This window comes from Meriones unguiculatus, chromosome 2 (genome assembly GCF_030254825.1).
Source record: "Meriones unguiculatus strain TT.TT164.6M chromosome 2, Bangor_MerUng_6.1, whole genome shotgun sequence".
Lineage (NCBI taxonomy): Eukaryota > Metazoa > Chordata > Mammalia > Rodentia > Muridae > Meriones > Meriones unguiculatus.
The window spans coordinates 165101910-165173998 of NC_083350.1; the positions used below are offsets into that span (position 1 = coordinate 165101910).

The 72089-nt window shown below is 41.3% G+C and overlaps 1 protein-coding gene across 2 annotated transcripts; it reads right to left on the bottom strand.

Moving 5' to 3' along the window:
• Nucleotides 1-15931: 15931 nt before the first annotated feature.
• On the bottom strand, nucleotides 15932-49988 carry Clrn1 (clarin 1). 2 transcript variants are annotated; one of them, XM_060376934.1, is made up of 3 exons: nucleotides 49736-49988; nucleotides 28392-28571; nucleotides 15932-16197 (listed from the first exon to the last, which is right to left on the bottom strand). In XM_060376934.1, the coding sequence occupies exons 1-3, from the start codon at nucleotides 49986-49988 to the stop codon at nucleotides 15932-15934; spliced, it is 699 nt and encodes a 232-aa protein (XP_060232917.1). The 2 variants fall into 2 exon arrangements, with proteins under 2 accessions (XP_060232917.1, XP_060232918.1); XM_060376935.1 differs by lacking the exon at nucleotides 28392-28571.
• Nucleotides 49989-72089: the final 22101 nt, after the last annotated feature.

The window sequence follows — 72089 nt, forward strand, 5'->3', positions numbered from 1 at the left end:
TCACACCCATCAGAATGGCTAAGACCAAAAACTCAAGTGACAACACATGCTGGAGGCGATGTGGAGAAAGGGGGAACCCTACTTCATTTCTGGTGGGAATATAAACTTGTACAACCACTTTGAAAATCAATCTGGTGTTTTCTCAGACAATGCAGAATAGTGCTACCTCAAGATCCAGCTATACCATTCCTAGGCATATATCCAAAAGATGCTCAACTATACAACAAGGACATTTGCTCAACCATGTTAGTAGCTATGGACTTTTTATAAACTAAATCATACAAAACACTGTTTTGTTTTCTCTTTATGGACTATGTTTATGTTTTTTAATGTTCCAACTAATTGATAATTAATAATTACAAGTTTGTAGTCAGGCATTTTGTAGATGATCATGTCCTTTAACATATCCAAAAATATATTTATAGTTCTACAGATACAAACACAGTCTCACTGCCATCTTAACTACAGAGCTGATGATGGTCCCTGAACCCCCTTATAGGAGTTGGTAAAAATGATTTTTAAAGTCTGTGGGGCCAGAGAGAAGGTGGTTGAGTCTTCTCAACAGGCTCAGCTACAGCAAAAGCCTATGCTCCAGACCTTGGTTGCTGCCCTGAGGTTACCAGCATTCTTGCAGAGGAAACAGGAGGTCTGAAATGCCCCGTCCCACAGGGGTCCAGCCTAAGTTAACTCCACCAGAGACCTGTTACAAATGCAGCCAGGAAGAACACTGGTCCCACAGTTGCCTCAAAAAGCCATGCCCTCAGGGTTGTTTTGATTTGCATTTCCCTAATGGCTAATGAGGTTGAGCATTTCTTTAAGTGCTTCTCTGCCATTTGATATTCCTCTACAGAGAATTCTCTGTTTAGCTCTGTTCCCCATTTTTTAAGTGGATTACTTGGTTTGTTGCTTTTCAGCTTCTTTAGTTCTTTATATATACTGGATATGAGTCCTCTTCTGATGAGAACTGATAGACTAAGATCAGAAAGGAGAGGAGGACCTCCCCTATCAGTGGACTTGGGGAGGGGCATGCATGCAGAAAGGTGGGGGGAAGGGTGGGGCTTATGGGGGGATACAAAATGAATAAAGTGTAATTAATAAAAGTTAAATAAAAATTAAAAAAAAAAAGCCATGCCCTGACTGCCGGCAGACCAGGCTCTGGAAGTCAAATGCTCCCATAAAGGCCTGTCCTCTGTGCCAGCCATGGAGGCTCAACCAGCACAAGCTCCACAGACACTTCAAGCTTCTTGGCCTGGTGGAAGACGGCTCCTAGATTCATTGACTTCCATCACCTGCGCTGAGCCCACAGTAACACTGTAGGTCTGTTTTAACCTCACACTCAGGTTCCACGGTCACATTGCCAACCTCTGTTGTGAAGGCTTCAGATTTCTTCCTGTTGCTATGCTACTGTGGTGTGAAGAGTGTTCGGAGCTTTGACATTAATCATTAGAATTTATTAATCTAACGCTGATAAAAAAAACTTTCCACTATATTATCTACTATCATAGTTCAAAGCTCAAGATTTTAAATTTTCTTTGGTTTGTCCTTTAAGTACAGACTTAAAAGTTGTTTCTCATTGTCTTAAATTTATATACATCTAGTCTTCTGAATAGAGAGAGGAAGCCTTTTTGTGATAGTATATAATAATACTAAAAATCAAGATCAAGTGAGCTTTTGCTTCTTCTACTTCATGGAAGGCTTCTACCTTCCCTGAGATCACCTTAAAGAGTGTTTATGCTGTTAACAAAAAGGCACGTGTCTACTGCCTTTTTCTACAATGTGCATTTTACTAGAGTACAGACCATGGTGATGCTAACATGTTTAAAAATTATTTTCTTGGTAAACTTAAAGCAGTATAAGCTACTGGAAATACACCTGAATCCACCTCTCAGTTCAAATGGAATCCAGGAAAGTACTGCCAATCAACAGCCTCAGTTTCCCACCTATTGCCTATCTCAGAGGGAAGGATTCCTCCCCCTTTCCCAGGTTTTGGTACTCCCCTCCCCCAAATACCAAAACCACAGTTCCAAAAGTTTCAAATGTGCTCCCACTTGTGGGTTGAAATCACGCCATTGGGACCCTATTTCTGTTCCATTTCCTGGCTACCCAATTGCTACATTTCTGCGCCCAACACCAGCTGATTGATGAGCTCCCCTTCCTGGTCAGCACAAATACTTCCTTTTGTTCAAGAGACCACTGGCACTCCTCTGATTCACTGGGAAGCAGAGGCACCCCCAACCATGGTCATCACAACTATGTTTGGTCCTTCTCACTGACCTTCAGTTAAGACCTTCCCTTGGGTGAGATCCTCTCCAGCATGGTTTCATATGCTGCTTAAAATCCCGGTACTAGGTAAACTGTTTATCCTGGGCAACCGCACCCTTGTTCTCTGGCCGATGATGATGAGCTGTTGAACAGATTGTACCAATTTCCTTGAGCCAAACCTTGCCTTTGGGATGCCTTGATGGGTCACTGAGTCCACTCTCCCCATGGGAATAGTCCACTTGCTTGTTCCTTTAGGTTCGCCTCTGGGGTGCGTTCTGGAGAATTTCAGATTCCCATGCCTAGTTCCCTGTTTAAGGGCTTCCATGCTTACATGCCTCTGCAACTAAACTTGGCCTCAATATCCCTTAGATGAGCAATCCAAAACAAAACCCTTTTAATTATTTCCAGGGATTGGGTAAATATTTTGTGGGGGGAAGTTGGAATGCAGTATTTCAATTCCAGGGTCAGATGATGTTGATGATGATGATGATGATGATGATGATGATGATGATGATACTGCCTGAGGTCTGCAGAAATTACCTCAAACCTGGGGTTAGAGATTACATTCCTTTGCTTACATCTATTGGAGTATTTCTTTCTCTTTCTCTCTTTTTTCTTTCTTTTGTTTTCTCCTCCTTTTCATTTTCTCCCTCCCTCCTTGAGACAGGATATGGATGCTATGTATCATGCAGCCCAATATGATCTTTAACTTGGAGTCTTCTTGCCTTAGCCTCTCCAACTTGAAGACACAATCTTTCTTATAACAACCTTAACTAAGAGGGCTGGAGAGATGGCTCATTAGCACTGGCTGCTCCTCTAGAGGTACAGGCTTCAATTTTTAACACCCACGTGGCAGCTCACACCTGTCTCCAGTTCAAGGACTTTTGACACCCTCACACAGACATTCTTGGAGGCAAAATACTAATGAACATAAAAAATTATATATAAAAAGACTCTTATTAAGTAATTGTATTATTAAAAGAGGGTTGGAGGAGGAAGAGATGATGATGAAGATGATGGAGAAGGAGAAGAGCAGCTGCTGCAGCAGCTTGGAGTTACAAATCCATGCCCTTTCTACATGCTCAAGGTAAAAGGTAAATTGTGATTTCTTACATTACATGTCTGGCAGCAGAGTTAGCCATTAGAAAAGGCTCCATCAGGGAGCTGGAGAGTTGGCTCAGAGATTAAGAGCACTTGCTCTTACTATAGAGGACCAGAGTGTAATTATCAGTAGCTTATACCACCTGCAACTCCAGCTGCATTTGTGTACACAAATACATAGTCACAAAATGAAAAGAACATAGGAAAAACAAGAGGCCCTTCCAGCAATCATTGACACTGAGGAGAGGAGGGAGATGTGAGTTTATAGATGTATATATTTACCAGAGTAATTATTACATAATTAATTCTAATTATATGATGAAATGTATTTTGCCCTTATAAAGGAATTTTCTGTATTATGATCAAGGTGAGAAGATGGGCTTTCTGAAGGGTCCTCCTCTCACCTCTACTTTTTATATCATTGAGGCATCTCCACCTCCATCATAATCCTTTGCTTTTGTGTCCGTGTGCCTGTGTGTGAAAATATAACTTCCTATTCCATTCTGGCTACGGTGGCAGTTCCTGAAGTAGCATGAGGCAAGTGTCAGCACTGAACCACCAAAAGCAAGGTGACTGTAGTTATCATAATGGGCAGCACAGACAAAACAATGTCCATAATGTCTTGACCAGTAATGGTCAGGACAGGCAATGTGAATTTTGTGGTGGGATGACTTGTGTGGACATTTGGCACTAGTTAATCAATGATGGTGTTCTACTCACAAAGTAGATAAGATACCTACTAAGTTCTTATATGATCTGTATAAGCAGAAAAGTAATTTCATTCTCAAAAAAAGTACTTTCATTCTCAAAGTAATGAAAGAAAGGCTCTATTGGATTGTGGCAGCAAAGAATTTCAGACCATGAACCTATTTCTAGACCTGAGCCAGTTTGCAGACCCAGAACTGTAGGCTTAGACTTTTTCACAAACCTACTTTATTTAAGGTTCTTAAATGCTTCTACCTCCCTTTCACCCCACAACACTGGGTAGGAGAGAGAAGGTTAGTAGAGACAGGGTGGAGTTCTCTTTGCTACTTCCTGCTGGGTAGGGTTGTAGGATTCTTTTGGGAGCAATACCAATATTAGTCGTCCAGGTAACCAGCAAATCAGCAAAGAGAAAACATAAAGCAGAATGAACCAGCAGCAAACAGTCCTCCTCCAAGCAGTCATGCAGTCTTCCTTTGGGCTATAATATTTATACCCCTCAAACTCCTCAGACTTCAACTAATTCCAAATGGTAAAGACCATGCTCTGCAGGAGATACTTAACAAGTGTGGACAAACTAAAATCTCCAACTTGGAATTATAGCAAAAATATGTTTGCATATCATAAGCCAAGATGTCCACAACACAGAACCCCTTGAACGAAAGTGTGGCCATGTTCCCCTGAGGAAAGACTTGATAAAGTACCTGTTCACTTTTCTCCATTCTTTTTCTGATAGCCTTTTACAAGGGTATCTTATCTGTACACTGGTGGAAAGAAAACAATCAGACTTTCCAGAGTATATTTGCTACTAGTTCTGAACTAGTGATGATTGTGGGAGAGCCCAAGAAATACTGTGGCCCTCCAGTTAAAGTAGGGGCTTATAACAGAAGTCAAGGGGTTGATGGCGTTTTGCCGAAAATCTGACTTGCAGTAGGTCCAGTAGATTCTGGAACTCAACCTGTGATTTTCCCAGTTCCAGAATGTAGAAGTGGGATAGATACACTTACAATTTGGCAGAATTCTCACATTGGTTCCCTCACCTGTGGAGTGAGGAGTATGTAGGTTTTGAAAGGCTAAATGGAAGCCTTTAGAGTTGCCTCTACCAAAGAAAAAATAGTGAATCAAAAACATAACATCCTTGTAGAAATTAGTGTCACCACCAAGGACTTGAAAGATTCAGGGATGGTGGTTGCCAACACATTTCCCTTTAACTCGCCTATCTGACCAGTACAGAAGACAAATGGATCATAGAGAATGACAGTTGACTATCAAAATCTCAATCAGGAAGTGACTCCAAATGCAGCTGCCATGGTGTCCTTGCTTGAGCAGATTAACACATCTTCTGGTACATGGCATGCAGCTACTGAACTAGTCAATGCCTTTTTCTAAGTATCTGCCCATAAGGACTTCCGTAAGCAATTTGCTTTCAGTTGGCAAGGCAATTGAAAGGTTTTATAGTTTTATCTCAACTATATATTAACTCTCCAGCCTTGTGTCATAACTTAGAAGGGATCTTGACTGTCTGTCTCTTCCACAGACTAGCTCATTGTTCCACTGTATGGACAACATTACACTGACTGAACCAAGTGAGCAGGAAGTAGCAATAACTTTAGACTCATCGGTAACACATATTCACATCAGAGAATGAGAAATAAATCCAGTGAAAATTCAAGGACCTTCTACCTCAGTGAAATTATTCCTTCGGAGTCCAGTGGTGTGAGGCATGCAGAGATATTTCTTCTAGGGTGAAGGATAAGTTATTGTACCAGGAAAAGAGAAGCCTATTTGGATTCTGAAGACAACACATTCCTGGCTTGGGTGTGTTATTCTAGTCTATATTAAGTGATTCCAAAAGCTGCTCGTTTTGTGTAGGGCCTGAAACAAGAGAAGGTTCAGGCTGTTGTGCAGGCTGATCTACCACTTGGACCATATAATCCGACAGCCTTGATGGTTCTTGGCAGCCTTGAGGTGTCAGTGGCAGGAAGGGATATTGTTTGGAGCCTTTAGCAGGCCCCTATAGGTGAATCACAGAAGAGACCTGTAGGATTTGGGATCAATGTTCTACTATCATCTGCAGACAACTATTTTCCCCTTGGAAGCCAGATCTTGTTCTACTATTGGGCCTTAGTGGAAACTGAACATTTGACAATTAGCTACCAAGTTACCAAGTGACCTGAGCTTCCCATCATGAGATGGGTGTTATATGACCCATTAAATCATGGTCAATCTACAGGAGCAATCTACTTTCAAATGAAGTGCTATATACACAAACCGGTTGTGCAGGTTCTGAAGACACAAGCAAGTTACATGAAGAAGTTGCCCAAATGCCTATGCTCTCTTTTCCCATTATAATGTTCCTTGTCAAGCATGCACCTATAGTCTCCTGAAGTGTGTCCTGTGATCTTCTGACTAAGGAAGAGAAGACTAGAGCCTGGTTTACTGATGTTCTTCACATTATACAGGTACCCAGAAGTGGACAACTACAGTATTGCAGACACTGAGCCAAACTGTGAGAGACACTAGTGACAGGGAATTTTGACAGTGGGCAGAACTTTGGGCAGTGCACATGGTCATAAACTTTATTTAGAAGGAAAGTGGCCAGATGTGTGATTGTTCACTGATTCACGGGCTCATGTCAATGGACTGTCTGGATGGCTATTGACTTAGAAAGAGCGTGATTGCAAAATTGGTGAGAACACCTGATGTCTGAGTTAGGGTTTCTATTGCTCTCAAGAGACACCATGATCATAGCAACTCTTATAAAGGAAAACATTTTAATTGGGGATAGCATACAGTTCAGAGGTTTAGTCTGTTATTGTCATGGAGGAAAGCATGGAGGCACATAGGCAGACATGGTTCAAGAGAGGGAGCTGAGAATTCCACATCCAGATCTGAAGGCAGCAGGAAGAGAGAGAGAGCCACTGGGAATGACTTGAGCTTCTGAAACCCTATAGCCCACTTCCAGTAACATACTTCCTCCATCAATGCCACACCTACTCAAAGTCACATCTCCGAATAGTGATACTGCCCATAGGCCCATGGGAACCATTTTTATTCAAACCATCATATTCCACTCCCTGGCTCATAGGGTTGTAGCCATATCATAATACAAAATGCATTCAGTCTAACTTCAAATGTCCTCCTAGTGTATCACAGTATCGGCACCATTTGAAAGTCCAAAATTCAAAGTCTCTTCTGAGGCACATGTAATCTCTTACTGTAATTCCCTGTAAAAATAAATGAAAAAAGCAGATCACATAATTCCAACATACAATGGCAAAGAATACATATTACCATTTCAAAACAAAGGAAATGGCTCCTGTCATGTTACTTGTTTGCTCCTACGTCCAATGTCTATCACATTTGTCTTTCTAAGTGACGACTGATCATCTTACCCCAGGTCCTCTATCTTTCTTCCTGTTTATCTTCTTTAGGTGTATAGATTTAGTATGTTTCTGAGACTGACATTCAACCAAGGACCATGTATGGATATAACCTAGAACCTCCACTCAGATGTAGCCTGTGGTAGCTCAGTAACCAATTGGTTTCCCAAAGTGAGGGGAACAGGGACTATTTCTAACAGGAACTCAATGACTGGCTCTTTGGTCTCCCCACCCCTGAAGGGAGGAGCAGTCCTGTTAGGCCACAGAGGAGGGCTTTGCAGCCAGTCCTGAAGATACCTGATAAAACAGGATCAGATGATTGGGGAGGAGGTCCCCCCTATCAATGGACTTGGAAAGGGGCACGGTGGAGATGAGGGAGGGAGGGAGGGGCTGGGAGGGAATGAGGGATCGGGACACGGCTGGGATACAAAGTTAATAAAATGTAACTGATAAAAAAAATAAAAAAAAAAAACAAAAAAAAAATTTAGAAAGAAAAATAAAGGCCAGAAAAGGTTAAAAGAGAGAAGAATCCATATGTCTGTGGAGCCAGAAAAAAAAAAGATTTAGTATGTTTATCCTACTTACAGGTCTATATAAGTGAGTATATACCATGTGTGTCTTTCTGCTTCACTCAGAAAGATCTTCTTTCTGAGTGAAAGATCATACCTCACTCAGAATGATCTTTTCTAGGTCCCACCATTTGCCTGCAAATTTCATGATTTCTTTGTTTTTAATTGATGAGTAGTATTCCCTTGTGTAAAAGTACCATAATTTCTGTATCCATTCCTCAACTGAGGGACATCTGTGTTGTTTTCAGGTTCTGGCTATTACAAATAAAGCTGCTACAAACATGGTTGAGCAAATGTCCTTGTTGTGTACTTGAGCATCTTTTGGATATATGCCTAGGAGTGGTATAGCTGGATCTTGAGGAAGCACTATTTCTAATTATCTGAGAAAGTGCCAGATTAATTTCCAAAGTGGCTGTACAAATTTACATTCCCACCAGCAATGGAGTAGGGTTCCCCCTTTCTCCACATTCTCTCCAGCATGTGTTGTCCCTTGAGTTTTTGATCTTAGCCATTCTGATGGGTGTCAGGTGAAATCTTAGAGTCGTTTTGATTTGCATTTCCCTTATGACTAAGGACGTTGGACATTTCTTTAAGTATCAGGATCATTTTGATTTGCATCTCTCTGCTGGCTAAGGATGTTGAACAGGGCTCTGAAAGACTCTACTTAGCAGTGTATCAAAGCAGATACTAAGACTCATAATTAAACCTTCGGCAGAGTGCAGGGAATCATATGAAATAAGGGGGAGTTAATATGACCTGGAGCGGACAGGAGCTCCACAAGGACCAAATATATCTGGGCACAGGTGTCTTTTATGAGACTGTTTCTCTGACCAAGGACCATGTATGGATATAACCTAGAACCTCTGCTCGGATGTAGCACATGGTAGCTCAGTATCCAAGTGGGTACCCTAGTAAGGGGAACAGGGACTATTTCTGACATGAACTGAATGGCAGGCTCTTTGACCTCACCCGTTCCACCCTCCCCCCCCCCCCGAGGGAGGAGCAGCCTTGCTAGGCCACAGAGGAGGACTTTGCAGCCAGTCCTGAAGATGCCTGATAAACCAGGGTCAGATGAAAGGGGAGGAGGTCTTTCCCTATCCGTGGACTTGGAAAGAGGCAGGGAGGAGATGAGGGAGGAAGGGTGGGATTGGGAGGGAATGAGGAAGCAGGATACAGCTGGGATACAAAGTTAATAAACTGTAACTAATATTAAAAAGTTAAAAAAGAATGAACATTCTTTGTACTCAAGTATTTTTACAAGTTGTTTCATATACTGGATATATTAAACACCATTAATTTCTTTTTAAATAAACTGTATATGAATTCAATAAAAAAAAGGAAAGGAAATGGAATATAATGAGGAAATATTGAACCAAAAAAAACAGCAGGGCAAACTTCAAACTCTGCATCTTCATGTGTGATGTCACAGTGCTCTTCAGATCTCCAACTTCATTCAGCTTTGTTGACTGCAACAAACTTTTCTCTCTTGGGCTAGTTCTACTCCCTAGTAGCATCTTTTTTTTTTGGTAGCTATCTTATGGCTTTGGCATCTCCAACATCTTGAGATATCCAAGGCAATCACCTTTAAAGCTTCACACAATGTCCTCTCTGGGTCTTAATACCGGGACATCCTTGCCATGTGCCTGGCCTCAGTGGTTTTCCTTAGCTGCTGAGGCAGCTTCTATAACTCCTTTATTTTATCCTTAACTCTAAGGTCAGAATCATGTGGTCAAATCTGAGACTTTTATTTAATATGTTTAACTCCTTGAACATAGAACTCAGTTCCTTTACACTCCCTGGTTCTCCTTTTCTCTTAAAACTGTACATTTTCTATTTTTCCTTGCTCAGCTTGCTCCTTTTCATTATAAATCTGCATAAGCATGTTCACTAATAACCTAGCGACACAGTCAATACTAGGCTGTCTGGAAATCTCTGCCAAAGCTGTTAATCCATAACTCTTCAATTTGGTTTCAGTCAGATTTTTTTTTGGACAAAGGCAGAAAGCAGACACATTTTTCACTAAAATATCACAATATTCGACTCTAGGCCACATACTGATATTATTCTCTTCTGAAACCCCTTGAGCTGGGCCTCCATGGTTCAAATCACCTTCAGTACTACTGCCTTCCATGATCCTACTTCTATGTCCCAGGAAGCCCCACTTAAAGTGTTCAACTGCTTTTCTAGTCCAAAGTCCACATTCCTTCAAACAAAAGCATGGTCTGGCCTATCGCAGCAATGCTGCAGTCCCTGGTACCAACTTTGAACTAGGGTTTCTATTGCTATAAAGAGACACCATGACCACAGCCACTCTTTATAAAAGAAAACATTTAATTGGGGTTGAGTTTAGTCCATTATTGTCATGGCAAGAAGCATGGTAGCATGTAGGCAGACATGGTGCTGGAGAGGTGCCTGAGAGTTCTACATCCTTACTGGAAGGCAGCAGGAAAAAAGAGTATCAGTGGGTCTAGTTTGAATACTTGAAACACCAAACATATCTCCAGTGACATACTTCCTTCTACAAGGCCACACCTACTCCAACAACATCTCATCTCCTAACAGTGCCACTTCTTATGGAACTATGGGGGGTATTTTCATTCATACCACCACATCCAAGGAAGAAGTATGTGGATAGATCTCTCTAGTGAATGAAAGCTGTGAAGATCTTTGTGTCCCATGGAAATGAAGGTAACTTCAGCTGAGGTGGCATTCGGTGAACAGTCAGCCTCCTCTTTTCCCAACCATTCCTGTAATTGCCCAATGGGCCCATGAACAAAGTGGCCATGGTGGCGGAGAGTGATGCTATGCACAGTGGGCCCATGATAATGGAATCTACTCGTCTTACCATGTTCCCCACCATCCTGAATAAACTGGCCCAATTAAACGATAAATACCTTTTGAACACACCAACACAGCACAATAGAACTCAGTTTACCACCACCACAATTAGGTGGTGGTAGCTTGGAGGGCTGGGACATGTTCTTATATTTTAAATTAGTGTCCAGTATATGGTATATTTTCTTCTATAGCCAGGATTTATGGGCTCAGGAATCAAGGAATAGAAAAGGGAATAGTTCACTCATTATAACTTCTAGTGACCCATTAAGAAAAGTTTTGAACTCTGTTCCCATGGCCTTACATGCTGCTGGCCTAGAAGTTTTGGTTCCAGAGAGAGGAACACTTCTGCCAGGAGGCACAACAGATGTTCCATTGAACCGGAAGCTCAGACTTCTCCCTGGCCACTTTGGGTTCATGTTGTTGTTAAGCCAAAAGCCTAAGAAAAAAAATGGTGTTAGGAGGAGTGATTGATCCAAATGAAGGAACTGGATTGCTTCTCCACAATGGAGGTAAGATTATGTCCAAGTGCAGGAAATCTTTTAGGGCATCTCTTGGGGTCACCATGTCCTAAAGTCAGTGGGAAACTACAATAGCCTAATCCAGGCAGGATCACAATGGGCACAGACTTATTAGGAATGAACATATGAGTCAGTCCTCAAAAGAAAAGAGAGTTATACACAGCTGTAGCACTGTCCTGTTGAAAAGACCTTTTGAGGTGCTTGCTGAGAGAAAAAAAAATACAGGATGTGTAGTGCAGGAAGGTAGTTGTAAATTCCACCTAAGGACATGTGACCAGTTACGAAATTGAGGGCATTTCTGCATGAGTGTTTCTGTCGTATTTTGTTGAGAATGCATTTGTACAGAATGCATTTGTTTTCTTTTTTTCAATTTCTTCATCATGTGATGTAACATCAGTTAAGAGAATATTAATGGTCATCACATTTAAGTTGGAGATATTAAAAGAATGTCCCACCTACTCTAAATTTATAATGCATTTGCTGTTGTATGAGTGGTAGTTATGTTAGGTGTAGTTACAATATGTTTAAATATATAATGCATTTGTAGTTGTACATGGAATAGTTGTATCATGTGTAGGTGTAATTATGACGTGGTTATTTTTTATTTGTAAATTAATCATGACATAAGGAAATATGATTGTGTACCAAGCTGACAAATACTGTACTTGTAATGAATATTCTTGATTGTCAACTTGACTCCATCTGGAATTAACAAAAACTCCCAAAAGGAAGGCCACACCTGTGAGGGAGTTTTACTTAATTTGGAGTGGGAAGATTCACTTCTAAAATGAATCTTTGAGGTGGGAAAATCCATCTCTAATCTGATCCGTGCCTTCAGCTAAGAGACTATATAAGGACATGGAAGAAAGAAGCCTTTGCTCGTTTCCTGCTTGTTCTTGCCTCTCTAGTAAGTATTCCTTCACTGGCATTAGAGCCTACTTCTTCAGGATTTCAGAGTCTGCTGAAGACTAGCTGAGACATCCAGCCTCATGAACTGAAAAATTACTGGATTCTTGGATCTTCCAAACATAGGCAGCTGTAGTTGGATAGCTGAACCATAGCCTGTAAGTCAGTCCAGTGAATCCCCATATGTATGATTGAGAGAGATATTCATTCTATAGGTTCCGTTACCCTAGAGAACCTTGACTAATACCCTATGTATCCTGTAGACGAGTGTCAGATAAGCAAAGGAAGTTGAGGAGAAGTCAGGTGACAGTCAGTGTGAGAGGAAGAATCTGGGCAGAAAGCTACTTCCCATCCCACTTTATCAAGCTGGTTCATTTTTAATTTAGTTCCCAAGAAAAAGATCTGTATTTAAGAGAAAATGTAGTCTCCGTGACTTTGGAACTGATGCAAGAGCAGGAGGGAGGCCTTCACTCTCCTGTCCTACATGTCACTGATATCTTAGGAGATGTTTGATTCATTCATTAGAACCAGCATCAACATGTTCCCCTGAGAGTTATACACAGCTGTAGCACTGTCCTGTTGAAAAGTAATCTCAAAGTGGTCTGTGTCCTTCAAAATTCCAAGGCCTTGTTAGAGGTGGAGTGAGATGGAAGTTAAGGAAAATGGAAGGGTCAGGTGGTAGGAAAGGAACCCAGTTTGGGGATGCTAGCAGTTGTTAGAGTGCCAGCCATTGTTAGAAGCAATTAGTTCTCTGGAATAGGAAGGCCTGAGACTGGCCATAGTTACCAAGTGCCTCATACAGACCCTGGGATTCTGAACTGGCTTGGAGTTGATGATTTGAGTTACATTTTATGTGTATTTTACTTTAGTTCTGTGTAGGTGTTCTATAGTGGCAAGGCTTGAATTTGTTAAAGGTTAAAACACCTTTTCTTAAAAAAAAATGAAAGTAAAGCAACTTACAAAGGTGGGGTTCATAAAAATATAAGTCAGCAGTAAAAAAAATTAAATAAAAGAATATAGGAAAAAATAGGCATGGTAGCTCAAGCCTATGATCTTGACTCATCTTAACTGAAGAAAGTGAGGCAATAATGATGCAATGGTAAGTAATGAAGAGATCAAGAGCTCAAAGTGGAATTAAAAATAAAGTCAGTCCTTTCTATACAAGATGCACCCTTAAAATTCTAAACCCTGGTGTTACATTTTCAGTTATTAAACTACAGTGTTCTCATCCATTAAGACAAACTGCAGCAGTAAAAGCCATTATTTGGAAGAACTAATTCTGATAATCTACTCAGATTTGGACCTTCCTTCTCCTCTAGAGACCATCCCCGGATGCTTTCCTAGTCACTGCCTACAACTCTCTCCAGGCAGGATTACAGCCTGGATATTTAGGTATCTGATAACAGTGAAGTGGGTTCTAACCTTGGCAGAGCGCTTGTCATCCCAGAGCCAGCAGGGGGCCCTGAGTCCTCATGAGAATGCAAGCCACTACGTGCAAGAGAGGCCTGCCACAGCAAAATGAATGTCAGTATTAGGGCCTGTGATCCCTGTGAAGGAGCAGACGGGAAAATGTCACTCAGGGCAATCCCAGACACCATTCATCTGGTGAAAGACGGGCAAACACAGAGTGTGAGCTGTGAGCTTTCAGGCTGACTGGTGTGTGTGTATGTGAATGTGTGTGTGTGTGTGTGTGAGAGAGAGAGAGAGAGAGAGAGAGAGAGAGAGAGAGAAAGGATTTTCATGGACATTCTGGAGCCTTTAAGAAGCCTCTTTCTAGCTCCTGTCTGTAAAGAGGGATTATTGTTAGTCTGTCTCTGAAGTTCTCATTGGATTTTCAGTGCCTGTCCCAAGCCTTCCTTTACATAGAACAGAGAGCAACCAAACATGTCTTTTCTACAGGGGGAAAAAAAGAAAGACCTGAAAGTTTTCCAGGCCTCTTAGTAGAGAGGCAGATGGAGAGGCCTGGAGAGTCAGAAAATTCACTCCATCCTCAGGCCCATGGGTCTTCTACCTTTCCCTCACAACACAGCTTTCTGTCCTTGAGGATTTTAGGGAATGACTTCCAGGCCTCAGCACTACTAGCCCACCACCAAAGCAGGTCTGCTCCTGGACAGACTAGCTGATGAGCTTCTAGACACTTTGACGTATCACGAATTGATGAAGGCGAAAGGACTCTGTCCTGAAAACTCAGTGTGCTTTGATGTCCGCGTTTTAACAGTGCTAGTTAGTTCAGGCCGACAGTCACTCCTTCTTTTTAAATTGTTTCAAGATAAAAATGTGTGTGTGTGTGAGAGAGGAAGAGATTGAGAGGAAGAGAGAGAGAGACAACATGGGAGTGGTCATGGAGGCCTGAGGTCGACTTGGGTGTCTTTCCCAATCACAACCACCTTATTTTTTGAGTCAGGGTCTCTCCCTGACCTTGGAGCCCACTGATTAGGCTTGACTGGTTAGCCAGTGAGCTCTATCATCTGCCTGTCTCTGCCTTCGTAGTGCTGGGCTTACAGTCATGTGCCGCTGGGCTTTTTGCAAGGATACTGGGGATCTGAACTTGTGTTCTCATCTTTTGAGGCAGCACTTTATCAACTGAGCCATCTTCCTAGTTTCCAGGTTTGTTCTACTGAGCATTTCCAAATTGTTGTAGTGTTTGTGGCTAGGGCAACATGATCTCTCTCTTCTTTGCTCGTCCTGGGAGCTTTCTTGAGGGTAGCACATTGAGAATTGAGAAGCGTCAATTTTAGGTTCACTTGGGGCCTTTGATCATCAACATATTAATTTGGTGGATAATTCAAAGGAAAGAATTGCCTTGGATCATCCTTCATGACTTTCATGATTCAGTGCAATACCACCTCAATTCTGGATTTATACACTTCTCATAATTTGGAGTTTATTAGTATTAAAGACACTAAGCTGGAAACAATCCCCGGTGGGTTGCTTTCACCTAGTTATATAGTAAGGATCCTTTTCCACATGCCAGTGTCACTGCAGCAATGCTGTCCACCGCAAAACCTGTTAAATCGTCAGGACTCAGATGCAGAAGGAAAGAAACCTTTGATCTCCTTCCTTCCTTCCTTCCTTCCTTCCTTCCTTCCTTCCTTCCTTCCTTCCTTTCTTCCCTTCCTATCTTTTTCTGTTTTCTTTCTTTCTTGTTTTCTTTCTTGCTTGCTTGCTGGCTTTTGGCTGCTTTGCTTGCTTATAGATTTTCTGGTTTTGACCATCAGACGTAGTAACAACATCACACTTTAAGCAAACTTACAAAGAAGCCTTGAGCCTTTCAAGTTCTAAAGCGCACTGTCGCTTTATTTGTTTTTTTTCAAAATATATTATGTCTGTTTTATCAAAATATAGTCTACATGACTGTTGAGTTCTCCTTGGTAGAATATGCATCTTATAGTTCACTGAGGATGTGGAGTAACCATCCATCCATCCAATCCAACTGCCTTAGACTAACTATGCAAAACAACGTTCCAAAACCATCCGTCTGCATCCATTATCTCCATAGTCCAGCCAGAATCCTTACTGTGTAGGCTGTAAACATACATAAGAAGGGCCTTGGTGCTTAAGAAGTCTAAATGCACAAATGATATAAACCATATCTAAATGTGGCCAAAGCCAATCCATTTCCTTATAGAGAAATTATGGAGATATTTGCTTTTCAGTACATTAAATCTGCAGCCACATTAGTGGTCTCTGTATCTTTTGATTTTGTGAAAGGGAACTGAAATCCAGCAAGTCTTATCAGGAGTCCATTCAAAAAATGAACAAAAAAGCAAATGAAAACGACCCAGAATGAGGTGGTATAGTTTTCAGTTTGTGTTTTGTAGGCATATGTTCCTTCTTTAAAATTTGCAATTTTTTCTGAGAGGTGGTGGATTTTCACTTCTGAGGCAAACAATACCATGACAAGACAGCCACAGGAGCCTGCAACACAAAGAACAAGCAATACGTTAGGACAAATATTACCCGATTTTACGAGTCAAAGAGAACATCCACGAGCAAACCAAAGACACCATGCCACCACCAACCTCATTTTCATTCTTCTCAAAAATGGTACTATTGCAAAACTGTAATCATGAGCCTGATTCTCCAATCCATGATTGGTAGCATTTGGGGTATGGCTGTGAGTAAGAAAGATTTGTGTGGCGAAGGGACATTGATGGCTTGAATAGGGCAGTTAGAATCCAGTTGATCTCCCTGCAGCCTGAATTGCTGGGCCCCTTTAAAGCACAATGGCCTCCTTGACTACTAAGCAGCCACTGTGGCTGCAAGAGAACACATTTCTCTGTACTTCACATGTGATGAAGGATAAATGTCAGTGAGGCCTTGTGTAAGGCTCCGCGTTTCCTCCTAAAAGGGAACCATGACCTCTCCAACACTCAACTTGCCACCACTGCCCAGAGGAGCACCTAGGGCAGAGACGTAGGTGTGGATAAAATGTTGTTGACCAAGAGCATATTGTTCTCTTGGTGGCCAAAATCAGATTTTCAACTGAGCGCATGCCTGCCTTTAATAAATTCAGGTAAGATGAGAATTGCTGAGGTGGAAAAGCAGGAACTTTCTGCCTCACTTCTTCCTTCTCATTACTGAAATATGGATGCAATGCCTTCTGGGGACATTTTATTCCAGGTGGCATCAGAAATGGAAGCCATGGGGCAGGGGAAATGTCTCTCTGGTTAACGTCCTTACTATGCAAGCACCAGAGTTCAGATCCCCAGAACCCACATAAATGCTGTGGGGTCACCCTGAATAAGTCAGTCTTAGAAGGCTTAGACAGAATATCCCCACAGCAAGCTTGCCAACAAGACTGTCCATGTCTGGAAGCCTTGGATTTAGTTGAGAGGCCCCCCTCCTCAAAGAATAAGTTGGAAACAATATCAAAGTTGATTCTCATCATCAACCTTGGGTCTCCATACACATACACACACACATACCCATTCAAAAAGGAAAATAAGCCATGTACTATTGCAAAACAAAAAAGGCAAAACCTGGACCCCAGATATTTGAAGCTACCTGGCTATGCCTGGATTTTAACTTCCATGTTTCAGTGGGTGAAGACATTTTCTGTTTGTTTTATTTACCTCACCACTATGACTCCCTGTCACCTGTCACTGACTGTAGCCTAATGTGAAGGACGTGGCTGTAGGCTGTGGGAGTCCTCTGCAGGAGAGGGCTGCTCCATACTAACTGGATTCTGGAAACTGATGGGTGTTCATCTTCTGTCCCAAGGATGAAGAATCAGAATCCTCCCTGCTTCCCCTCTCATCCTTCAGGTCTGGATGGCCAGACCTGGAGCAGGATGGATGGCCAGGACTCCTGAATGGTTTCATGGTTACTGCTTTTTTCAGTTCACCACCATGCAGTTCTTCTTAGGTGATGAGCTGAGATGGCTTTCTGACTTTGGCCAAACCAAACTCCTCCCCGTCACCTAATTATGAACTTAGGTGATGGAACCCCCAAATCACATTAGTTTCATCATCTACAGTAGGTAGTCATTTCATGATTAGCTTTTGACATTGCAGTGATACACAAAATGGGCAATTAATAGCTTGTCCTTGATGTTGATGTATCACTTTTTGTTTCTTATAAGTTTTCTTTTAGATTATTCATTTTATTTTATTTGTATGAGTGTTTTGCTCACAGGTATGTGTCTACATGCTGGGACCCAGAGAGGACAGATGAAGGTGTCAGATCCCCAGGGACCGGATTTCCCAATTGTGTGAGCCAGCATGTTGGTACTGGGTATCATATCTGGGTCCTCTGCAAGAACAGTAAATGCTCGTAACTGCAGAGCCATCTTTCCAGCCCTTCTTGTTCTTAATCATAATCTGTTGCCCTGCCCTACTTCACACCAGTAAACCCTGCTATCTCCAAAACTGTAGTACAGTCTTATTCCCTCAAATAAGATTATTGTCAATTTAGCATGTAACTTTTTATTCTTTGATTTTAATTACTTCAAATATTGTGAAGATAACTTTATTTTTTTATTTGCACAAGCTCTTTTTTGTTGTTGCTGTTGTTGTTAAACATATCATATGCCAGGCACAGGGATAATAATAGAGATCCAGTTTTGAAAGAAAACATACATGGTCTCTGCTCCCAAAGAGAATAGGATGAGTAGGCAACAGAACAATCATGACCTCATTGTAGTGTGTGCCCCAGTAGGGAATGCAGGGCACTATTGTTGAGTTGGCAGGCAGCATCCTCAGAGATGTATGGGAAAAGTTACCTCACAAAGGGAGGCTAGAGTGTGTAGGAGAATCCCGTGAGTGTGGGCAGAGGTCCTCGTGCCTTCGGCAAAAGGAGGCTTGGATTGCTGCACAGATAGAGTTGATTGTGGAGGAAGGGGTGCAGGCACGAAGAAGAAAGGTGAGGTCACATTTCTGCTTTAGGATTTCACAAACACATCCCTGTCATCCTAGCACTTGTGAGGTTGAGGCAGGAAGAGTGCATGAAAAATAAAAATAAAAAATAAAGGCATGCAGACAGATAGATGGGGGGTGGGGATGAATGAATTACACCCAGGGCTGGCCCCACCAAGTCAACATATCATGCAACACAAAAAGTCAATATCAAATGCTATCACTCTCTTGATACTTCACTTTCCACCAGCCTTGGCATGGTGGCTGGAAAGATTCCTTTGTGAGATTTGTCAGCTTGACTATTTTTGTATTCTGAGCTTCAAACCAGAGCGCTCCCCTTGCAAACCATATCATTCCTTTATTGTTAGATCCTAACAAAAAGGCTGCGACGCTGTTTTCTCTTTATCTTTTATTTGAAAATTGTAGAGAAAATGCCATCGCTGTTACCACAAGAGCTCCCTTTGTCTGAGGAGATGGTGAGTTTCAGACAGGAGAGAAACACTATTTCCTCAGTGCCCAAAAGGAAAATTTAAGCTCAGTTCTCTTTTCAAGTCGTTAAATATTTTAAAGGAATACTTTGTTAAGGGGACAGCATGCTCCTCTGTCAAGATCACGGGCAGCCAGGACACAGTATATGGGCTGATAGAGTGATCAGACTTCCCTCTGGATTCTGGGTTTGACCACAAGCCAACTTTGTTATCTTGAAGTCAGAGGACAGAAACCAAGCCTGAGCCCCAGACAACCTGCCTGTGACTGCTAAAGGGAAACAACTCAGTGTGAATTGGAGATATTTTCGCTTCTCTTTGTCCAGATCTATAAAAGAGATGTGAGATCAAGGATAACTATTTATGACTTCCTGACCAAAAGACACACATGGAGGCTTTCGCTGTGAGGCCCGGCTGCTTGGAATGTGGAGGGAGGGAGGCTGAGAGACGTGAGAGATGGTCAGAACCAGGCAGGTCATGTTTCCAAAACGACTCTCTATCACAGCAAGAAGGGCCTGTACACCATGTCCCCTATTTAGAGGGGCTTGCTTTGCTCCTTTTTGGAAAGCTCTCCCTCCCACAAAGAGTGAAGTCAATGGAACATGTCCACCTGGAGGACTTGCCTGAATTATAGGCCATACTGGTCGGACCCCAGAGCCCTTATTCTCATAGACCTGAGCCCATATCCAGGGCTGCATGGTTATCTTGCCAGGGTTAGCCATCCCAAGAGCACGCTGGTGGCTGCTATTACATATCCCTCAGCACTGTGAATGCTTTAGGAATAGCCGTTTGATATGAGGCTCAGTGACACCCCCCCACCCAATACATTTGCAAAGCCTTTCCTGAAGGAGAGGAAGCCACACTGAGAGGAGAAGTGGACTGAGCAGGAGTGGTTGCTCCTTCTGACACTTACTCATGTGCAACATTCATAGCAGTCAAGAATTCTACATTTAAATCCCTCCTAGTTCCTTTGGGGAAAGGGGGAATATTTCTTGGGGTAGAAAAATGCAGCATTTTGTATTTAACGGTTTAATTCACTTTAACCTTAAATGTTTAAACACACAGCCTATGGATTTTCATTTGTATGCTCCCAGGGCCTCACAAGTGTTAGAATTAGGCCTGCATGTCTCTCTCCCCTTTTATCCCAGGGAACATGTGACATCAAATTCCCTAGCTCAGCTGGAGCCACTGGAACAGCTCCCCCACGTGTCTGGCCATCTGATCCTCACTGCTGCACTCACAGAAAAGTTAGAATGAGCCAGACTTTGGAAGCCTGCTGGTCCTCACTCAGACTAGAATTTGGGAAACAACCAGGCACAAGGCCCACGTTTGCAGCCCAGCATCACACTTAATGGCCACAGCCGTTTCCCTTTCATCTGTCTGTTTTCCTCACCATCTGGATGGCGCTACTGTTGGGCTCCCCCTTCCTTAATGGCTTTGATTACTGAGTTAATCTCTGACTGAATAAGATAGCTGAGCTACTGGGCTGTCACATCATGAATGATCAGACATTAACAAACATTTGGGATGTTCGAGACGCTGCACTTCCATGCCTCTCATCTGGCAGCTGCCTGGGATTGCCAAGTTTTGTGTCTGTCTCCTTGGACCTGACAACACAGGGAACGGAGGTCACAGCCAGTAAGAAAGTTGCTTTTTCTGTTCTGCTTCACCCTGAACAAAACACCAGCCAAGGTCTGTGGGCATCCAGTGTGCTGGGAGCTGATTTCCTCACAGGGCAAAGAATTCTGAAATCACCCTATTAACACTAAACTCTTATTTTTGAAAATGCTAATTTAGAATGTTATTGCTTGTGAAAGTAACGGCCAACATCTTCAGGATGAGAACACATTATTTCTCAAGTCTCTCCTAGGTGACAAGTGATAGAGGCATTCTCTGCCTGATGTAGAATGGCAAACTGGCCATTTACTTCTTTAGAATTGCTAAAAATGCCAAATAAGGGTGGGGGTTTCACAACTTCATAGGTGTGGTATTGATCTCCTGTGACGTCACACAACCTCACTCATTGAACAGGCGGTCCCTTCCCTTCAGTAATGACTTCATTCCTAGGTAGAAGCTTTCTGATTCAACACTGCTTCCATGAACAGTGCTCACCACATGGAAAGGGAATCAATAGACAAGGAAATGGAGCTGACGCCAAGGACTGAATTTTGAGGTTGTGATACTGAGCAATTTGGCTGTGGTTCAAAAAAGGATGCAAAAAAGGAGCAACACCAGGTGAGCCAAGCTATAAGGGGTGGCCAAACAGCTCACATTTCCCTGAGATCTCCCAGTGTCGTCCTATAAAAACACAATGCTTAATGTAATTAGTGTTTTAAAGAAGAATGCCATTGTTGCTAGTAGGTATACAGGGCTGGTTTTGTTTTATCCATTTATTCCACAAATATTATGTAGTGACTGCACTATTCTGGGCACTAAAGATTCATGACTAAAATCAAACAAGATTTAAAACAACTTTCTTTCACTGAGCCCTTCGTGGTTGGTAGACACAATGGAGAGAGATGGGAAATAACCAAGTAAGTATATTCTACAGTCGAACAGATATGATATAGTACATATGATGATATGTACTAAGGATAATACAATAAAACAGGTAGGGAGGATCAAAGACAGAAGGCGTAAGAAGTGCTTATGAAGATAAGCGCTCAGTATATCCTGAAAGAGGTGAGGGAGGGAGTACATACGTGGAAGGGAGGGTGTTTCAGAAAGAGGGCAACCATGTGCGAAAAAGGAGCCAGGCCTGTTAAGCAAAGAGGAGAGGGAGGCAGAGAGTGGCAAGTGGTCAGCAGTAGTGTGTGTTTGGAGCCACAGCTACATATTTCCATGGTGCAGGGGATGCTTTGGTAAGAACTTGGGCTTTGAGGCTCAATAAAACATAAAGGAAGACACACTTTCTGAATAGGACAGGAGTCCCAGTGGTTATGACAGGAAAGAGGGCAAACACATCTGTGCCCATGGTTCTAGACATCAATGATCAGAAAGTAAAACCATCTCATAACACACTGGCCCTTCTCTGCTGTCCTGAATTTGAAAGTGAACTTCCATGCGCCTGCTATCGTGGACTCTATAATTACATTCTCTTTCCTTCTTTGGTTCTGTTTTGAGATCCGTACAGAACCTAGTAGACATTTTTAGTACTGGCTTCTATACAACTAGACATCTCTGACTCTTTCTCAGACACCTGAAAAACATCTCCATGAAGACTGAAATAGAAAAGGCGCAAATTGTTTCCGCTAACAATTGCAGAGTAATATGTCCTATACACATTGCATATATTGGATAGCTGGGGTAGAATTAATCTGAATCTCTGTGTGATGGAACACTCCTATTTTTATGCTGTTCTTTATTTTTCTTGTCTTCATGTTTCACATACGACTGTGCTTATTTTTGTTCTGTGCCATTGCTGTAACCAAAATTAATCGGGCCCATATTAGAATTATGCCTTCTAAAGAAAGGCATAAGTCGTATTAGTTTGTCTTGCTTATAACTCAAGACACAATGCCATCAATACAACTGCAATAAGCCCAGACTTGGGTAGTTTTCATCACCCCACAGAAACCTACTAAGTGTCATGCCAACTGCAGAGACTATCCATAGACTGCTGGAATTTTTTACCAATGGCCCAGGACAAGTCTTTTCACACAAAGGTCTGGCTAAGGCTCTTCACTCTCAGACAGCCCAGAGAATCCCATACATAAGAATTCAATATGCTCAAATATCAATGTGCCTATGTGAAAGTATGGGGCTATTCACCTCTATGCTCAGCTCCATCTTTTATGGCTCTTTCTTTTTCTACATGTCCTGAACTTAGGAACATCTTTCTGGAAACATCTTTATTAGCAGTCTTTCTCTGTTCTTTACCTCCAGCTTCTCTCATAGGACACCATCTTTATTCAAAGCTCATGGCTATATTTTGTCTTGAAACATTCCTCTAGAAGCCTTTAAACATCATGATTGCCTGGGTTTCCTTCTTTCAGTATTTACTTGCTAGACCCTTCCTCTTCAAACCCAAAAGCCATTCACGGTGTTCTTCAGCGGTTGGCCTTGACCAATTTTTTTCTCAGTACATTCTCCCAGCAGGTGACCCAACCCATTTTTATTCTACATAGTTTTTGTACCCTAACAACACTTAAATTTAAGTCTTTCATCTAGACCTGTTCTATGAACTCTAGATCATACATCCATATGTTTCCATAACACTTGTTCTTAGATATCTCAGAGTATCTCAGATCTGACATACCCTAAATGTAACATTTGATTGAAATAAGGACCTGTCTCTAAACTGTAGCCCTGAGCCCCATTTTGCCTGTCTACCTCAGCAAATGCTTTGCCATTTATTTAATTGTGTAAGCTACCTGAGAAATGTTTTGGATCTGCTTTCAGAATTTTTTTTTCATCTTCCAAGGCAGTAGCATTGCTTTCACCCAGACATTTCTTAAAAAGGTAAACATGTCAGACATCTTAAAATTCCAAAAGCTTACTGCAATTAAAGTCCACTCTTAAAACATTTAACACAGATTTTTTAAGCTCCAGTACTAACTCTATCATGTGATCTCTCCAGGTCCAATTAAACATTTTAATTAATGAGCTCATTGTCTACCCCTTTAGCAGTATGAGCTTTCTTTCTATTCCACCACAGAGCTGTCCTTCCCCAGGGTCTTGTGTGTGCTTTCTCTGCTGCTTGGGAAGTTCTCTGAAGATTCTCAGCAACTCAGCTACTGGAAGTAGATTCTGTTCAAAACTCAAAGCCCGATCGATCCATGCTCTGCCTGTCAGAGGAACCTGTTTGTCACCCTTAGAAGTATGTCAGTATGCAGTCAGTTAGTTATTCACATACACTTTGGCTCGACTCTCCCAGTAGGCTGCAGGCTCCACAAAGTCGGCCCTGTGCTGGCTTCACTATGGACTCACCAGTGTCCTTGGTCTGGCGTGTGTCGAATACTCTGCCGAATAAGCAGAGTGTGCACCCGTGGCAATTAAGACCACCCCATTTGAAAAACCTAAGCCCAAATCCAAAGCCAGTGTTCGAGTCCCCACCCCTAGTGCCCCCAGCTTAATTAGCATGGTATGGGAGCTGGTTTCAGTAATCCTAGCTGGCTCTTCAGGGGACTCATATGTGTTGGAGAGGAGAGTCACTGCTGCAAAGGGACTATGGAGTCCATTTAAGTATTACCTAAATCTCACATTGGGGAAAAAGGCTTCTTAAAACTAGTTTGTAAATGACTAGAGAAGAAAGCAAATTAACTGATTTTCAACGGTAGTAGCCAGAAATGGGATATAGAGAAAGGTGAGGCATACAAATTATCCTGGAATCTCTAAGGAGTGGAAAGAAATATTCAGGATCTTGGGCTGTAAGCATTAGCAAGCTACAGTAGTGACCGTGGCCATTCCTGCCTGATCCAATGGGTATATTTTTTTTTCTTTTTTCCTTTTCTGTCTCCTTTGGTCTGAATAACTGACAAAATCCACACAGAGAACTGGAAGGAATAATTTTCTTCTCTCTCCTTTCCTTATGGGTCCTGGTACAAGGTGTAGGTTCCCACCTATGCATGAAGTAGATCTCTAAAGTATGGTCCCATCATGACTTCACAGTGAAGAACCAAGAAGGGCAGAGGAAAGCTGGGGTAAATGTGGAAGAGAGGAAGAAAGAGAGGAGGTCCAGGAGATGTGGACAACATCTAAAAGCATAGATGCCTGAGCTGCACACAATGGTGAGAGAAATGGGAAGGACCTGAGTAAAGGGAGAAAATCCTAGGCATCTTCTAATGGAATGTGACTCGCCTAAATTAATGACCCTCTATTACATTCACTGGTCTATGACTATACATGTTGACTCCCATTTAAAGCGTTCATGATACAACTTTCCTCAACGAAAACTCACCTCGACACAATGAGGATTTAGAACTGGGCTCTGCACAAACACTATAAGTTTAGGTAATCATTACCCAAACTCTGTGGACCCCTGGGCTCCCTGTGTGAATTTCAAGGGAATGAGGTGGTCTACGCTTCAAGAGTGACCTGTCACCCCCAGAGCCTGCAGCCTGTCGGTCTATCTGATTCTTGTTTTATTGTTGTATACAGCTTCTTTTGAATTACTGAAAAAAAAAATGGTATTTAAAATAAGGACTGGGTTTCAGAAGCTTTGGCTGCTCTGCAAACACAAGGTACTGCTCTGGACATAGCTCCTTCCCTTCTCCCTTTGACCCCACCCACCCCTGTCTGTCCTCGATTCACCAGCCTTTATCAAACACCTGCTTTTCCAATTCAGTATAAGACACAGCGTAAGCATGGGACTGCATCTTCCTGTGTAGATTTGAGTGCCCAGGTTCTCCTTGCATCAGACTTGGCTGGAGGCCAAGATAAGAACTAGGACTTGGATTAAATCCTGCATTCTTTGAGTCGCCTTGCTTCTCAGGTACTGCTGGTTAGGTTGTCCGTCAGATCTGTCAATTTGTCTCCAGATGGGCTTCTCTTCTGAATTTCATTCGGAGATGGAGCGCTAGGACGCTGAGTTACTTAGCTGGAATGTCTATGTCTCCCCTGCAAACCAGCTCTTCTTTCTTCGGCTTTGTGATGTTCGGTCAAGATGCTTGCTTTGTCAGCTGTTTGGTTACCTTCTTCCTGGTGTTAGAATGAATAGGAAAGGACTGCACTTTCCAGTTGGCTTGTGACTCCTGGCAACGAAGGCCATGGGAACAGCACTTTCCCCCCTGGCACCAGTTGTGACTTTTGACCTCATTCCATACTCCTAAAAATCTCTGATGGTGTCCTGAAGAGAGGCAGTAGCAGCTCTTTAAGATCTGAGACCCAGTGCTCTAAGGGCCTCCCTAATTCAGGTAAATTAAAGAAGTCTTCCGTTTCTTCCCCATCCTGCAGGAATGGTAGGTGCTTCCAGAGATGGATGATCCTCTGAGCTACCTCAGGTCTCCATTTTGGTTTTTCAGTCCTCCAACCCTTGCTTAGTCATTTCCTTGTTGCTCACTGGTTCTCGACCAGTGAGTTATGACCCTGGTGTGTGTGTGTGTGTGTGTGTGTGTGTGTGTGTGTGTGTGTGTAGGTATCCAATGACTATTTCACAGGGACTGCCGAAGACCATTGGAAAACACAGATATTTACATTATGGTTCATAACAGTAGCAAATGTACAGTTATGAAGTAGTAACCATGTGGTTGGGGTCACCACAACATGAGTAACTGTATTAAAGGCTCGAAGCATTAGCAAGGTTGAGACCCATTGCTCTACTTGTACCTTGAGCTTGCAGCAGAATCACCTGGAGGGTCAGCAAGAGCACACGGGTTTGTCCAGCCCACAGTCTCAGTCATCTAGGGCTTGGGCTGGGACTGGGGCTGGGGCTGGGGCTGGGGCTGGGGCTGGGGCTGGGGCTGGGGCTGGGGCTGGGGCTGGGGCTGGGGCTGAAGCTGGGGCTGGGGCTGGCACTGGGGCTGTTGCTCTGCTGACAAATTCCCTGATGATTTGGATGCTGCTCACCTGAGGACCCTACCTGATCCACTGGCCTACTTTAAGTCTCTGTTGACATGATGCGTCATTTGTCTACTACCTGAATGCTCTCAGACTCAATGGGCTGTCTACCAGTTTGGGTGTGGATGTTTAGTGGGTGACATAGTCCCCAAATGCTCAAGCCTTGACCCCTGTAATACTGAGTTGCCATCCTGACTTGTGTGTCCCACCTTGAACCTGTACCTTTTTACCTCGGTCCAAAGCTAGTCCCTTGCAATACACCTGCTTGTTGCTCTTTGGCACAGATCCTCCTGCCTCTGTGGGCCACAAGGCTAATTTTACCCCAGTAGGGTTCTGATTCCTCTCACCTATGGCACCTAGGTGATCAAGTTAACATCATTTTTCCAGGCTTGCTTTTTCAAGTCAACAAATGCATGATTTATTATTATTATTATTATTATTATTATTATTATTATTATATACAGAAAGCTTCACACTGGCTGCTTTTGCCAAAGATAGATGATAACTCCTTGGTCTACCCTTATAGAATTCTCATTAATGTAATACTTAAAGTTGTATTATATGTGTATAAAAAATGTGGAGCGCCTGCTGGGGAGAGATCTTTTTTCTATTGGGTGAATAATTTGGCTAGCAAGGTGTCGGTGTGTATATGTAGGTGTATGTAAATAGCAAGCACAGTGCCTTCTTAAGCGTATTAGCCCTTGATGACTACAGGGCTCTGTTTTCTAGGCAGGCACATGTACACGTTGGTGCTGCAGTTGGGTAGTGTCAAGAGGAATGAGTCTTTTCTGGCTGCCTCGGAGCTAGCTGCCAAGGACAGCTTCTAAAAAGAAAGACATTGTTCAGCTTGGACTTTCATTAGACTTTTGGCTGGTGTGAACTGTAATCTCCCAGAAATCATCAAGAGAATGTGATGTAATCTTGAACTGATCTGCAAGTTTGGAATGGTGTAAAATCAGAGACCTCCTATCTAAAGATAGTCATGACTTATGTAAATATATATTTCATTTTCTCATTTTTTTCCTCCTTCAGAAAAGGTATGATAAGCACTTTGTGGCACTGACTAGATTTTACTTTCTTTTCTATTAGCCCTGATTATGAAATGAAATGTGTTTATCAAAGCATTGATATTTGGGTGGACAGTGTCTCTTTAGCCAGATGAAACTAGCATCAGGCTACATGAAGTGCTGGCTCCTGAATATGATTTCTCATCGGTGGTGCCTTTATCACTTTAATGGTGACATTTTCTTATTTTTTTGACTAAATAAATGCACACTAGTCAACACTTAGAAATGATGATGAATCGGATCAAGAAATAAAACCACCTATAGTTTCAGTACTTGGAAATAACCACAGCTAATAAAATATCCTACCTATCTCTCCCATATTAATATAGCCTCTATATTAGTGTGTGTATGTATAAGCAATTTCATCAATATCTTTTATGTATATTTTCTTTATAACTTTACAACTGGTTCATAATATTTGTAAAATCTTACTGCTGTTGTTATTTAACATCTTGATACAAGCATTTATCCTTTTGATTACATCTTCAAAATTATAATGTGAAGATCATAGTCATTCATGTAGACTACCATAACATATACAATGAATTTCAAAGTTTTAAATAATTGTAGTATTTCTTCACTATTAGCTGTCATGCATAATACTACAGGAATATTTCTACATTCATGGGCTGAGACTACATTCAGTCAGGGCATCTTTTGACACACTGAAAAGCGCTTTGTCTTAGGAGGTAGAATTTTATACTTGCCTGAAATGAAGCTCACCAGATACAGCCCCAGTGGTCCATGCAGAGTTTCAAAGGGCTTGCCAAAAGCATTGTACATGAAGAAGGCTGTCCCCACCATGGTTACGACGACAAGAATCATGGAGAAGAGAATGATATTGACGTGGATGCTCACAGGGATGGCTTGGAGCAAATCTGGGAAGACTGAGGATAAACCAAAGATTAAAGGGAATTTATTACCAGTCCTCTGCAGCTGTAACTCAAAATGTAAACCTCTCTTCTTTCACATGCTCTCAAAAATCACTAAAAATCATTTTGATAAACACATTTTTCTCACCTACAAATTTACAAGGGGTTTATTCAAAGATTTGAAGATGGGGTCCTTTCACAGAATTCACTGGTCAAACATGGCACCTGCTGCGTACCGGAGACTCTTCCGCCCCTGATTATACTGCGATGCTGCATTAGTAACTCAAAACTGTACATTCTGATGACCAGAGTTTTAATGACAGGTCTCAACAATCACTTTTAGAATCTATCTAAGCTTATAATTATATTTCAAATTTGAATGCACCTGGATTCTAGACCACAACAATAATATAGAATGGGGAATTTCCAATCAACTTCAATATTTTGACGTAGCACAGATCTGTGGGAAAATAATTTCTGGTACTGCAAGAAATGCATTTCCATTTAGCAAACGTGCCAAATCTATTTCTATATTTTGTATTCAGGGCAAGTTATCATTGTCTGCTTGGGAGATGAAAAGCCTTAAGGATGTCAGGCTTATCAGCGTTGCATCAGCATGCCTGCCTTCAGCAAATCTGGATGACAAACAGAAGGGAGTGCAGTGGTGTGCACTCTAGTTTCCCAAGCAACTAGCCCGTGCTTAATTTGTTTGTTGAGCATCTACTATGTATCAGCCATTGCTCCGGGAGCCAGAGGTGGAGCCAGAAAACAAGTCAAAGAAAGACTCAGATGTCTTCCACGGAGCTTGAACCTAAAGTAGTATGCGGTCAAATGGCATGTGAACAAACAAATCTGACTGCCTGTTTTCAAAGGTGTTCACTAAGGTTGTCTCCCTTCACACAGGTGTCACTTCTCCTTTAAGAGGGAGGGTTATTTCCTCAATGCCCTTCAGGAGTAACTATATTATGCAGCTTAGTTGCCTTTTATCATCCTATAGTAATGAAAACTCTTTTATAATTTTATTTTATTAATTACACTTTATTCACTTTGTATCCCCCCATAAGCCCACCCCTCCTCCCCTCCCAGTCCCACCCTCCCTGCCCCTTCTTCACATATGTCCCTCCCCAAGTCCACTGATAGGGGAGGTCCTCCTCTCCTTCCTTCTGATCTTAGTCTATCAGATCTCATCAGGAATGGCTGCATTGTCATCTTCTGTGGCCTGGTAAGGCTGCTCCCCCTTCAGGGGGAGGTGATCAAAGAGCAGGCCAATCAGATGAAAACTCTTTTTAAAATCTACTTTCTACAAACCAGGTCTGCTATATCCAAAACATTAAGCACGGTCCCATGTTAGTCAGGGTGTAGGGAAAGGGAGCCTCTTGTGCACTTTTCTTGGGAGTGAAAATTGGGGGAAAAAAACCCTCTTTGATGCTGGCGATATCTGTAAAGCACTAAAGTGTCCACACCCTTTTGTTCAGCAACATTACTTATTTACAGGAGCCTCTCTTAGGCACGTGAGTCCGGTGGAGTATTTTAAAAACATTCCTTGCTGAAAAGCTTAGAAAGAGCCTACATGTTTAGCAATAGTGCATACAATCCCATACAATGGAATTTTACAGAGATCAGAGCAATTCTATAGGAACAGATGTGGAATTATCACCAAAATGTGATGCAAAATGGAAAGAAACCACACAGAGAGAAACATGTATCATCCTGCCATCATGGGGGAGGGCAGGGAGCGGAGCCAAGGGGATATGTTCATAACGATTATTTAAGCACTTCGTTCTCCTGGCTGAATTCTCTATACAGGTGAGATAAGGAGATTATTAAAAGCCAAGTGACAGGAGGCTGGGGAGACTGCTCAGTAGATATAGCCTTTGCTCTGCAAGCATGAAGACTTGAATTCAGGTCCCGACACCCATGTAAAAAGCAGGGCATAGAGGCATATACCAAACATTGAAAGACAGAGTAAGGTAGATCATCGGTGCTCACCAACCAGCCAGCCAACCTAGCAAAAACAGTGAGCTCCCTGTTCAGAGAGAGAGGAGAGTGTACGTGGCTATGCTATTTTACAAGTTCTTTACTTAGCTACTGCGTACACTAGTGCCTCTATACCTTTGAATATTTTGTATTATATTTATTTATTCTGTATGTGTATGCGTGTGTGTGTACATCAGAGAACAGCTTTTGAGAGCTGGCTCCAGCTGCCTGTTTTAACAACTAGCTTCCATTCACTTGTTAAGAGCTAACTGATAGGTTCCTGGAGGCTAGGATGTCTTGTTGGATCAAGGAGGTCTCATCCACAGCTCTAAGTATTTGAATCCTGTTACTGTATGGTAACACCAACCCTAAAAGAACAGAAAACCACAGGAGACGACCTCCTACATCCATTCCACCCAATGTCATTAAAGTGACACCTTCCGATATTTCCCATCTTCAGCCACGGACAAGTCATAATAGTGCTGGTCAGAAAATAAGTCTTTCACCAGAGTTGGCTCTCCTCCTCCACAGTGTGGGGCACAGGCATTGTTTTCAGGTCTAAAGGCCTTGGTAGCAAGCTTCTTTATCTACAAAGACAGGCTCAGCCTATTCAGTTTTTACAAAAACAGAAAGGAAATATTATTTTGCCTTAAGTGTAGGGAGTAGAATTACTGCGCTACAGAGAATTAATTTGCCTAAACTCACAGTGACACGTGATCACTCTCCACACTCTTCAGTTTTAGGATAACAATAAAATTAACATGAAAAAAAATGTTAATTTTGATTTTGTAAGTTCTACAAAACGTTTATTAGTAGTAGTAGTATTGTGCATCTGCTGAATTAGATCTTTCCTTTGACCTCTGTGCGGGTTCCAGGGATCAAGCTCACATCTCCAAGGCTTGTGCAGCGAGCTCCCTTACCCACTGAGCCATCTTGCCAAACCGCTGCATCCAATCTGTATAAATGTTATCACAATCAAGATATCGGATGTTCTACCATTCCCCAACCTTCCCCCATCATTTTGTTCCAATTCCTCAGCTTCTGCAAGTATATAACTCTAGGAGAAAAAGCAAAGCGCTTTCTGAGATGTAGATGACATTCTCTTTTTACCTGTAATGCCAGGGCCCCCTTGTCCGATGTTCTCCTCAGCAGGGTTTTAAAAACCGAAACCATTTAGTAAATGTAGGCCTGCTTGTTGTTTTAATTAGCATTTCTCAGGTGACTGTTGGGGTGGACCATGCTTGTGAGCTTGTGTTTGCTATTTGCATTAGTTTGGGTGATGTGTCTGTTTATACCTTTTGTGTGTATTTTATAAGGTTGTTTGTAATTGAGTTTTGAGACAGCTTTATGCATGCTGGATGCAAGCTCTTTACCAGATAAGAAAATCAAATGTTTTTCTCCATATCTCTGTGTCTTTTGAAGAACACTTCCTATTTTTACAAAGTCTAATTTATCATTTTTTTTAATGCATCAGGTTTTAGGTGTCAAATCTAAGAAATTTTGATAAATGCAAGGTCACAAATATTTTCTGATGTTTTTTTCTTGAAAGCTGTACAGTGTGTGTGTGTGTATGGACACATGTGTTTGTGTAAGACTAGGACAACCCTGGGTATTATTTCTTGGGCACAGCCCACCTCTTTTGGATTTTGCAGCAGGTCTCTATACTAGTTGAATACTCTCCCATTTTTTTAGGCTGGTGTTGTGTGACAAAACTTCTCTTTGGGAAACTGAACACACAGTCTATACACTCCACATTACAGCATAGACACCACAACTTGTTGCACTAATGAGTTTTAATTGGCTTGCTTACAAGAGTATGGGTGAAAGGTTACATACAGGAACATAAATGACTCAAAGACAGGTGTATCATTAAAGCCTACCCCAACATGGGTAACAGCTCACAAAAGCTGGAATATGTGGAGTAATGAGAATTTTGGAATATTGGTTTCTTTAATAAAAAAACACAGAAATGTTATAAGAATATGTTTTCATTTTAATCCTAGGTGTGGGATATGGGGCTGATTCAGATTGTCCATAGCAGCTGGCTATATTTGCCTTGTACTCTAGCAGACGTGTGATTTTTCCAGCTGCAGAAAGCTTCTGAGATTGTGTAATGTTTGGAATTCTGGAGGCTTTTTAGAGAGTATATAAATGCTAGGGCCCCAAGAAGTGGTGTGTGTGAGTTGTTGTTTGGTTGGTGGTGGATTGCTGTTGGTTGTAATTTGTTAATTAGTTGTGTGCAAAAAAGAAGCAAGAAAAGGAGGAGGAGGAGAAGGAAGGAGAAGAAGAAAGAGAAGAAGAGGTGGAGGAGGAGGAGGAGAAGGAGGAAGAAGAAACAGATATCCTGATGGCAAAGATCAAACTTGCCCCAAGTAGCGCAATGCCCCTAATCAGCAGTAAGTAGTCTAATGATAATGACACCCCCTTTCTGACCCTGACTTCATTCAGGGATCGCTTTCCTTTCCTCTCTATCCCCTTTTCTCTGTTAGGAGATTAAAAGAGTAGAGAGAAAAAAGGTAAAAGAGATAAGGACCCACAAAATAGTAAAAGATCAGTTACAACTGGTGCCCAGATGTGGGGCTAAGCAGAATGGGAACTTTGATTTCAAATGTCATAGAGGAAATGGCAGGAGATGAAGGAATGAATATTTTGTTTCAAGACACCAGCAAAATTTTATTGCAGCTGCTACCAATGTGATATGCTCTGATTTGCTCCCTGAGGTGGGGGATTTTCTGGGTCTTTTTCTTTTTATATATTCCTATATTCTGTCTTTTAATAGGTTGGGAGAATGACTGAGCAGTTGAAAAAATTACAGGTGGAAATGAAATGCCGTAAGAGACAAACAAACAAAATGGCTGAAACAGGAAAGCAAAAGCAGTCACCCTCTCTTTTTTGAAAGGGTTGCAGAATTGGCAGGGAAACTAAAAGAAACAATGCAGGTGAAGGTGGGAACACAGAGGAGGTGTGGAACACTGGAAAAGGGAGACTAGAAAGGTGGTCCCAGTGACTGAGCAAGAGAGTGGGAGTTTGCTGCAGGAGGAAAAGGGGAAAGAAACTGGTCAGAGAAACCTGAAGAAGCAGGATAGTCTGATGAAATGGCCCATTTTGAGAGAAAAGGCTTAATTCCAATCATGCTGCCAGAGTAGGAGGAGGAGTGTCCCGGGGTTACAAGATCACCACTATCATCTATAGAAATGATAGGTCTAAAGTATTTTAAGGAGGCTATGATTTCATATGGGATGCACTTTCCTTATGTTGCCAAATTCTAAACAACTGGGCTACTCAAAATAGAATTATTCCCCAAGACTGGAAGGGATTGGTGACAGCTGTACTGGACATGGTCTGCAATTGCAATGGTTAACTTGGTGGAGGGAAGAAGCTGCGGATAGTGAACAATGAAATAGAGCAAGGAGAATGAATATAGTAAGGGGAAGGTTGGTACTCTGATACACAAGAACAGATTCAATTTGATGATGCTACCATACATAGAACAATGTTGCTTAGCAGCATTAAGAGCTTGGGACAAAGCTGAGAAGATGGGGAAAAAAGGTATACAGATTATGCAAAACTCTGGAGAAGTGTAAGTTAAAGCCTGATGTGGCTGACATAGTCATAAATTTATAGGAAGTGATCTTTTACAATAGTGGGGTACTCAAGCTAATATTTCTGCAATCTCAGAGACAGCCCATGATGGAATTAGGGGGCAAATGGTAGATGTTCCTGGGGAAGGTATTGATGTATGTCGTCAAAACCAACCCCAAGCTGTGCCAGTTTTCCAAACACAGGACATAACAGGAATTGAGTTGGTGGGTTGTTGGTGTGTTATTGGTGGGCTGTTGGTTGCATGGTGTTAAGAAGTTCTGTACAAAAAAAAAAGAAACACCAACAAGAAGAAATTAGATATCCTGATGGCAAAGATCAAAGTTTCGCCAAGGAGCTTGACTACCCTAACCTGCAGGAAGTAGTCTAACGATAACGACATCCCTTTCTGATCCCTGACTTTATTCAGGGATCTCTTTCCTTTTCTCTCTACCTTTTTTTCTCTCCTATATAGTGTTGAAAGGGTGGAAGGAAAGGGATGGAGAAGGGTGAAAGAAGGAAGAACACACAGAGTAGCAAAAAGATGAGTTACAACCTGGAGCACACTGCACTGCCCTCAGGCAGAGCAACAGGTTGGAGTGTCCTTTCCAAGTGACTCTGGTCTAAACCTTTTCCTGGCAGCTCAGCTGCTATCTGCTTTCTCGGCAGCTGGTTTAATCTCAGAGTCTTCTTTGAAGCCTTTATTGCTTCCTCTGCCAAGAAGGGGCCTAGTGAATCTGGTCCATCGCAGGAAGGACTTTCTGAAGCTAGTTTGAGTTGTTTACCTTCCTAAATAAGGAGCTCCCCTGCGCGATGGTATGTTTCAGTCTTGGAGGAAACTGTTGTACATCAATCGGTTTGCCAGCCAGCCCAAGGATCTGATTGTCTCCCCTTCTCCAGTCTACCACACCTAATTTATTTACTCACTACTTGTTAACATGGGTTCTGGAGATCAAAGCCAGATTTTCATGCTTGCCTGGAAAGCAGTTTGCTGACTAAGCCATCTCCCTTGACTCTTGGTATCTATATATCTTATAGTTTGGGGTCAAGGTTACTTTGCTTATGTGCACATGGCTATTCCCTAGCTGTTCCAGAACCTAGGTAGCTGGACTTAGACTAGATATGCTGACGACGAAGATCAAACTTGCCCCAAGGAGCTTGACGTCCTTAATCAGCAGGAAGTAGTCTAACAATGACGCCCCTTTTTTGACCCTTGACTTTGTTCATGGATCTCTTTTCTCTCTATCCTTTTTCTCTCTCATGTCTGGTGTTAAGGGCTTGCACAGCTGTCAGAGAAATGCACAGCCTTCCAGTTCTTAGGAACTCATCTCAGAAAACTCACAGACACACTTTATCCAAACCTGTGTGCAGATGTTTGTGCATCTTCATTCATATTCACCAATACTGAAATCGATTAAATAGCATCAATGGGTGGAGAGCTAAATAACGTGTGCACTTTTATATAATAAAATACAAGCCACTAACAGAAAGAAGCAGACAACTGCTACACACAGTAGCATGGATATATCTGAAAAGGTTAGTAAGTAACTGATAATTTGGGTTCACCCTTCTGAGAGCAGAATGAAGGCACCTAAGTCCCAGGAAAGAGAGGGTGAGAAGGAAAATCCGGGCTACAGAGCTGACATGCCAAGAAAGGCTGTCACATCCTTGTTCCTGGAGCCTGCTGTTATGAAACAGAACAGAATATGTCATCTCTTAATGACACAAGCATGGGGAAGCACTCCATAGGAGCGGCAGCATCCTTAGACTCTGCTCTTAGGCCCTTTCTGCCTTCTCTAGCCTACCTCTCCCACCATCTTCACCCTTCTTTTCTGTTCTCTAACAACTCACACACACACACACCCTAGCCTGAATTAAGGAAATCTTCTATTTCCTAATTCAGTACTTCCCTTTACACCTAGGCCCTATGCCAGGGTCCTTTTACCCAGTTGCTATTTCAACTCCTGCAAAGACCTGCCTTCCCCGCTCCATCATGGCTGCTTTGAAAGCCGGCCATGGTGATGCATACCTGTAATCCCAGCACTCAGGAAGGCAGAGGCAGGTGGATATCTGTGAGTTTGAGGCTAGCCTAGTCTACAAATCGAGTCCAGGACAGCCAAGGCTATACAGAGAACCCTTGTCTCAAACAAACAAATGACAACAAACAAACAACAAAAACAAAAAGCAAAGAAGGGGGAGGGGAAAGTTCTTCTGTCTTTCTATTTGTGACATTTTATGGGTCATATCCACATTCTCTCACTTGTTATCCCTGTGGCGTTTTGGCCTGTGAACCATTTCCTGTGAAGGTCTTTTCTCTCTAGACTACCTTCCGTCATTCTCTGTCAGCCTCCCTCACGCACACCACCCTCCTCCAGGACATGTCTCCTTCACTCATATCTCATTCATTCCTCCCTGCGAAATTCCACCTTCAGCTGGGCTTTCAGCTGCCTCCCATCTGCAGCTCCCCACCTCTCTCCTTCCACCCGAGTCTGCTCTCAACCTTTAAGGTTATTGAATACCTCCAGCTTCATCTTCCTTCTACAGTTGTTCCTTGCTCCTTCCGTCCTTCCTATCTCGACCTGTAACAACTTTCCAGAACTCTGAGTGCATTCTGTCAAAGGTCCAGTTGCATTTTTGTAGGAGGATTTTGGAACTGTGTCCCTTCCTTCCACTCTCCTGTTGCTGCTTTCTGGTATTGGTGGCCTGCTCTTGGTCTCCTGCCCTAGCCTTTCTTTTATTATTCTTATTAGTTCTGTCACGTGCTTTAATAGTTTTAGGGGCTTCATATTGCCTAGCAAGCAAGGTCTGTCATGTCCTGGTCAACATTCTCAGCCTTATTTTCCTTCTCCCTCTCACCATCTTCTGTACTGCAGCCCTATTAAGCCATCTGCCCTGCTGTTGTTCCTTTACTTGAAAAGACTTTGCTGATAATTAATGAAACATAACTGATCCTTGCTAACTTATCTGCTTTCTCTACCTTGTCCTTATACAGAGTAACTCTCCTTTATTGAGCTTTCTGAACAAATACAATGACAAATTGTGAGAGTAACTACTATTATTCAGACATTGATAGTTGGGGTTCTTCATCAGTTTGACCCCTAGTTAGACTGCACATATTTGGCCTTCTGAAGCTTGGTGTGGCTGTGTGACATGTCTTGGCCAAAATAATTAGAGTGGAAGTGGCATAATTTAGTTCCACATCATAGAATTTAATTGCTAGTGTGGCCGTCTCCAGAACACTTTCTTTGTCACAACTGTCAACATTGCATATGGCAATTGTGACCTAGAGTGAATCTACAGCTGAAGAACTACATACTATGATCAAGAATTTCATCTCTCTCTCTCTCTCTCCTCTCTCTCTCTCTCTCTCTGGGTGTGTGTGTGTGTGTGCATGTTTGTTTTAACCTATAGAGTTTGGTTTTACTTGTTAAAACAAAACTTAGCCCATTCTGATGGGCAAAGTCATTCATTCGTCATAAAGATTCTGTAATTGAACAGGTATCCTTTCTAATGGTTTTCACATCATCAGTCTCCAGCAGAATGCTTAGGCACATATAGGCACTAGGAAGCCTTTCAGAGACAGAAGGAAGTGTGAGGTACATATCTCTCTTTCTTGTAGAGTTTTATCCTACATGTAACACCAAGCTATTTTCAATGGATCAAATAAAAAAGATGAAGAGCATTTGTTTTTACTAAGTGCTAAGTATGTTCCCTTATTGCTTATCATTAATCTGTGCTTTGTTACCCCCAAATGTATGACTTTCATTTCAATTGCTTCAAAATTTATTTTAATACTAGCTGCTGGATTTTTTTTTCATTAAATTTTACCCAGCACCTTCATTATCCCTTTCTCTGTTACTGATTTTAGTCTGTCAAGCCTCTTATTTAGTGGTCTTAAAAACAAGACTTTAGTAAATTTAATATGAATTTATGTGCAATATAGGAATGACCAAAACTGAAATATTATGAATCACAAAAGCAAAAGCTGATGATGTTGCTGCTGGTAGGGCTATGAATAGTCAGGTGTTAACTGAGAAGGAATGCCAGGTTGAACAGAGCAGAACTGCTAGGGTTAAGAAGGTTTTGGACTAATGCAGTTTGCCTTTACTGTATAAAGTAAAGATCTCTAATATCTAAATGGCGATAGTGAAACAGCAGTCTCACAGAAACAGAGAATTGAATAGTGGTTCCCAGAGGCTGGACTTGGGGGAGATTGGTAAACCTGCATAGAGTTCCAATTAGATAGGAGAAATATGCTCTGTTGCCCAGTAGGGTGACTCTAGTTTAAAAAGGTGTATTGCATATTCTAAAATATCAAAGAGAAGATTTTGAATGTATCACCACAAATGATAGATGTGCTGCTTAGCCTGATTTGATCACTATACAAGATACATGTATTGAAGCATCACATTGTGCCCCATGAATATGTACTATTATGTGTCAAAAAAGAAGAAAGAAAAATAAATGTCACAGAGCTTATGAGAAATACAAATGAGATCGTTTATGTAGAAGCTCTTTGGAAATGTGGAGTAACTGCCTGAATATTTCTTTAACCTGATGAGAACAGCAGGAGGGTCGCGCTGCTGACAAGATTGGGATGTGATCGCGCAGTGTAGAGTGTCTGCATTTTCTAGCTTGAGGACCAACCACCGGGACTGGGCGAGGGCCAGTTGGTCTACAGGTGAGCAGATTACATGTCTTACACTGGGACCACAGAGCCTCCTCCCTCCACAGTAATCCTTGGATTATGTGAAATGAATTAAGACAACCTTTTTATTTTGTAGCTCAGATTTTTCTTCTCTTTTTCTTTTATCAAGAGGAGGTGGCTCTTATTATTTTTAAAATGCTGAGATTTTGGCTTCCTTGTTACTTATTTGATGCCCGCCACACACTTTCCTTGACATCTGATATACTGCTTGCATTCTTGTTTCTAATTCCTGTTTGCACTTGGGGTGTGTGTGTGTGTCAGTATTTGTAATGCTTTCTCTAAAATGATCTTCAGATTTATAACATACTGCTAAAGGGGACCCCTGTGAGTCTAGTTGGAAGGTCTAGATGCTCTGCGTAGAAGACAGGCAGATGTGGATCAAAATGGTAGCTTTGTCTCTGCTCACGTGAGTAGAGAACATATTCCAGATCTTCTGCCAACTTCTGCAAATTAGGTGGCTTGACTGACACAGACAGGTGGCAGGGAGCACCTGAAAGCCATTCTATCAGTGCAGAACTGACTCTTTGGCCCAACCAGCTGGACCTGTAGCTGGTGGGCAGATGTGCAAAGAAAGAGAGGGAGGTGCACTCTGTTTCTTGTTAGAGATTTAACTATTAGGTTCTTCAAGAATATGTACAGTTCAATGACTGAGAGCCAAGGGTCCCAGTTTGGTCTTGACAGAAAATCTGCTAAATATGGAATCCTAAATACTGCTTCTCACCCTATCTCTCTGTTGGCTTCCCTCATTCCTGAGAGAGTTTTGGCCTGTTAGCCTAACTTGCTGCCACTGGTCTTGACAACCATCACTCCAGCAACTCTTCCCCTTGACTGTATCTTTCAATCACCCGGTAAACTTTTAAACCAACCCAACACTGCAGCCTCTGCCCTACAGAGCCATATCCAGGGGTTCTGGAATGGAGCCTCGGCATTGGTAGTTTTAAAGACTCCCCAGATGATCCCAAGCTGCAGCCAGCTTCATGGACCACTGATCTAATAGATTTGGCCTATGAAATGCAGATAATGCCATCTTTGAGGCGCTGGGAACAGAGGTGGCCTCTGATAGTGCTGTCAGCAACGGCACAGCAACTTCTGTTCAGATTAAAGCCTCAGAGGCAGTGTCAGAGGCTCTGCCTTTCTTCTCAACTTGTCTTTCTCTACATGAAAGCCATTTTTATTTTTAAAGACCTATTTTGCTTCATGGTGCTCAGCTATTCATTTTCTTGAAAGAGAATGAGAGGAGGAGAGATCTCTTTCTTTCTACAGAAATGCTCTTGATCTGCCTTTCCCCTCAGACTGCCTGCAGCCAGTCATTATGAAAATCTGGTAAAAGAGATTTTTTCGGACATAAGCTCCATGCATTCATTTTTCTTAGTATCGCCCACAAGCTCACACCCAGGAACTGAGCCAAGTTCCTGATGTGGTCAGACAGAATGAGATCCATGACCCAGCGCATAAGAGGAGGAGACAAGATGATATGAAAAGTTTAAAAGCCATTTCCCCAGCACCTCGCCCAAATCTTTCTCAGCTCAAGTGCAGCCACCTGACTCAGACTCAAGCCTGCTTGCAGGCAGCCCACCAGTGAGTCTTAATCACCCATGGTGGCTTATGGAGGACAGCTGCTTTGGTACATATGTGTGTCTGATAACAGAACCCAGTTAACGGCTTTGAATCCACAGGGGTATGATTGCACGGGGGTAATAATTTCTGAGAACGGCTTTGCCGCAGTTATAACATGCTGAGATGGAGCAAAACACCAGCCCTGAATAAAGTAGTCTACTGGGTACTAAGTTTGCTTAGTCAATTCTATCATCCCTGTAATGAAAGAGTATCGCACCTACTGCATCTAGACAGGGCGGTTGGATGTGTATCTATTGGAAGCAGAGTTTTTTATTGCCTGGTGCCCAGCTTCTTATGATAGGAACACATGACTGACCGTTGAAGGCTCAACAGTTGTGGCAACAATAAAACGAGTAAAAATTACTTCAGTATCAAGTATGTAGTGAATGTGAGTTGTTTCAGGGGGACCTCTATGTTACACGACACGACTTCATTACATTTTGGTTCCGAAGATGCAATGGGCGTGCTTTGCACTTCACAGCCCTTCAAACAAGGCAATGACAGTGAGCACAAACCGCTTAGACCACCGAGGCTCAGTCCAGACTGTCTTACATTACAAATTGTAGTATTCTCACTGTCCATGTACAATTTTCTGTTCTAATAAACACACAGTGGTTTAAATATGGAAAACAAGGACTTTTTGGTATTTTCATACCATCATCTTCCAGCATGCAGGTATGAAATTAGTTTGTCACTGGATTGTATTGTGTTAGAGTGCTTGATTTTCAAACTTCCTGTTTGAGTTGTTGACCTGAGTTTCAAAATATTTGTGAACTAAATTTTGGCTTGGATTGGGACTGAGTTCTCAAATGTTTTCTGAAATGACCCTAAACATCCTTCTTCCATTTTGTTCCACGTGTATACACAGAGTAGGCAATCTCAGCACTGATAATCATAAAATTAAGGTATTGAGCAACTCTGAAAAATGTTGGAAATGCTCTGTATTCTGCTGTATCAAACCTTCATTCAAGATTTACTTCTTTATGTAAAAAAATATGATCACATCCATTTTATTATTACGTAAATTTGCTTTCACTGTTAACAAATGACAAAATTATATATGTACCAAAGAATTGTTTTAAACTAAAGTTCTTTGTGATTTACAATCTGCAAAAATGTTGGAATTGCATACTATATTATGTACCTATGTATGCAAGGTCACAGGAAAGTCCCTACAGCAAGAGAATTGTACATAGAAAATATTTAAGAAGCCTTAATATAGTATATATGAGTTTTGTTTGAAAAATATGATTTCAACTTTATAGAATACAGAATCTTTAAGATAAAATGAACTTTTGTTTAATTCATTTTTATTTTAAAAATTGAGACTTTCAGCCAGTATAATGGTGCATGCCTTTGATTCCAGTACCTGTGATGCAGAGGCAGGGAGATTTCAGTGAGTTCCAGGACAGCCAGGGTTACACAGTGAGGCCCTATCTCAGGAAAAACAAAAAACAAAAAACAAAACTTTATTTCATGCTCTAATTCTGTTTTGTTGTTCCTAGTTTTTAAAAATGAGTCAGGTGCTGATATCTGCTCAGGTACTCAGTTGTGAAAGTATCATTTATGGAAGTCTCTCATTCTGTTAATGGCTGTGATGCAATCATGGCTTTAGTCAAAGCAATGAATTAATGGTCATGCTGTAAAGATTGTTAACTAACTGAGAGTTATCAGATATCTTTGTCTTAAATCCATACTGTGCATATGAAAGAAGTGTAAGTCATAGCTCAGAGACTAGACGGAAGCATGTGACCTGATCAATCTATATCATCAAGCAGGATTGACTATTTCATCTTCCAAAGGTCAAAAACCAGGGTTTGGGTATTTAGAAATACAAGGAATGAATTTAAGAATGAGCTCTTTGTGAGGTCAACATCACATTAAAGAAGATACTGAGAAATGTGGACTATAGCCGAGTCTGAACTCTAGCACCCCAGAGAAACAACAAAAGCCAAAGATAACCTCTGTATCTTTTTGATGGTCTTATTCATCATCTGCACATGATCTAGAATCCAGATCTGCTACCTACTATGATTTAGGGGGTACTTTTTGTGATATCTCAGTGCTTCCAGATTCCATATTTAGCCAAGAGAACTAGCATCATAATAGTAGGTATCTAAACAGACATAAGGCATGGAAGATGGACATCCTCTATCCCAGTAAACTTTGCACGCCACCTCCTGTTTCTCTGAGAACCCTCCAAAGAGAAGCCCCCTTTTAGGATTTAAGTCACCATTTGAAGAAGTCAGTATCTGGACTTTATTAAGGTCCATTAATTAAAAGCTACTTCTTCCTGATCAAAAATACTGAATCTACCTCCGGCCCTCGGTAGATGCGACATTCTGAACTTTGCCCAAGGTAAGTCCATTACATACTATTATCCCGGGCTTACGGAAGCTGGCCTTGTCAATCTCCTGGCCAGGAGTCTAACTTCACTAGGAAATCTGATTCTCCTGAAGACATACTAAAGAGAAGAGAGGACTAATTATCTCCTTAATAAGATAATTTACTTCTCCTTCCAGGAGATGTGAGCAGTGTTTTTCTTTTTCTTTTCTGTCTCTTTTCCTTTCAGATAATAGACAAAACATGAGCATGCTTCCACCGGCACCCTTCCTTTCTCAGTCTTTCTCTGATGCTCCCCTGACACCTTCCACCATCCAGCTTTCTTAAAGCCATGACCTTTTCTCTTCTTCTCTCTCTCCTACCGGTAAGTACCTTGTACCTTGCCTGCCCTGTTGTCTTCCCTCTCAGATTCTCATAAAAATGTGAATGTTAAATCTGGGTTTATAATAAAGAAAAGAAAAGAAAGTTACCTCTTTACTTTTACTACCTTTAGTACATTATGTAATCAAAAGAATTAACTGTAGTATATCACCAGATGGAAGTGACACACACCTTTAAACCTGGCACTCAGGAGGCAGAGGTGGGTGAATCTTTGTGAGTTTGAGCCTAGCCTGCTCTATATAATAAGTTCCAGGACAGCCAGGGTTACGTATAACGGTCCGGTCTCAAAAACAATCAAACAAAATTTAAAACATCTCCAAAATCCAGACAGTGATTTATTCCTTTATTCCTAGCAATCAGGAGGCGGAGGCAGTCAGGTCTCTATGAGTTTGGAGCCAACCTGGTCTACACAGTGAATTCCAGAATAGCCAGGGCTACATAGTGAGACACTATCCCACCCACCTCCACCAAAGAAAGGAAGAAAGAGAGAGCAAGAGAGAGAGAGAGAGAGAGAAAGAGAGAGAGAAAGAAAGAAAGAAAGAAAGAAAGAAAGGAAGGAAGGAAGGAAGGAAGGAAGGAAGGAAGGAAGGAAGGAAGAAAGAAAGAAAGAAAGAAAGAAAGAAAGAAAGAAGGAAAGAAAAAGAAAGAAAGAAAGAAATCCAAAAAAAGCAGTAGCCAGCTATCAGTGTGGTGGATAACTTAGGCAGACAGGCTGGTACTTTGCACTTTTATAAACTAGCCCACACAGCTGAAGTTCTGGTTGTTAAGCAATGTTGATTCTGTTTGCCTTTTGATAAAGAAATGGGAAAAGGGAGCAATGAAAGTCAAGGGAAAAGAGATGTTTGTTTTTTAAAAAAGTATTTTCCTGACATTTCTCAATGTTTACAGAATAACAGCCCGAACTTCTTTTGGGTAAATAATACCATTTAAATGTTAAGCAGACTGATAATTTCTTGCCCTGTTTAGTATATAAGAAATTAGATTGGGGGCCATGGAGGACAGAGTAGAAATCTGTAGAGAAAAACAAGGAAATGAAGAGGACAGTCTCCTAGCTTCTCAGTCTTCCCTGTGGTGCTTTCTACTCTGGCTCAGCCATTTGGGTGCTGCTAGAAGCTGTTTCTCTCAGAAATCCACTAGCCCATGCTCCTAAGCTCCAAGGCATTCCTTTCCTCATTAGATCCTTCTTCATCCTGCCACTTTTCACATAAAAAGTGAAAGACTGTGGCGGGGAAGGAAAGAAAGCTCTCCTCAACAAAGAAATGAGCCTGAGTTCCCATACATGGTACACATTTTAGAATACTTCATAAAACATGGTCAGAGGAAAGAAAGGATCACAGAAAGGTGGCCAAGATCTGCCAGTCAGGGAAGAGATCACATGACAGAGACTAGAAAGGATGGACAATTTCAAGTCCCCAAGGATCTCATCTAAACCAGATCATTATGTACATCACAGAATGTTTGAATTAAAAGAAATGTTCAGAAACCGCACAGTTCTTCATCCTCTTTATGATAGAAGGAAAAAAAATGGCACAATGATCAGAAAGCTGAGAGCCTGAGCCTCAGCCAGTGGCACAAATTCATCTCCAATCTAGGTTGCTTGAATCCAATAGAGTCGGTTACTAAAGAGTTGTAAATCCTTCTTTGTGTGACAGTCTGTTTCATGCCCTGGTTCGGGAATAGTGCTTTCAAGAGTAATATGTACCTCTCTCTTTGGGACTGGGCTCTTTATGCGGAGCAGAAATGTGTATGCTCAAATTCATATAATATAGATGTTGAAAATAGTAGAGAATCAGCAAGGTTTAGGAAGGCTGTCCAGCTGAGAGAATTGAAATCCTTCTTCCATGTCTGTTCTGTAAATTACTGTTGACTACATGGAGAAGAAGGTCTCTATTTGTTAGACTGTTTCACAGGTGAGTGGATCCAGCAGAAGCACCTCCAAAGTAAAAGACAGGAGGACTGTGCTTTCTGGGTACAAGGGGCAATGGTTTCTTTCTCCTATCAAGAAGACATAGATAAGCCAAGCACACTTCTCTCCCAGACCCATCTCTTCATACCAGAGTCCACACAGGCCATATGTAGGAAAAGGGAGGGGACAGGACTGTTTCAATAGCAGGACATTAAAGCCTTCAGCTCTTCCAGGAAAGCCAAAGGAGAGCTGTAGGGAGACTAGACAGACCAAGCATGTGCTAGCAGAAGACAAGAAACACTTGTAGGAGATAAAGTGCCAACTCTTATTCATGCTCACAGTGACCCCAAGTCTCAACTATTCTATACCACAATATGTTCAAGAAATCACTTTCTTGTTCGCAGAAATAATTTCCACATCCACTATGCAATCTGGGTCATATGCCTCATTTGGTAGAGAATCTCTACTTTTCCAAAATATGAAGTACACTGGCTCTGTTAAGGCTTTTACAATTTTTCAATCAAGGTATCCAAAGTAAAATGCTTTTCAAAGTATGACTAAAGTTAGAAGCTGGAATACATGATTGGTTAAGTTCTTTTTTTCACATATCAAAAACAAAAACAACAAACAAATAACTAAACAAACAAACCTTCCATATATTTTTTAGCAGCTCATTGAACTGAGTTGGCAATGAACAGATCAATGTACTTAGGAATGATTGATGACATGATTTTTTAATATCATATTTTGATAATGTTCTGCAGTATTTCAAACCAACAAAACAGAAACACACACATAGCATGGGGGCCGAATCAAAACTGGTAGTTTCTGCCTTGATTGCTGCATTTGGTGTTTAGCCTTTGTCATTAAAATTTTACAAGTGACACATGATGAAGAACTATGCCAACCACTTGTGTTGCCTTCAAAGGCAACCAGTCCCTCACTATAATGAATGAAACCATGTTCTGGACAGAAATGTTAGTGACCTCTAGTAAATGAACCACTGACCCATGGACAGATGAGAATCAGCCTGAGTAAATGAGGCAGAAGTTTTCTCAGCATAACTTTGCATGCTAACAGAGCAGTCTTATTATAATTAAACAAGATAGAATGGTCAGTAGGGAACATTTAATAGGAACAAACAAACTGCATTGCCAAACTGCTCTTCTTGTTCATTCTTCATCCTCATGCTATACCATATATATAGGCTTTAAAAGTGACATAACCATTGCACACACATAGACTCATCCAGCAGAGCCAAGCAAAAAGTCATTTAAAACATGGACATTGTCAATAGCCAATTGATTTAGACTAAAACTCCACCTAAAGCCATACTGTACAATAAAGTACCATTAAAATGAGCACTTGAAATGTGGCCAGTCTTAATTAGGTGTGCTATATAAACATATGCTAGAATTCAAAGACTGTACCAAGAAAGATGCAAGATTTTTCAATGATTTTTTATATGGATTACATAATAGTATTCTGGGTATCCTAGTTAAAAAAAAAATTAAGTGACTTTCTCACCCCCCCTTTTTTTTTCTTATGCTCTAATGTGGCTAGTAGGGCTTACATTATTCCTCTGTTAGCCAATGGTGATCTAAGCAAAATGTCAAGGCTGTGGCTCAGTGGCATAGCATTTGCATATCATGTGAAAGGTCTTGAGTTTAACACAGTACCCTCTCCCCACAAAAAATCTAGACAAACAAAATTTAGGTATAAATCCGATAGGATTGAAATATAAATCTATAGCAACTGACAGTAACAAGAAAACTAATCACAAAGGGATCGCTACCTTGCTAAGTTATTCTTTCCATTCCTCCTTCACAGGAGCGTGTCTCTGAATTCCAACATCTGCTTGGTCATTTTCTAAAGAAACAATGAGGAAGGGGGATGTTCTGGGAATGACTGTGTTCAAATTTTTATGTGGCCTGTAGAAACACGGACAAGAAGTCCCCCCTCCGCAGCCTCTGGAGGTCACTGACATTGCTCAAAGAAAGCTTTATGGAGAAGACGGGGTTACGCCACTTACTGTTTTATAGTAATGGAAGGTCCACTTAACTGCTAAGAAAACTTATCGGAAGTCTCTCTTCTTTTAAGCAAGTTGATGGAACACCATTGACTGGGCACAGATGGCATACTGAATGAGACCATGTGGTCCATACACTGCTACTGTGTTGGGAGTGTGGACTTCAGAAGTATCGTGTTTCTAAAGCATGATAGACGGTTTCAACGTTGTTTCGAAATGAGCAGTCCTCTTTGAGAATTTCATTGGGTTTATTTATTATACAGGTTTCCTAACAGTCCTTCATGTTATATTGAAAGAGGCTTTTTGTTTTGTTTTTGCTTAGGCAGAAAAAAATACACTATTTGTATATTTCTCTGGGATTCAACAAAATAAATGAAGTTTTGACATATGTATTTCCACATATTATTTTGTGTGTACTTAATATATATCTTCTACAGTATTGCAAGGCCTATCTTCACCAAACAAACAAACAAAAATGCTAGGTTTTCTTTACCAGACTGGGGAGAAAAGTACAGAGCAGCAAGAAGACCCACACAATTTGTGAGGAGGCCATGGTATTGCTGGAACCCTGCTCAGCTCTGCTAATCCTCACAGAATGCAGGCAAATGAGCACGTGACTAGAAGAGCTTCCCAGGTAGAGGCAGCAGAAGAGACACAGCCACGACAGTCGTGCACGGAACCTCAAGAAAAACTCTTATAGCTGTGGGTAGTGAAGGTAAGCAGGATGAAGCCTATGACGTCCCTAGAGTGCAGTGAGAGCTAAGAAAGCGTCTTGTTATTGCTTCGAAACACAACCGGTGGCAGAAGCCACGGGTACCTCCTGTTCACTGTGATGAACACAGGCTCTGTCACTGCTGCTTTTGTCTGAGTTCCTTTGTGAGAAGCTTTGCTCAGGCTTAAGCTACTGGTGACTCACAGCTAAATCATCTCAATCATCTATTCTCCCCCCCCCCTTTTTTTTAATACAGTTGCAAACCACACAGTATTCTGCTTTGTTCTCCCTCGTGCCCCCACCCCCAAGGAAGCTGAGCAGCTCTCCAGCCCAGTTATCTTATTGAACTAAAGCCATTCGTGGAAACGAGTTGCATCCTCTTCATCCAATCTAATTGATGATAACATTTTGAAAAGCCGATTCTGCCAGCTTTTCTGGAGTCCCATGAAAATCCGTATCACATTGTAACCTATGTGAGTTGGAGGTTGGTGCTAAATGACTGAAATGATAGAAGGAATGTTGCAGAAATATAGCGGGACTAGAGCTGAAATTTAATTAGACATTGCACATGTTAATAATAAATTCAATTAATTTCACCTTCTACCTTTACTAGAGGAGAAAAGAAGCTCAGGCAAAATAATAATTTATTTTAAATGCCTCAATCGGGAGTCCCTTTTCCTAACGAGTGATTTATGCAGTAATTTACTGACTGTGTCTTCATAATACTGCTCCAAGCCAGCCCTTTGAAATAATAATAACTTCTGGGTTTGTGTAGTGAGAGATACAATAAATGACTGCTTATTAATTTTCATTTAATGAGTTGCCATTCTCATGGTAATTCTTAAAAACTCCTCATCTCAAGATAAAAATGTTATAAATACCATGAAAACACTTCTGTTTTGCAAAACTCATGACAGAAAAATCTCTCCTATTCATTACCTGATTTGAAGGTCAATCCGTTTTTTTTTTTTTTTTTGTACTCTTGGCATGCATTTCTTTGACAGTTATTTCAGCAAATCATTTTGTTGTTGTTGTTTTGTTTGTTTGTTTGTTTTTTGCATTCAAAACAGGGTTTCTCTGTGTAGCCTTAGCTGTTCTGGACTCACTTTTGTAAATTTTAGACTCACAGAGATCCACCTGCCTCTGCTTCCCCGAGTGCTGGGATCACAGGCGTGCGCCACAGTGCCTGGTTTCAGCAGATCAGTTTTTAATTTTTGTAACCAAATAATTCCAAGTTGGCTAACTATGATAAAGGAAGTTGTTAAACATACAGCAAGGGTTTTTAGCAGCGTGGGGCAGGGCAAGAAACAACATCATGAGCAGGTGGAAAAGCAAGTAAACTGGTCCTTTCTCAAGGAACAAAAGGCACAAAGATCATCCTTACAGTGTTCCTATTTCCTCAAGTACTCTTTTTATTTAGCAAAGATGCCATAACACCCTACATTATTAGAAATAAGTAAGAATCTTAAGGGTTATACTTTCATTTTAAAAAATTCAGAGAGAGAGGAGCCAGTGTATGAGTACCACAGTATGCATGGAGGTCAGAGGTCAACCTGGGGGAGTTGGTTTCCTGTTCTCATCCTGCAGGTGCCCAGGATCAAACATCAGTCATCAGTCTTGACATCACAGACCTTAATGCTGAGTCATCTTGTCAGCCCTTTTGAAAGGTTATGCCTTCAAAAAGCTTAACTTTGTAACAACTAATTATATGTGATCATAGTAAATATGGCAAGAATGAAAAATTTATAAGAATAAAAACAAAACATCAAGAGAGAAGAAGCTGCTTAGCATCCTAGCTGTTTCAAATGGTTCATAGCGGCTTGAACAGTCCTGCAAGAGACAGGGCAAGATCCTCTTCCTAAGTCTTTGCAACAGCTGGAAGAGTGTTCAGAAAGCATTAAATAATTCAGATGCAATTGTTACTTACATGAGAACCGGAAAGGCCTTGCTCCTAACCCACATTGCCTTATGCCTTCTCCGTGGAAAAGCCCATACTGCATCTCACCCATGAATTTGTCCAGCTCCTTCCCGGAGGCATTGACGAGCAGAGCTCCCGTTTTGCAGAGGATAGTGGCTTTAATCCACAATGGTGTCCCCACTGCTGTCACAACTCCGAGAGCACAGAGAAAGCTCAACACACCGGCCATGCAAAAGATGATTTTCTTCTGCTGGCTTGGCATGATGAGGAATGGCTTTGGTGAAGACACGGTTCAAAACCAAGACCTCCGCGGGCATCAAGAAGGGACTGCCCCTTTGGCTGCATTTATTACAGGAGCTCAAGGGACTAGCTGGAGAGGCAGAGTCTTTCCTTGCACTGGCTCCACCAGGAAGAAGGCCAGTCCATGAAGCGTCCTTCCTCACCCACAGTGGGCTTTTCTCCTCTTCTGCTGCTTTTCTTTAAAAAGAAATATTTGGATTAAGAATTTGTAAAAATAAAACTCTTTTCAAACTGCCTTCAAGATCCCCTCTCATGTCACTAGCTAGGAAAGGTCTAGGGTAACAGATGGAGTCCTCTGTGTAACTTGAGAGACGTCCTTCCCCCAACCCCTCCCAGCCTGTTGTCTGATTAGGTGAGCTGAAACCTTCAGAAACATGCTTTGCTCCTATGGTAAGTTTGCAGCAAACATGAGATGTCCAAGTATTGATGAGATTTTATTTCTGGGTTTTGTTTGCTTTTTAGCAGTGGAAGAATGGTAGCTTTGGCACAGGTAATAGTAATTGATTTTGAAAATGTTTAGTTTTAATTAGATGGAACATGGCACTGTACTGTGTCTGCTGTAGACATGAGGATTCCAGAGCTACGCAGGCCTTGTCATCCTCACCCCAGTTCTCCCAGACCCACATTTTCTATGGGTTCTACTTAGAGAGAACTGGATTCAAATTCTTCTCGGCACCCAGAAACACAGAGATACAGTTACAAATATGTACATTTATAAATGCTTTCATTTAAATCATTTTGTCTGTCTCAATATGATAGCAAGGGAACACAGCTATGGGTTCAAGGAGCAGCAGAATTTATAAAGGTAAGAGCATTGATGCAGAAACAAGCGCTGTGGTCAGAGAGATCTACCACTGAAGAGCAGGTCTCCCAGGGAAAATAACCATTTAGCAAAGTGTATTTGGTTTAGGAATTTAGACCTGCAAACTCAAGTGTGGAATTCCTAACTTTGGGTACCTGTGAGGCTCCTCAGGTCTTTCCTATTACATGTTAAAATTGTGTCTCTGTCTCTGTCTCTCTGTCTGTCTGTGTGTGTGTGTGTGTGTGTGTGTGTGAGAGAGAGAGAGAGAGAGAGAGAGAGAGAGAGAGAGAGAGAGAGAGAGATTGTTTCCTGAGTATCTATGTATCTTATGCTGTGCTGGGCTCCGACTTTTAGTACAAGCCTGCCTCTTACTAAGCCTCACTAAGCATTTCATCACGTTATTTCACTCTTACAAATATTATAGTAAGTGTGATGCTGCTGTTGCTGCTAATTATGTTCCATTGTACAGATAGAGAAATTGAGGCCAGAGAGACCAAGCAACCTACTGAACTCATTAACAGAGTTCTGTGATTTACAGTCTATTCTAAGCAAAGCACTGACCTTGAAAAGAGAGAGGCTGTCATCTGGGATGGGTTGCATGGAATACGGCAGGGGTGTCTATTGCTGTTTGTACAGTTTAAGTCTCTGGAGAATACAGATATCTGTCAACAGAACAGCCTGCTTGACACAGACTACATGCCTGTGCTAATTTCTAGTCTCTTGACCCACCTGTAAGATGATAGCTTTAAGGAAACCCACTAGTTTCACTGTGAGTAAAAAAGGATGAGTCTCTGCAATATGAATTGTTTGAAAGAAACTTTGAGATTCTGACCTTGAGGAAGAAGTGGTCTATGTTCTCTCAGAAGTTGTCAGCCCCTGACTGTTGAGGAGAGACAATTAAATGTGGCTGTCTGGTTAAAGTGAACCAACACTCCTTCAGAGCGAAGGGGACAGCGTCCAGCATAGCCACAGCAGAACTAGCATATCAAATCCACACAGGCACTCACACTAAGGTTTTAAAATATAAACAATTAAAAAAATAAAATAAAATATAAGTAAGTTCTTTTATTGAATGCAATTTAACATAGAAAAAGCCTCTTTCAGATAATTGGGCCCTCCCGTGAATGTTCTACTGGATTCAGTGTGTCAGCCACCACAGCAAAGGAAAGGGAGCCCTAGGTAGTCAGCACTTAGCTAGACATATGTGTTCCACTCATCCCATTAGTTTGAGGATATCCAGATATAACCCAACTTATTCAATCAACATATCTGATAACTGGGGGGGGGGGGGGGAAACATCTTTAAAGTCTGGGAGAAAAAAATTTCAGCTTAATCAATTTTACTAACACCTCCTTAGAAAGAATGTGGCAAGAGAGAGGTAGTTGGCATAGGACAGAGCTTTAATTTGCTAACTACTTGCCAAAGATGTCTAAAGTCCACCAACATCAAAGACTCTGACCAAGGATTGAGAAAGCAATTTGACTGATTAACCTTTTAGGTTTAGGTTTGTCTCAGTATACAGCAAGGAGACCCCCCAAGTGGAAAGACACAGGAAAATAAGTACAGCATAGTGAGTTAATTCCTCATTCCCAAACCATGCCCTTCCTGCTACAATTTGCGCTCTTTAATGAAACAATGGTAATAAAAATGTTGCCTTCACTTAACAAATGTAGACACTTACCTAAAGTCACACCCTTTGTTCTAATCGAGAGTGCTCAGTTTGTCTGCTCGATGGAATGGCTTGCAGACATTTTAAAAATACTGGCGTGTGCATCTCAGCTAAGGCTCAGACATGCTTGATTTTAGCTTGGCCTTAACACTAAATCACCCAATGACTGTGATGTGCAACCAAGGTTGAATGCTCCTGCCCTCATTCACACACCACATGACTCTCCTCTGATTATTAGCCAGGCTTCTCAGTACTGGAGCACACACAGCCAGAAGACTTTCCTTATGCTGGTTGCTAGGGAGGAATATTCTTGTGATAAATTAATAAACAGGCACTGAGATCCATAGCTCCAGTCTTCCCGAATTCCTTTAGCACCATGTGCATGGGCTCCTCTAACTGTCCCCATGAGTAGAATGAGATGGGGTTATCCCTTGTTACTATCTGCATATCAGTAGTGATGGATCCTGGTCATGGCAGGCAGCTCCCCTTGGGGCCCACACCCACCTCTCCTCTTCCCCGTGCAACTTCCTTTCAAACTTTAATGTCAACCACCCACAGACTGCATAGTAGTGTGTGATCCGCCCTCTGAGGATGATATAATGGAACCTGGCAGTCATTATGCTGACAGCCTTCTTTGAAATTTCATCTTAAATGGCTTGAATGACAGCGATGACACCGTTTTCCTTACTGTCTCCCTGAGAATTTGAGTCATTAATGTCAGCAAGTTTTCAACAAGAATCCTACTGAAACCTTCACTTCTTTTCATTTTAACGTTTGGTGACATTAAGAAAATGGAACCAGGCCTAGCCCTCTCCCCCGTGACCCCTTTCAGGTGCTGGATAATGATATAATTTTTTCAAAGTGACTAGAAAACTAGAGAGGAAGGAACACAATTGTAGGCCATTTTGCTTCCAATACAAGCATCCACATCTCTTACTAATTCAGCTGTATTGTTTATTATTATTATTAGAAAGGCAAAGAAAGAGAGAGAGAGAGAGAAGTAAAGAAGGGAAGAAAAAACAATTCTCACCATGTTTGCTCTCTAACCCTCTACCCCACCCAGAATATCAGGGTAGTACTGGGTTGCAGTACAAAGATTTTGGTTTCCTCGCTAAATGAAGATTTTTTTTTTTAAACATTCATTTTGTCGGACACTACCTAGGTTCTCTGCATGACGGCTGTTCCAATTATTAATTTGTTAATTAATGTAAAGTTCTGCATTTTATCTGATTTTTCAGGTTGTATTGATTTTTATTTTCTTCCACATGGCTCACAGGGGTCCAGAACCTCTGTTAGAGAAATTCAACAAGGGTCTGAGAAGCTTGCTATTCTAATATAAGAGGCCTTTGTAAATCTATCCTTTTTTTAATTTTTAAAGGAAACTCTGGCAAGTTTGATTGACATTTCTTGACTAATTCAAGTTGCTGGTGATCTTCAAGTCGCATTGTAATTCTCTAATGGCTGTAAGGGAGGAAAACACTTCATAGGAAGAACTGATTGATTTATTAGAGGGAAAATTACCACATGTGCTAGACCTTGATTGCAGCTAATATTTGTAGAGCTAATTGCCTGAATGAGAGGATTAAAAGGATTGAGGGACGGAAAGAGGAAGACATCAAAGTTCTCTTGGAATACTGATGAATCCACAGTGGGTTCAGGCCAGGCAGGAAAGGCGCAGTAGAGGTTTTCAAGGCTGCTGGTGTGGAGCATTTAGAGAAAGAAGAACCAGGTATAACAGACCTGCTACGGAGAAGTAGCAGGGATATGGAAGGAAAGGGCCACCCGGTGTTCTGCCAAGGAAGATCCCATGGCACCATTGTACTTGCCTTAGTTTCTTGTTGGTATGTCATACTAAGGCTATGCTGTCATTTAAAACCACAACCCAAGATTGGATATGTAGCTCAGTATGAGTGCACCTGTTTAGAGTGTTCAACATCCTGGGTTCGCTCCAAAGCCCTGCAAACAAACAAAACAGTGACAACAAATGACCTTCTTTAACTCAGCAGGACAGGGAAAATGTCTGACTGAGTTATTACATCAAGGCAGAAACAGTTACTTAATCTAAAGAAGAACTGTGGTTTGAGGTGCTTCTGTCAACAATAATAAACCAGCTTTTTAGTACAAGGAAGTAGGTAATAATATTCTGCCTTAGTTAGCATTACTATTGCCGTGAAAAGACACCATGACCGAGGTAACTTTCATAAGAGAATGAATTTAGTTGGTCTTGGCTTGCAGTTTCAGAAGTTTAGTTCATTATCATCATGGTGTGGAGCATGGCAGTGTGAAGGCAGACGTGGTCCTGGAGAAGTAGCTGAGAGTTCTATATCCAGATCTGCTGGCAGAAGGAAGAGAAATCCACTGGGCCTGCCTTGGGCTTTTGAAATCTCAAAGTCCACCCTCTACCCCCAGCAATACACTTCCTAGAAAAAGGCCACACCTCCTAATTCTTCTCAAGTAGTGCCACTCCCTCATGACTGAGCAGTCAAATATATGAACCTACCACCATACTACCTGTATGATAAAACCTGGGGTAGATATGCCAAAACTCTCCCATGGTTTAATTCCGTCATTGCTGACTATTAAGTAATGATAATTTCCTAAATTATATGAAATTTAGCAATTTAATACCAAAATTATAGTAGCAATATTAAAAATGCTTTAATGCTTGTGGACCCTATTATGAGTCAGCTCTATTCTAAGTGCATAAGGTGTCTTAGCACATTTCTTCTCAGAGTCACCTGGGCAATTAATTACTGGATTTCTGTCTCATTCTCCGAGATGATATTCCAGGAAATATGCTAGTTTGGTCTTCAGCAAGGTCACAAGCATTCCTAAAATATTCTTGAGGTGAAGAATAATACAATCAAGTGGGTTTACATCTTGTCAAATCTCCAGAAACTAGAAAAATTGTCTTGTGGAGCATGACTGCGGAGATCTTTAGACTAATTCACAAATATGAGTTTATCAGTGATTTGGATAAAGACATAGACAATATCTCATCCAAAAATATAACTTAATTAAAAAAAACCCTTTAATAGAGTACTATAGGTAGAAACAGCAAAAAATAATATAAGACAAAATGAGGAGTTGAGATTATCTTAACAGTTTATAAAGATGAATTAAAGCAACGCAGTGCATTCAGACTTTTAAAATATAATTACTTGCAGAAATCTTGGTTGGCTGGTGTCATGTGAAAAAACAATTACATAGCAAGCTTAGCAGGACCCAACTGTGAAAAATGACTATTGCGGGTGCTACTATGGAGTAACACCAACCTTTGGGGTGTCAGCACAGCCTTTAGCTCGTTCTTTAAAGAATGCCTTCAATAGCCATCTGAACCAACCACATTATGTCTCTTGGAAAACTGGAAGTGATACTCAGAGACAAGAGTCAAAGCACCAGAAACCTAATCCCAGATGCCACTAGTGCTTCATATAGAATGACTTTAGCTGGGGCCACAACCCACAAATCACCAGTGTTACTTTGCGTGTCTTTGTGACAAAATATATGACAAAAGTAACTGAGGGGAGGGTGGATTTACTCTGTCTCAGTTTAGAGGGATGGTCTATAATTTGGGGGAAGATGTGCACGGGAAGACATGGTAGCCAGGTGTGTGCCTGGGGCTCCTCCGATGTCAGAAACAAAGAGACAGGGGCAAGATGGGACCAGGCTGCAACCATCTTTAAAATATTCAGAAACAATACTACCAGCTAGGGACATGAGCCTGCAAAGGACATTTCACTCTTAAACTATAACAATCAGCAAGACAATCAGACATCAGTGTCCCTTCAAACCATGTAAAATATGGCTGGCACTGAGCCGTGGACACTACTGAGAAAGGAAGTAAATGCAGCTAGCCTGAGACCCCCATGGGGGATCAGAGTTAGACTGACATTGTCTTAGGGATGGTTTCTATTGCTGTGATAAAACATCAAGGTCAAAAGCAATCTGGGGAGGAGAGCAGTGGTTTTTGGTTTGTTTTTTGTTGTTGTTGTTTGTTTGTTTTTACACTTCCATATCACAGTCCATCTTCAAAGGAAGACAGGGCAGGAGCTAAAGCATAAGCCATGGAGGAGTGCTGCTTACTGGCTTGCTCCTCAAGGCTTGCTCAAGCCTGTTTTCTTATAGAACCCAGGACCAACAACCTAGGGGTGGCACTGCCAACATTGGGTTGGTTCCACCCATATGAATCATCAATCAAAAAATGTCCCCAGGCTTGACCACAAGCTAATCTGGTGAGAGCTTTTCTCAATTTCAATTCCTTCTTTCCAAATGAGTCTAGCTTATGTCAAGTAAAAAACAACAACAACAACAACAACAACAAAAAAACAAACCCAAAATTAGCCTTTACTCGTTTGAAACCCACATCAGAGGCTGAGGTGTAGCTCAGTGGTAAAGTAGATTTTCAGAGTATACAACAGCCTGGGTTTAACCCTAAGTATGAAAAGAAAAGAACCTTTTATCAAAAAAGAATTCACTAAGCTTCAACGCAATGCGTCCCCATCTACTGGGATAAGGCTAGCCACTGACTTTTTCCTATTAATTATATAAATCATATTTTATCATTATGAAAAAATATTATTTTAATAAACATATTTTAATAGTTAAATTAAAATTTGATTTTAAATGGTTGACCATTTAAAATATAAAAGTTTAAACAGAAATTTGTTGTAGATTTTAATGTAAAGCCTAAAATATGAAATGTCTGGAAGAAAATACATAACAGAAACTTTGTAACCTTGAGTTAGGTAAAGAAATTCTTCAAAAAAAGGAGTATGGTTAGGAGTACATATTTAGAATCCTAACACTTGTGAGGCTGAAGGAGGAGGGATGTGAGCTCAGAAATAACCTGGGATACTTGCAGGTCCTTGTCTAAAAATATTAGCAATGTAGATTTAGGAGAGACTGTCCAAGTAGGAAAAGTTAGCACTGTGATTTTAGCTGCCGGAAAGAATTCTGGCCTGCCAATGTGGAATGTTGAGTTGCTGATTCAGGGCCCTTGCTTCAACAGTGAGGATCAGAGATGGTAAGAAAGGTGTGATCTCTTTCAACACAAGACTTCCCAAATTCCGTTGCTCTGACTAGATGTCTGCTCCCAGCTGCCATCTGGCTGGCTGTGTGGATGACCCAACAACTCCCCCATGAGAGTGAAGAGAGCTGTTCAAGTTAAGGGAGTGGTTGGGAACTTTGGAAATTTCAGGTTGGCATTTTGACTTACCTTTTAATCTGTTGTTGCCTGGTTGAAAGAGAACCATGCTCAGTATTCCAGAAAAAAAAAATCAAGCTACTGAATCCTAATGCTTAGAGAGAGATTCTGGAGTGTGGCACCTCCTTCACTGTTACCTCTCCATCTCCTATGAAGTCAGCAGGAAACTTTGGGTTATATAAATGTAGTGGTCTGGGGAGGTGAATAAAGGAGCCATTTTCCAAGGTATGGGTGGGATTTAGGAAGGCCTCAGGGCATGGCACAATCCTTGTGTAAAGAAAAAGGGACTGGGGAAGGCTCAGATCATCACCTGACCCTTCTTTCTTCTCTGATTTGCTATTGGTGCTCCCACTGACAAACCTAACTAGAAACCAAGTCAGTCTTTTAGGGACTGTGGCAGAGTAGAGAAGGCATGGATGGCACCTTGAGGACTGGGGTTTTCATTTAGAGGTAGAGGATGTACCTGATGTGTAAAGGCTCAGTATTATGCTGAATACAAGTGGCAAAAGCAGGCACCATTGCCCTCTCCCATCTGACAGGACAAATACCATGAAATACAGTGTCTGCTGAGTTTTTCATACATGCCTCTTAGCATGATGGAGTAGTTTTCATCTCTTCTTGGTCTTTGAGTATCAAGCAGCTGAGCTGAAATTCAGAATCATAAAACAATACTAAACAATGCTAAACTTCATAATTTTTTTGCCTCAATTGAGATAACTGTGTAAGGTTTTGCTTTTTATCAGTGCAGTGTGTTCTACTAACCAGTTTTCATGGGTTGAATTATCTTGCATTACAGCATAAATCCCAGTTGGCAGCTAAGTATAGTATTTTTAACATGCTGCTGAATTTATTTTGCTAATATTTTGTTAACAGTTCTTATATCAGCTGGGCAGAGTGGCACACACCCTCAATTCTAGCACTTGGGAGGCAGAGGCAGCTCTCACTGAGTCTGGGGCCAGCATGGTCTATGTAGTGAGTTCTAGGACAGCCAGAGCTATACAATGAAACCATGTCTTGAAAAAAATAAAACAAGACAGTTCTTGCCATGCCAGTCAGTCTACAGTTGGCCTGCTTGCCTTCTTTCTGCCTTCTGCTTTCTTCCCTTCTTTTCTCCTTCCATCTCTCCCTTCTTTGTGGCTGGGGATTGAATCCAGGGCCTTGCTCATGCTAAGTAAACATCCCTCTCCTGAGGTTTGGTCTCACCCTCAGTTCTTTGAAACAGGGTCTCACCATAGGACTCAGGCTGACCACAAACTTTGATCCTCCTGCATCTGTCTACCAACTTCTGGGATTACAGACATGTAACATACCCTGTTAGTTTTCTTTTCCCTTGTGGTGTGTTTTTCTGGGTTTGGCATGGGTTAATGGTTTCATGGAATAAGTTAGGAAGTAGCCTTCCTCTTTAGTTATTTTGGAAAAGTTTGAGAAGGATTGGTCTTGTTTCTTCTTTAAATATTTTGGGCAAATTTGCTGTAGAGCTTTTCTTTTTCAGATTGTTATTTTTATTACTTATCCAATCTCCTTTCTACTTACAGATTTGTTCAAGTTATCAATATCTTTTAAATTTAGTCTTGATAGGTTTTGTGTTCCTAAGGACTGGTCCATTTCATCTAAGTAATCTGGTTTGTTGACATCTAATTATTAAATTTTCTTTGTTATACTATGTATTTATGTAAAATAGGCTTTGATATACCCTTTTCCAAGCTAGGTATGGTGGCACATTCTTGAGGCTACTAAGGAGGCTGAGGCAGGAGCATCTCTTGAATCCAAAGGTTCTATACCAGTTTGAACAACATATTGAGACATCCTGCTTTCAAAACGAAGTTTCTGCCTTCATTTCTGATTTTATTCATTTATTCTTTTTGTTCTTAATCTATGTAGCTAGCATCTCATCAATTTCATTAATCTTCACAGAATCCAAAAGTAACGGGCTGGTTAAGTATTCCTTGACTATACAATCCTCAGCATTACAAGTTGGAATGGTCATATGTTTAAAATGGGAAGACAGTGTGAATGGTCAGGGTTCACAAGAGGAACAGAACTGACAGTGTTAATACCGATTAAAGGGAATTTATTTCATTGACTTATGTGGTGAGTCGTGGGTAGTCCAGTAATGGCTATCTTCATAATCGAGAGGCTGAGGATAGGTAACTTCTCAATCCACAAGTCTGGAATCTGCAGCTCTTCCACCCTGGCACTGAATGGCCCCAATGACTCCTAAAGAGACGCTGATCTTCAGTTCCTGTTGGAAGGTCCAATAAGCTGGGTTCTGACGGCAATGAAGGATGCCAGTGGCATTTGCAGTGGCAGCAGCAGCAACAGGACAGAAAAGCACGCAGGCAAGAAGCAGGAACTGTGCCCTCACACCTTCTTAGGCACCACCACTCACATTTAGGTGCTTTCAACTAATCTAATCAAGAAAATCCCTCACAGATTCGCCAAGGGGATCATGTCCTAGTTGACTCCAGAGCTCATCAGACTGGCAACCAATATTAGTAATCAACATGGGCACGTACCATGAGATTGTGAAGATGGAAGACTTTGAAATAGTGCTGGGCATACAATGACTGCTTAATGATGTTAGCTATTCTTTACATAGGACCTGCTATTCATGCTATGATTACTTTCTGAACAATGGAAATGCCTCTATGGAAAGTTATGATATCAAGGATGTTTTAAGAAAACACCGGCCCAACAATTAGCACTTGCTACTTCAAGTTAAAACTATCAAACACAAGACTTATAATTTCAACATTTTTCCAAAGTCTCTCTCTCTGTCATAATGTTCTGTATATTTTGATATAAGTTTTTTCCTTCTTTCTGAAATAGTGCTTAAGAAATATTTAGAATTTTTAAGGGGCTATTTTATTGCGTTTTAGTTAATGGCAGTAGCTCCCAACCAATGAATTCCCTGTAGAAATATTAACAAATCATTGTGGGCGTTATAATTTATTGTAGTTCCATAAGAAGTGAGCCTTTTTCTTCTGAAATTTGTAAGGACTCTTCTTATGTATATGGGATGTGTGTGTATGTGTGTGTGTGTGTGTGTGTGTGTATGTGTATATGTGTGTGTGTACACAGAAGTGTGTGGTAAGGTCGGTCCCATTCAAGGCACAGTTCCACATGCAATCTAAGTTGTCTCTTCATGTCTCTGTGACATTTTCCTTAGTTTTGGTTTGTAGAAGTAATATTGTCCGGGCCACAAGAGAGTACATTTTCTGTAACTAATTCCCCAACTACAAGTCGATGTACATGCAAGCATAAGTCTGTTGGCATTTCCAGGGCACTGAATACCAAAGAGGATATATTTTATTTTTAACTCTAGGTTATGAATGTAACTGTATTCTTGGAGAATTACCAATAAAAAAGATTTATCAATTTAATTACTTGTACCTTATACTTGAGCACTGTGTAGCAATATTTTGGTGAAATGTTGCCCAACAACACGAAGCACATGGTGGATTGCAAACGTTGTCTCTAAAATGTGCAAGGACACTATAGGGTGTCTTTGTAGAGGAAGAGCTCTGAACTGAGTTCAGTCTGAGTAGAGCAAAAATGTCTGGAGACGTGTCAGAGCCTCACCAGTGACTGTGCATTGGGCAGAAGAGCTTGGTGTGGGGAGGAGGATGGAGCTTCAGCTTTCTATTTCATCTGCTGTAGGTAATTATCACTACTGTGATTGTTGGTGCTCCCGTGGTGTTATGGTGGGACAGTCTATAGCATCCCAACTGGTCTTGAACCAAGAATGACCTTGAGCTACCAATCCCCTCCCTTCACCTCCTGAGTGCTGGGATTACAGGCAAGCACTACCACACTTGGGATGTAATCCTACAGATTGAACCCAAGACGTTGAGTCTACTAAGCAAACACTCTATCCAATAACCAAGCTACACTCCCAGGTTGCTTTGCTGTTGTCATTTCCTCACTTGCCTTATTGTTTGTTTGGCTTGAGACAGACTCTCACTCATAGTTCAAGCCAGTCTAGAACTAGTGATCATCCATTTTCAACTGCTTCAAAACTTGGATTACAGCTGTGAGTTGGCACACCTCTCTCCAATTGCAGAAAAGAAGCAGGAGGTTTTACTACTTACCTCGTCTCCCAGCTCAGGAGCCAACCAGGCAGATTTTCCTTTTCCTTTTCCTTATCATTCATTCCCGATGCCTTGTGAGTCTCCTTCCCGCATATCATCTCTTCATGTCTCTGCTCCTCTGGTCCCCTCCCAGTCCCCCCTCCAGGCTCTTGCAGTTCTCCAGTCTCTTCACTGGCCATCTCCCACCCTGTGTCCTCATGCCTGCCGTATCTGCTCCCTGAAGAACCCTTTCCTATGCTGGCTTGCTTTGACAGCTCCTGCAGTTTCTTTTCTGTGAAGTCTGCCTGCTACATCTAGGAGAACTGGCTTATAAGTGGCTGATCAGATTAGAAGAGTATTTTTAGTATTTCCTCCCAACACCACTGTTTCTTTAAAAGCAAAGAACGTTTATGTTTTCACATGTCTGCTTTTAAAATTTAGACAGCCTCAGTATTTTCCATATAAAGTAGAAAAAACAAAATCTAGGATGAAAGAGAAAGAGAGAAGGAGAGAGAGGAGGGGAAAGAAAAGACTGTAGACTGTTAAGAAATAGACTTAATGTTTAGTTTTATTTCTGATACCACATCTGGATCTATTATTGTCTCATTTGTGTGTACATGTGTACATCTTCCTGTGTGTACTGTGTAAGGGTTCATGTGGAAGTCAGAGCTCAATATTGAATGTCATTCTCGGTTGTGTTATTTTTTTAATTTTTGAGACAGGTTCTTTCACTAAAGCTGGAACTTATGAATTCAGGTCTACTGGCTGGCTAGCTATGGATGCTCCTGTGTCCACCTCCAAAGGGCTGGGATTGCAGGTCTATGCTGTCATACCTGACTTTCTACATGAGAATCTGAAAACAAGGCCTCAGGCTTAAACAGCAAGCTCTTTACCAACTGAGCTATCCCCTTAACTCTTTTCCTTGTGTCTTAATGGCACACTTTAATTGGCTTCAAAACAATATGATCCTAAAGTAATAATTTCATTAGACATCTGGTCATTACTCTTAGAGACCCAGGAAGACTCCTAAAGGACACATGTACCTGGTAGATTTGAGATCTGCTGTTTTCTGTAGCTTGGTCATTGTGCTACCTTGATCACCTTGTTTAACTTCTCTGCAACTCAAGTTCCTCAGCCTTAACATACACTTCATAATATGGATTTTTTTGCAGAGCACCAATGACGATTTGATTAAATAATGTATGTAAAGTACTTAAATCAATGCTGATGATATGAAACATATGCATGTCTGATTAACATTGGCATGATGATTTTTCCCTTCATGTTTCTGAAGGCACTTTTCTACACAGAAGTAGGATAAGCTCAGCGAGGGTAGCTATACTCAGTACTGGCTCGAAAATACAGTTTCACTATGTTATATAGGCACAGAAAGGGCCATTTGTCTGCAAAAAGTAAAGCTTTAAAAATGCTATGAACAAAAACAACGTGAAGAGTTCACATTACTACTCTAGTGCCTACAAAATCCCACCGCTAGAAATTTATTTATTATTGTATACCTTGAGCCCTTTTGAACCGTATATATTTGAACAAGAAGGTATGTGTCATGTAATCTTTAGAGTGAATGAATTAACTAAACCTTTTTTTTTTTTTTTTTTTTTTTTTTTTTTAGGAGAACAGTTTGAAGAAAATAGGGCTTAAAGCCCAAGGGGTGGAGGAATGTAACCCGTGGGGATCTGTCAGGTGTACTAAAGCTGGGGACGATCGCAATGAATGCAAGGTCATGCAACGTGGGCCAACTTGAATTCCACTCACTCCAACTAGGAACTGAATCTGCTCAAGGGCCACATCAATCCTTATCTGCTGGCCCGGGCTCTTTATGCCTTCCCACCCACTGTTTAACCCATCCTGCTTTGGAAGTCAGCTTAGACTTGTCTAAGTGACAGACATGTCTATCCAAACCAGATTAGCATGAAAGGAATTGGGATGGGGCGGGGGAGGCTACAGCACTGACAATCAGAAGTAGTGCCAGCTTCAGAGACTCACAGGAAGTCGTTTGCATTCAATATCATGCCAGCTCTTGCTCAGCCCTTTGCTCTGCTGACACCCATCTCAAGTTTGGTGGCTTGATGGTAGTAGTAGCTTCAGTCTGCATGTTCCCTCAGATTACAGGCAAAGAGGACAACCTGCCTTTGTTCCAGAAATCTGAGGAAATGCCTCCATTTCATTGGCTCTCGAAGCTGTCCTGAATCCTTTTGAGATTTGGCTGTGACCAACAAGAATGTAGACTCAGATGATTTATCCCTCAATAGTGTTCCACTCAGTGCTGGGGCTGGAGGGAGTTCCACTGGAATAATTTGAACAGAATGTGGTTAAAGGTGAGCTCTCCAGACAAGAATTACATCTGGCCTTTGAAATACAATGGAAGAATGCTGGGAATAAGTCACTCTTCTAAAGCTGCCTCTTCTAACACTGTATCTCTTTTTCTGGGAACCTATGCCTGCCTTTCCTGCACTGTAGTCATTCCCAGCTGCCTATCAGAGCAAACTCAGGAAGCTCAGGCATATTCTATAGTCTCCTGTGCACTGCTCAATACTTACTTTCTGCTACCAGAACTTCCTTCTTGGGCTTAAGGTTAAATGGCTTGGCAAGATGACCAGATTGAGTAAAAGTCCCCTATTGAACCCTGTCTTCCTATACCTTTTAAGTATAGCTTCCACCTGAGGTCCTTTCTGAGGTCCTAAAGCTGCCCTTCCACCTGAGGGCAGCTTTCTCTAGGCAGAAGGTTACTGTGTAAATCAAATACTGATTTGTTTCTCTCCCATATCTGGTTGCAACCCTTGTTCTGATAATCTCCTGTCTTAACGTTGTGTAAACACTGCTCCCCAAATGTCCCCTGACATGACAATAAAGCAGTTTATAGCCAATCACTGAGCAGGGGGGTAGAATAGGGCTTGACTTTCTTCCAGCCAGGGGAGGAGGAATTAGAGGAGAAAGTGGGGGATTCCGCCACTGGAAAGATCCAGGAGACTTCAGGAGAAGGAGCTGGAGAAGGAAGCTACAAAATACAAGTATCCCTGGGTTGTACGCTGGCAGGAAGCCAAATTAGCTTAGAGGGTTAAGAAGAGAGTCAAAACTGCTCAGTTCTTGTGCTCTGAAGCTTGTTAAAATAATTAAGAGAGTCTCAATTATTTGTGTGATAGCAGGGTTAAAAGAAAAACTGAGAAACAAACACAATTTTATAGAAATAACTTTGACATCTCTCCCTACAGATTTCCTTCAGGAGGAAATAACATCCCAGTCCGGTAGTTCTCCACCCTGACTGCAAGGTAGAATCAACCAGAAAACTTCTAAAATTACTTATTTTTCCTAGGATTGGGGCAGGGCAAGAACAGCTGCCTTTTACCGCTCTGTTAAATGCAATACTTCAGTTTTAAGCAGAAACCTTCAGATGAGGAAAAGAAATAAAATACATTCATATGGGTTTTAAAAAAAAAAGGAAAATTATCTATTTACAGATGACATGGTTTTATATATAGAAAACCCCTAAATTTCACACACAAAACAATCTATTGGAACTAATAAGCTTAACAAAGTTACAAGTATCAACAATCAAAATTAAATACAAAATATGCTACAACTGTACAACCTGAAATGGAATTTAGAATTGAGAAAATTTTCTTTTAATAGCATCTAAAATTAGGTGGAATAAGTGTATGGCTTCATTATTATTACTTCTACACACTGTGCACTTTGGAATGTCACATCAAGGACATTAATGTACAATAAAACCAATAGAACATTGATAAAAGAAACTAAAGAAGATGCTAATGAACAGAAAGTCATCCTATGTTTACAAATGAGAGGACAAAGCTGCTAAGATGTTCCTATTACCCAAAGACGTCTAGAAAGTAAATGAAATCCCTTACAAAATTCTAGTGATACATTTTGGTAGAAATAGAAACTTTTATTCTATAATAAAATTTAAATGAGACTCTAAGCAACCTCCAAAAAGTCAAAATAACTTGGGATGGGCAGGGGAAGAGAAATAAATTTGAAGAGTTCACATTTCCTTATTTTTAAAAAATAATATGAAGCAGCAGTTACCAAAACAGTGTGGTGTTTACATAAAGACAAATATATAGGGGCTGATAGATGGCTTCATCAGTAAAGTGCTTGCAATTCAAGAAGGAAGAACTAAATTCAGTACCCAGGGCCCACATTAAAAAGGTGCGCATGGCAGGAAGTTCCTGCTTATAATCTCAGTTTCTGGAAAGATACAGAAAGAAAGACCCTGCAGGCTTATGGTCATCTAATTTTAGCTGGGCTAGCAAACTCCAGGTTCAGCGAGAAGCCCTGTCTCAAAAGAGACTATGGTAACACGATTGAAGAAGATATACAATGGCAACCTCTGTCCTTCACACGCACATAAACACAAACATATACATACACACAGGCACACACTCACAAAGAATCCCCCACAGACACCCACCACTACAGCAGGATAGAAAGCCCAGAAATAAACCCTTCACTATCTAGACAAATGAGCTTCAACCAGAGTACACATCTATACCCTCAGCAGCAGTACACACAACATCCAAGAGATGGAAAGCACCCGATGTTTGTTAACAATGAGTCAGCAAGATGTGGTGTCTACTGTGTACACGGTAGGACATGGTTTAGCCGGAGAGAAGGAAGTCCTGTCACATGCTACAACATGAATGAATCTAGAGAACACTTTGCTAAATTAAATGATCTAGTCACAAAAGACAAATATGATTATGATTTCATTCACATGATTACCAAACCAGCCCAATCCACAAAGATGACTAGAGCTCACGTGGTGAGCATCCTAAGGTCAGGGAGTTCTTTCTTTTCAGATTTGCAAAACAAAAATCCTGTGTAGATTGTTTTCAACGATGTGGAAATATGGTTGCTCTGGTGACTTTTCTACTGCTGTGACAAAACATCCTGACCAAGGAGCTCATATAAGAAAGGGTTTAATTGAGCTTGCAGTTTCTGAGGGTTAAAATCTATGATGACAGAACAAAGGCATGGCAGCAGGAACACCCGAGAGCCCACATCTTGATGCAGAAGCAGGATGCCGAGAGAGTTTTCCGTCTTCCTCCCTCAACCTCCCCAGTAAATGGTACTACAGGCCTGTGCCACCAGGCCTAGCTGGGCCTCACTGTGATGAAAACTTCCTGATCCTGGGACATGGTACCTCAAGCCTGTAATCCCCATGCTTAGGGGACTGAGATGGGAGGACTACTTTGAGCTCAGTGTTAGTCTGCACTACATAGTCGAAGGCCAGCTTGAGTCACACAGTAAGATCCTGTCTCAAAAATAAAAATCAAATCAAAACAAAAAACCTCCTTGAGTTATTCTACTCTTGCAAATGACTGCTGTAATGCCTGATCCTGCCTCTATCTGTCTGGGTCTTCCTCTTTTCCATTTACAAGCAGCTGGTCATTACCATGTTGCTCATCGCAGTATCACATCGATTTATTGAAAAGTGGATTATAGGTTTGATTCTGTGTGGTTCACCAAATGTTTCCAAATAACAGGCGCTGTCAGTTTTGATGTTCATGTATATATTTTTGTACTGTATGAGCAGGAAAAACCTGCAGTGTTTAGTGTTGCTCAGCATGAGGCCCTAGAAAGCTTCAGGCCTCTCTCTTCTAAAGAACGGTTAGCAGGAGGAAGACAGCAGGAAGAAGGGAAAGGCAAGGCCCTATTGCCCACCGTCCTTTTGAAGAAATAGATAACCATGGGCAACGGCAGGAAAATGGCCACCTAAGATGGGACAATGGGGTTCTCCTAGAAGCCACGGATGGCAAACTGAAAGGAGGAGGATGAGGGAACAACCTAATTGTGTTTTGTGTCTACGTGGATAAGCTTAATTTGCCTTAAAGCACGGGGGTATGAATGAGGAAGGAGCATCATTCCAAGTGTGAAGAGGTTGGGGAACAGGTAGCGGTGCTTCTGTGCACAGCATTTTATTTCGTGCTCATAATCTTTCTTCTTAACGTGCAGTTGGATTGAATTTAAGCTTTAGCATAATTTAATTAAACAGACTATTGTTTTTCTTTCTCACTGGTTTTAGTGAAATCTCTGCAAGTACAAGTGAGTAGGATTAGTTTCTAATTGAAGCAGATCTATCTGCTCCAAAGCCAAGGGGTCCTATCTAAACACACTGAGAAGGTTTTTATTTAAATTTCATATTCTAAGAGCGTGGTGTGTAGATAGGGACTTTACCTCCTCCTTGGTTTCCAGATTTAGAAGCATGATGGTTGGGGAGGTTTGGGAGAAGTTCAAAACATTTTTAAAAATCACAGCTGAGTTTACAACATATCAGCTAGGTGATGCTGGAACTGGAATGTATAATTTGTGTTTCTGTAACACTTTTCTCCAGAAAACGTGCTTGGACTTTATTTTCGTTTTTAAATGGAGCTGCTATTTAATGCCTGTTATGTAGCAATGAAGTAGGAGTTTAAAATTTAATGCCTAGGTTAATAGTCACAATACAATGAAACCAACAGCATCCCATTTTAGAGTCGAGGGAACTGAGGTTCAAAGGGCTATTTCAGCTTTTTAACGTCTCTTAGGAAAATAAGTAGCAGTGCTGAATTGTGAAGCCAGCCATTTCTGGCTTTCTGGCAGATACCTGAGAATCTGAAGGAGGTGATGCCAGCATGCTTAACTCTTGACTGACCCAGCTTTCATAGAGTTAAACTTAGAGAGCAAACAGAAAGTCAGCCTTCCAGCACAGAAGCATAAACAAATCAAGTCTATTCTACTTTTAGCTCCCCCATCCAGCTAGATGGCCTAATAATTTCTGCTCAAATGCTCACTGCCCCTACCTAAGTGTTTCCCACAAGTCTTTTTGCAGCTGTGCCCACCTGACATGCATCCCTGGCAGCCCTTGGAATCTCACGACACTGCCCTGGGGCTCTGCTATTGACTTCTGCTCTAAGCCTGGGACTTTAATTCTGAGAGAGAGAGAAAGAACAAACAAAAACAAAAACAAAAATGGGGGGATGCAGAATGAATAAAGTGTAATTGATGAAAAATTAAAAAAAAAAGGAAAAGAAAAAAAACTTCTTTGATTATTCTTTTGAAACAGTATTCCTCTCTTTTTTCAGATTTTGGTCTTAATAATGAGTTTGGGTTCTGAAAATAAAAACCAGTCCAAAGATAGTACTTACGATAAACAGCTGTTGAGGTTGAACAAGTTTGTGTCTCTCACAGGGGCTTCTTAAACAGTCCCTCAACCCATGTGACTTAGCTGCATGTGGTAGTAAATGCTGTCATGCCAGCAACTGGAAAAGCTGAGGCTGGAGGATTTCAAATCCCTGGTCAACCTGGGCTAGACAATGAGACACGATTTCAAAAGCAGTTGGTGGGAATGGTAACATAGTTCAGGGATAGAGACCTCCCTTAGCAAATGTGACGGGGGAGTGCTAGGGAGTTAAAAATAAAATAAAACTTTCACTCAGGAAGTTTTGACATGAACTGAGTACACAGATGTAAAAAATAGGTAAAAAATAGACAATCCAGCATTTGAAATTAAAACCAAAACATAAAGAAAGCTATCTTAAAAAAGAAATCTACTTTAAAATAATTCTTTGATATATATATGTATACGATTTACTATTTATTAAAGACAAAACAAGTTTATAATAATGACAGACACTGCTTGTTTTGCACGAAGAATTAAATCTTTGTTGGATATTTGAAGCTGTAGGGTACAGCATCTCCAGCATTATTTGGAGTAGATACATATTTTGATTTTATAATTTTCAGTGCTAAGCAATGCCACTTCACACAGACATGTAGTTCAAAATGACAGAAGTATATTTAGGGCTATTTCAAAAACTACTGGAAATTCTAGCTTCATCTTCAGCCTAAATTATTTTTTAAATGATTTCTTTTATGTGTATGCATGTTTTGTCTGCGTGTCTGTCTGTCTGTGCATCACATACATACTTGGGGCTTGAAGAAGCCAGAAAAGGGTGAAGGATCCCCTGTTGTAGAAGTTACAGCACCAAGTGCTGGGAATGGAACCTGGGTCTTGTGGAGGAGCAACCAGCGTTCTTAAAGTTTGTGCCATCTCTCTACTACAGCGCTTTCCTAAAGTTGAAACTCAACTGAGAAACTCAAGAAGCGTGCTTAATATCAACATTCTAACACAATGAAATCCAAAGATATGTTAATGTGGTGCTTATATGATAAAGGATTACGATAGAAAAATATTATACGTTTTTGCTTTCCATAATCAAATCGTGTATTTGTATAAGCACAGAAAACTTTGTATGCACAGTAAAAACACTGCAATTCGTGACACACAATAGCCTTACATTTGAGTTGGGACGTTCCTGGCAGCGCGTGATGAGGTTGTGGGGTGTGATGGCAGATGCAATGCGAAGTGCATATGTTGGGTTTCAGAGCCAAGGCTGCAGGGAAGCTGTGTGAGGCAACATGGGCCAGGACTGCCAGAAACACCCTGATTCACTATGCATTTGATTTTAAGTTTTTAGTCATTGCACATTCCAAAACCTTTTTTTGTTACCAAAGTTTTATGATTTCATATTCAGTTCTGCTACCCACATAGGTTTGCAACCCCCAACCTAAGAGGCTGAACTTGGTACTGGGGCAGGAACTCGTTCGGGGAAATGCTTGCTCTGTAAGCACCAGGATCTGAGTTTGTTTCCCCAGACGCCATGTAGAACTCCAAGCATGGTGGCATGCCTTTGTAATTTTAGCACTGGGAAACAATGACAGGAGGAGCTCTGGGGCCCACTGACCAGCCAGACTACAGACCAGACTAATTAGTGAGAGACCCTGTCTCAAAACAAACAAACAAACAAACAAACAACAAAAAAAAGACCAAGGTGGACAGCTATTAAACAATAACACCCAGTGTTGACATCTGACCTCTGCATATATTTATGCATTTTTATTCACACAAGTATAAAAGAACTCCCACGCAAATACACAGACAGACAGACACCACAGAGGGAGAGTAGAATTTATAAAATGTTTAGCTTCATGGTTGGATACCATAAAAAGCTAAAATGATACGCTCAGGATGCGAGGCTAAGCACTGCACTCAGGGTCAGCTGCTTTGGACCCAGAGAAGAGCATGTCTGATTGCAAGCGGGTTGATGCCCCAGGTCCCGCCTCTGAGAAAAAGGTATCGGACGGGTCTGATGCTCTTTGGGTGGATGACACCTAAATGAACATCTGTACAAAGTCCCAATTTATTTCTAATATCAGAGATCAGACCTCTACTCTTGCCTGATGCGTCTAAAACAAAAAGGGGGAACTGTAGAGAGCTGCGGAATGCTATGCCTTAAAGATGGAGCTGGTTTCCGCCTTCCACCTTCCCGATGGTGAGTGCTCTCTGTCATGAACAATTCCACATTTGGCTAAGGCTGAGGATCTGGCTTGCTTCCATGTATGTGGACCTATCTGCATTGCCCCCGTGGCACGCCTGGGTTGGCTACCCAGAGGCTATTTAAGCTGTGGGCTGGCTTTCCCCGGGGTCCGAGGATTGTTCAAGGTTCCTGAATAAACTGCATTGAAAAAAAAAAATGTTTAGCTTCTTGTCAAATGTATAGCACAAGTTCTTAAATATCCACAACTGTTGCATATTTTAAATACACTTATCTGTTAATTTTTTACCTGCGGCATACAAAATACATTACAAGGTATGCTTGTCATAAATTATATAGGCAATACTGATATTGGTGTGTGTCCCACCAGCACAAGGATTCTATTCTTTCATTTATATATTCCCCAGAGAGAGAGACTGACAGACTAACAGACACTAACAGAGGAGTGCATGGCTATAAGAATTGCAAGCCTGAATTAGACTTACGTTTAGCATGTTTGTCAAGAGATAGTTTTGACATTTGTTCCGGCACCTCTGATGATTGGAAGAACTCACCAGAGACTGGCCTCAGGCTTCATTTCTCTGAGGCCTGATTCTCCTCTATAGCCACAGCCCAACTTTACATCACTCTGGCTTGGCACTTGGACTCATGGCCAGTCAGTGCTATGAGCTGGAGCAGCATTCCTAAAGGCTGTTTCTACGCTGTGTTGATTGTAAACCATTCACAGGTGGCCCACTGAACCTCAACTCAATATCCTCTTAGCTACATTCATAGAATTATTTCAGACACTAAGTTCCTGATGATAATAGGGGAGACAGGGTCAAGGAGCATAGACTAGCTTCAACCTCACTGTTTAGCCAGACAGAGCTATGAGTTCCTGAACCGTGTGCCTCTACCTCCACTTTCCAGGATTACAGAAACCTGTGACCCGTCTGAGAGTTATATTCAAGCAGGTGAGAC

What these genes read in the sequence shown, in the direction of transcription:
- Clrn1 (XM_060376934.1), bottom strand. Translation starts at nt 49,988, where the DNA reads ATGCCAAGCCAGCAGAAGAAAATCATCTTTTGCATGGCCGGTGTGTTG. An exon ending in AAGGCCTTTCCGGTTCTCAT is followed by an intron (nt 28,572 to 49,735) that starts GTAAGTAACAAT and finishes GTTTATCCTCAG; the next exon opens with TCTTCCCAGATTTGCTCCAA. An exon ending in TCTGGTGAGCTTCATTTCAG is followed by an intron (nt 16,198 to 28,391) that starts GCAAGTATAAAA and finishes TTTGTGTTGCAG; the next exon opens with GCTCCTGTGGCTGTCTTGTC.